Source organism: Leptosomus discolor, chromosome 6, assembly GCF_034619465.1.
Source record: "Leptosomus discolor isolate bLepDis1 chromosome 6, bLepDis1.hap2, whole genome shotgun sequence".
Classification (NCBI taxonomy): Eukaryota; Metazoa; Chordata; class Aves; order Leptosomiformes; family Leptosomidae; genus Leptosomus; species Leptosomus discolor.
Window position 1 is genome coordinate 65,216,089 of NC_141396.1, and position 70,493 is coordinate 65,286,581.

Genomic DNA, 70,493 nt, shown 5'->3' on the forward strand with positions numbered 1-70,493 from the left:
AGGGATGAACGAGATGACCTCATGGGTATTTTCCTTCCCTCTTGCACTCCTATGACTCAATCGCCCCGCTGAGCTGGAGTCGCTGCCCTGGAGAGGTTTGGTTCATGCGGCGAGACCTTCCCGAGCCGGTCAGAGCTCTGGCCTCTCTAACGGGAGCTGCTTGGAAGGCAGATGGAGCCCGGCTCTGCGCTGCAGAGAAGAGCACCCAGAGCAAAGCCACAGGGAGGGAAGGTGAACCCTGAGCAAAAACGCTGCTGGGTTTCCTGCAAAAATCCCTAATGAGGATGGTGGTGAGGGCTCCTCTGGGGTGGGGAAGCCTCTGGAGCGATGCAGGCAGGCTGAGCCCCGCTCAAGAGCTGAGTCACGGAGGAGGAAAACTTGAAGTCACCCTCCAGATCCCCCTGTGGTCTAACATACCCGGGAAGAGCCTGACGGGGCAGCCAGAGCAGCCTGTGCTGTCTGAGGACGGCCCCCTCGGCTGCTCTCTCTGGCTGTCACCGGTCGGTGTCACCCGTGGGGTTGGGAGGCAGCGGGTGCGGGGCACCAGGACCCCTTTGCAGGATGCCCGACCCTTCGCTGGGATCTTTGCAGGTCGCTCCCCCACCTGCTTTGCGTGCAGCAGGGCGTTACAAAAGCACAACGGCGGGGCTGGGGTTTGGGGGCGGGGGGACACACGCAGGTTTTCTGCTGATGCCGAAGCAGAGGCAGGTCCGGCGAGAACCTCTCCGGGGCTCCTTGCCCCACGGTAGCACTGCGCCCTGGCATCTTCCTTCGACCCTAAAGCAGGCAGCAGCATCATTCCCCGGTGGGGTTACGGTCCTTCGAAATTGTCACTTTGAAGCACCAAACTCCTTGGCCGCTCGGCTGCTTCACTCTGGCTGTGCTGTGTCCCCTCCATCCTGGATAGAAAACATCTTGCTGGAGAACACCCACTTATAAAGCCAAACACAGGCCCATATGTCCACACAACCCTGGACAACCCTGTGCCTGTGTGGCGCTGCCCTCTGCTGTCGGTGGCTAGGGGGACACCGGCCAAGGCCACCACTGCTGAGTAGAAACACCCGGCTTTTGTGTCACCCTAGGGACTGCTGAAAGACCTGGAAAGCCACGAAGCTGCCCTGGGAGGATGCTGCGCCCAGGACCAGTGCATGATCCCCGGGCATGACCAGCAGCATCCGCAGGCGGCAAAGCCCCGGAGGAGCCAGTGCCTCCTTGGGTTTCCCCTTTCCCCTGGCTGAAAGCAGAAGTAGTGACTATTTTCGGTGCTTTCTCACTTCGGAAAGAGTCACGCACGCCCCAGAGCATCACCCGGGCTCCGGCACCTCGCTCCGGGCAGAGGAAATGAGTAATGGCGAGGGTCTCGTTGCCCTTCCATGATCCAGCCCCGGTTGCGTGCCCCGGAGCTCTGCCTTGGGGCTGCCTGGCGTAACCGGAGTTTCCTTCCATGTGCTGGGCACACCAGCTTCGTGGGGACGTGCATGAAAAGTGACCCTTAAACTGCCTCTTTCAGCAGAGAAACACTCCAGCCAAACCTCCCAACGACGTATATAAAACCTTCCTTGTCCTCCCCTCCATCCACAGTCCTTTATTGCCTTTTCTTAAGCGGGAAAAGCTCGGGTGGAAGGAGGAGGACACCCGACGTGACCCCAGAGCTGGTCCTCAGCTCCCAACCTCTCCACGATGAAAGGCCTCTAGATGGGGCTTTAATGCAATATTGCTGCTGGCCTCTACCCGGCTGCGATCGCCCGCAGAGCCTGGGGGCTCCTCACCTTCCAGCGCCCGTGGGGGCACACGGCGCCGTGGCGGGGTGCCGCTTCACCCCAACCAGCGGGATAAGGCAACTGAGATATTCCCAGACCCCGGTGAATCACACGGATTGAAGGAAGCCGTTTGCCGGATCGGCTTTGACAGCCCCCCCCCCCCCCCGCCCCTTCCTCCCCCCCCAGCACATTTCAGCCCCCACCCCAAGGGGTGCTGAGGGCCCCCCCCCAAAAAAAAACCACCCCACACAGGGGCTTGTGCATGTGGGTGGGCAAAGCTTTGCGTGGTGCAAAGCGGGCTGCTGTTTTGCAGAGGTTCGGGCAGGGACTGGGCTGGGATGTTTTACACATTAAAAATTAAAGCAGCTCCCCCCCCCCCCCCCCCCCCCCGCCCTCCTCCCCCCCAAACTCCGGCTCTCAGTCTGAAAATAAGCAGAACCCAGATAGTTTGCACAGTGCTGGGAAGGGGGAGAATAAATTCACCGAGCTCCCAGTGTCGCTCCAGGGGGTATTCCAGGGGAAAAAGGTCCATCCCCACTAACCCACTCCCCGCGTGGCCCCTGAATGAGTTTATCCGCGGATGATGGGGGTCAGAAACGCAGACAGCCCCACCGCGATGACCCGAGGGTCTCGCTGGCTCATCCCGCACCCAGTTGTCACTTACTGGGCACAACTCTGCGGGGGAGTGAACACCTTAAAGCCTTGGGGACGGTGGCTTTTGAGATGAGAGCCCAGGGCCAAGTACCTGCGCGTCCTCCTGTCTCTGTCCCCGTGTCCCCGCGGCTCAGCGGTGTGACACAGGCACACACGTGCTCAGGAGGGAAACCTTTTTGTTCTTGGGTGGCAGCGGGTGCAGAAATTACCCCGAGGATGACGACGAGAGTGACGTCGAGGGACCTAGAACAACGCTGCCACCCCTGTCACCCCAAAGGGCTGAGATTTAGGGCGTTAACTATTTCCTAGCCAGCGTGCTCATCGCCTTACCCACGCACCGGGGGGGCTCTGTGCACCGCTTTTGCGACGGCTGGTGTGTCTAAGCCTCGGAAAACCGCCCAGCCCTTGCACAACCACCTGGTTTTTGCACGGTGGGTGATGGTTACCTGCAGTCCTTGCGTGTCTAGTCATTGCACACCTGGCCCTTGCACGTCTGCTCCACGCACCGCTGACCAGCCCTTGCACATCTAACCCTTGCACGCCCAGCGCTGGCACAGCAGTCCAGCCCTGCCACGGCCGCCCAACCTTTGCACAGCTGCCTGGTCCTGGCACGTCCAAGCCTTGCACACTCAGGCCTTGCACCGCAGTCTGGCCTTCGCACACCCGTCCTCAGCCCAGCGGCCCATCCCTGGCACATCCAGCCCTTGCACACGCAGCCCTTTCACAACTGACCGTCCCTTGTCCATCTGCTCAGCTGTGGCTCATCCTCTCCTTGCACACTTGGCCTTTGCACGACTGCTCATCCCTGGCACTTTCAGCCCGTGCACGATTGCCCAGCCCTTGCATGCCCAGCGCTGGCACGGCCACCCCTTCTACACCCAGCCCTTGCACACCCAGCCCTTGCACACTCACCCCTTGCACGACTGCCCATCCCTGGCACACTCAGCCCGTTCCCAGCACACCCACCCCCAGCACTCCCATTCCAGGGACACCCAGGGAGAAGACACCGATCCCCAGGATATCTAGCCTGGGGACACCCATCCCCAGGACACCCCGTGGGGATACCTACCCCCAGCACATCCACCTCCCTGCACACCCATCCCTGGGACACCCAGTCGGGGACACCCACCTCCCTGCACACCCATCCCCGGGGACACCCAGCCCGGGGTCACCCACCCGCCCAACACCCGTCCTGGGACACCTAGCCAGGGACAGCCATCTCCGGGACACGCAGCCGGGGACACCCACTCCCTGCAAACCCATCCCCAGGACACCCATGCCCGGGACATCGCGCCAGGGACACCCACCCCCCACACACCCACCCCCCGCACACCCATGCCCGCCGGGGACACCCATCCCCCGCACACCCGCCCCCTGCACACCCATCCCCGGGACACCCAGACAGGGACACCCGTCCCCGGGACATCCATCCCGGGACATCCACCCCCCGCACACCCACCCCCTGCACACCCATCCCCGGGACACTCATCCCCGGGACACCCAGCCAGGGACACCCAACCCCGGGACACCCATCCCCGGGACACCCATCCCCGGGACACCCATCCCCGGACATTCATCCTCGGGACACCCATCCCCGGGACACCCAACCCGGGACACCCAACCCGGGACACCCATCCCCGCACACCCAGCCAGGGACACCCAACCCCGGGACACCCAACCCCGGGACACCCAACCCGGGACACCCATCCCCGCACACCCAGCCAGGGACACCCAACCCCGGGACACCCCACCCGGGACACCCATCCCCGCACACCCATCCCGGGACACCCAACCCCGGGACACCCATCCCCGGGACACCCATCCCGGGACACCCATCCCCGGGACACCCATCCCGGGACACCCAGCCGCCGACACCCCCTCCTCGCCCCCGCCCCCTCCCTCTCCCCGCCCCTCCCCTCTCTCTCCGCCCCTCTGCTTCCCCCCCCCCCCCCCTCCTCACCCCGCCCCCCCCCCGCCTCCCACCGCTCCCCCCCCCCAGCTCCCTCCTCCGGGGGGGGGGCGTGTCCCCACCGCCTCCCTCCTCCGCGAAACCCCGCCCCCTGTCCGCCCCCAGGCCCCGCCCCCGCCCCGCCCCTCCGCCGGCCGGGCGCTCGCCGCCGGCCGCGCTATAAGAGGCGCCGCGGCTCGGCGGGGCCGCAGCGGGCGCGGCGGGGGAACGAGATGAGCAGCGCCGGCGCCGCCGCTGCAAGATGCTGGATGGACACGTCCTGCTGGGATGGCTCTCCTCCTGCGCTCTCCTAGGGCTGCTCGCCTGCGCCCCGCGGCCCTCCGCCGCCTACTTCGGGTAGGTGCCCAGCGCGCCCTCCCCCCCCCCCCCCCCCCCCTCCGCGCTTCTCCTTTATAACTTTCATTTTTTTAATTTTTTTTTAATTTTTTTTTTTCCTTTTGCCCCAAGGTGGGGATGCTACCGGTAGGTTATCCCCTCCCGCCGGCGCTGACAGCCGCGCCGGGAGGTGGGGACGGGCAGGGGCAACCCTCTCCGTCCCGCCGCTCCTAACCGGGTGCCGTCGGTGCGCTGCCGCTCCCCCCGGGGAGCTGCCGGTTGCCGCCGTGTTTTTTTTTCCCCAGGGGGCAAGCAGAAGGGGCTGGGGGTGAGGGAGCGTTTTGTCCTGCCCTTTCCCCGACAGGGTGGCCCGCAGCCGTAGTGGGCTCGGCTCCCAGTGCGGGCTGTGACCTCCCCCAACCCCGAGCAGGGGAAAAAAGATGTTTTTTCCCCCTAATTTAAGCGCACGGTGCAGCAGCAGGTGCTGGCAAGCGGGTCCCGACATCACCCCGCCGGCGTTGGTTGGGTTTTTTTTTGGGGAGGCGGGGGGGGTGCGCATGCTGCCGCCGCCAGCCTGCGGCGGTGCAAAGCTTCTTCCCCGAAAAGGCGAAAGTTCCCCTTCAAGTTGGGCGCGGAGAGGCGCGGAAACCGCCGCATCCCGCGGTGCTCACCTGTGCGCGGTGCGGGGGCGCGGCCGGCAGGGGGCGCTACCGGCCCGGTCCGCGCCCGCTCCGCGCCGCGCAGGTGGATCCCGCTTCCCCCCCCCTCCGCCCCGCTTATCCCCCACTATTTGGGGGCGGGAGGGGATGAGCTGGAGGAGCCCAACAGGACCCGCTGCTCCCCCTCTCTAAAGCCCCCCCGCAGCCGCGTTGCGAGGCTTCAGCCCGGAGCGAAGGGTCCGCTGCTTTTCCATCTGCGCAGCCCCCCCCCCCCATTGCTTTTTTGGAGGGGTTAGTGTAGCTGCCTCTTGCCTTTTTTTTCTTTTTTTTTTCTTAAAGACTTGCCCCAAAATGGGGTCGGTTTGCGAGGGGAATGGGATGCGATCACCTGATTAAGAGGTTTCAGTGCGAGTTTACTCAAGAGTGATGGTTCTTGCTGCTTTTTGAGATGTTGTGACCGCTGGTAGGAGCCACTGGACCAGCCCTGGAGAATCTTTTAGCAGACTTCAGGGTTTTTTTTTCCTCCCCCCCCCTCCTCTTTCCAGTAAAACAAATCCTGGTGTTGAGGCTTGTCCATTGCTTGTGGTCTGGCAAAGTTTTCCAAACAGTGCTACTTAAATCTTCTGTTTCCAACTCGAGAACCGTTTAACTTCCTGCTGCTGGGGCTGGTTTGCTGAGGAAACAGCCTGTCCTGTGTGTGTAGGTTTTTAGGAAAAGCCCTCTTCTTTTTTTTTCCCCCCCCCCGGCAGCACACAGAGGGCTGTACCGAGCCCGTTAGCTCGTGTGTCTGCCCAAGACCACCAGCACTGTGCAGTTGTACTGTGCCTCGGGGACTGACAGGAGCTTGGCTGTAACTCCTCTGTTAATCCACGCGGTGCTGGTATCTGCTGTAGTGCAGCAGGTAACTCATTCCAGTCGCTCGCTTCTGGGGTTTTTCTGGCCTCGTGCGGCTGGTGTGGATTTTTAACTTAAGAGCGACCGCATCGAGCCAAGGGAAGTGCGCTCCTAGGTCTGTCCTGACCGCTTCGGGTTATTCTCTCCATCTCGGTACGGCTGCTGTTTCTCATTTGAGACTCCCTCTCTGGCAAGAAGGAGGGGAAAAGGAGATGCTGCCAGATGTGCACCCAGCCAGATGTGAGCTCCAAGTGCTCCGGGGCTGCTGCGGTGTGCAGTGAAGTTTGCTTATGCAAAGCATCCTGCGCTCTGGTTACAGCCACAGCGAAGGAGCAGCATCTGCTGCTAATCTCCTCTTTGTTCTTCCAAGAGGCCTAAAGCAGAGATTGCACTTGCTGAGCTGCTGGGGACACGGGGGAATAGTCAGTGCTGAGGTCCGGGGGTCCCTGCTAGTCCCCAGCGATATGTGATCGAACAAGTGTGTGTGGAAAAGCTGAGCCCTCCTTGTTGTGGGCTTCTGTATGGACAAGGAAAGAAATCTAACCTGGTAAAAGCTGTACGTTCCTGCAGAGCTCTTGGTGCCTCTGCAAGTGCCCTGCGGGGGCTAATATTAGCCCTCCTTTCCTAGGAAGGTAGCCACATGCATGGAGAAGCTGCTCCAGGTGAGGAAGGACATCTGTTTATTCCAACATAAACATTTGCTAATCTTTCCTAAAGGCCTGGAGGCATCCCCCTTTGCTCAGGAGCTGAGCTGAAATGCTGCGGTGAGCTTAGTTACTGCAGCACCACCCTTTCTAGGCAGGGGAAGGGACATTCCTTCCCAGCCCAAGGCGTCATCAAAGCCACCGTGACACCTTTGGGTGGTGGCCTGCTAGGCTCTCTGCTCCAGGTGCTAACACACCCATCGGAGGAGGAGGTGGTGGTGAGCAGAGTGCAGTGGGCAGCTGTGTTAAACAGATGTTGTGTAGCTGCAGCTTAGCTGCTCTGTTCAGCAGTCCGGTGGGGAATAGGGACAGCTGTGAGTGATCCCTCCCTGCTCCCACCCCCCCAATCCCCAATGTCTTATTTTGGGGAAAGAATTCAGTGTCTCCAAATGTGTGGCCTGGCGGGGAATTAGCGCGTGGGGACAGAAATGGGGCACGGTTACACGATAACGAGATTGTGTCGGCGTGTAGTTATGGTTGTGTCTGTCCCACAGGGGCAGCTCGTGAACAGGGAGGGGGATGCTGGGGTGGGAAAGCCGCGGCTGGAGGCTGCGGCTTCTCTGTGTGTCTGGTTGTGGTGCTCTTGGAGGGATGCAGAAGCAGCCAAAAGTGATAAATGCCCTCTGGAAGCCGAGCTTGGTGTGTGGGAGGTAAAGCGTTGGTGCAGGTGGGGGCTCTTGCTGTCTTGCTCCACCCCCAAGCTGCCTGGGTAGGACACGGGCTGAAGGTAAGAGTTCACTGTCTGGAGGGACAGGCTTGTCCCTTACCTAGGGTTATGCTGGCAGCCTCAGTGCTGTTCCCTGGGTGTTGCTGACCTCCCTGGTGCAGGAGAGAAGCAGGTACCAGCTTAATTTGGAGCTGGTGCGCGGCAAAGACGGGGCCTGAAGCGATGCTGATGTGTAGCAGGGAGCAGAGCTGAGTCCCTGTAGGCACCTGCTCAGGAGGGGTTTGCTAGCCCTGGTGACTAGAAAGCAGCTGGAAGCGGCTGGCTTCGGGGACGTGGTGATGCTGCAGCTCCTGAACCTTGTCCGAGGTGAGACTTCTTGATGCTGGAGAGGAGAGTCTCAGATAAGAGACTTCTTGATGCAAAACTGAGCAGGACCTGATGGCTTGTGGTAGACTTCGAGCTGCCCGTCAGGAGGCCTGATGATGTTGGGTGTGTTTCAGGGTAGGAGCACGAATGGGAGACGGTTACTGGCCGAGTCTATACCAGAGTGGGGGGAATCATTGCCTTGAGATAAGTGTCAGCTGAGACTGGCTTGTTGAGAGGCACTGGCTGTTCTAAAAGGGAGCCTGCTTTTATCTTATGTTCAGCTGCCTCTTCTACAGCTGGGCTGTGTGAGAACTAGTTTGCACCGTATTACAACTGGCTGTTGGTGGGGTGTGGGGGGTGTGTGTGTGTTAGTCTGGAGCAGCCCCATGCCGCCGGGCTCCCTGCGAAAGCATTGCATTTCACTTTTCCTCCCCGTTCGGCTTTTCTTGTGCCTTACAAGCTTTGGGTGTGGGTACCTCCCCTCCCTCTCTTTCCCCTCTCAAAGGTGGCTAGGGGGTGGTGGAACTGCCCTAGTGGCGTCGGGGAATTGTGTTGGGTCTTGCACTGCTGGGCTTTGGAAGTGGCAGATGACAAGCTTAGCCGTGCTGGGGTGACAGGCGGGCTGAGTAACACCAGTCCTGCTGTGTCCTGGTGCTAGTGGGAAGGCAAACCGACCCGTAGGAGCTTGCTGCTTTCCTGAGCTGCCTGCTCTGGGGATCTGAGGTTGCAACCTGTCCAGGCCATCAATCAAAACCCCTCTCTTTCTTTCTGGGTGTTCTGGTTTATAGCCTGATTCAGTTTTGATGCACCCTTTCCTGCTTGCTGGAAGAAGTGTTGCATTTCTGCAGGCTGGGGTTTGCTCGGCTTTCCTCCTGCAGGAGCCGAGCAGCTCTGCCCCCTCTGCAAACACTTGTCAAGACAGTAGTAATGTTACAAGTGGCTCATGCTTACATAGTGTTTATATTGACAGATTGCAATGTTCTTCGTAAACGTAACTGATCTGTACACTGCACGCAGGCAACAGGAACCCTTAAATGCTTGTGTGGGGGAGAGGGAGGGAGGGGGAGCAGAGCTTGCCCTAATTTACCAACACATCGCTAGCGAGAGCAGGTTCCTTGCTGCACGGTGGGTTTGGTTGCTGTGGGAAGTGCAGTATATTTTTGTTCCCATCGGAAGGTGCAGAACAGGTACCCCACTATGCTGTGGGTGCGGCTGGGGTAGAAACCTGGCAATTCAGGGTCTGATTTTGCTAAAATTGCTTAGGAAAGACCTGAATACTGGACTTGAAGGGGGTATTTGGGGGGGTTGTGACCACCCTGATGGAGTGTGGGCTCTTAAGGGGGCTGAGAGCTAGCACGGGTTTCTGAACTCTGTCACTCCAAGCGTGTGGCATCGGCTTGAATGTCTTCTCCAATAAAAACAAGCCCACTGGTGCTGGCAGGCTTTGCTGCTGGTTTGGTTTTGTTTTGGTTTGGTGGTTTTTTTTTTTCCCCAGCCTGCGGGATCCGCTAGGTGCGAACACGGCTGTTGCACATCAAGAATTTCTATACCTGTCACTTGATGGTAGTGTGGGGCCACACGCTCGCGTCCGCAGCCTCGGCCCGAAGAGCGTGTGAACTTCTCGGGGAAGCTGTGGCGTCGCCAGGCCGCAGGGTGTTGTTGGCTTTCCAGGCGCTGGCGTGCGTGAGACGGAGCAGCTGGTTCTCAGCACGACCCAAAAAAACAAAACCTGGGACTCGGGTGGCGAGGGAGGAATGCGGCACGCAGGCAAACGCAGCTGGAGCCTGAAGGAGGCAGCTCCTGGGGCTGGGAAGGGTGGCTTGGCCATCCCACCCTGTGGCGTTCTGCTTTGTTCTAGATGGTGGTGCTGGATTTCTGGGTTTCCTCGGGATGGGAAGGGTGTGCCTGGCTTGGTTTGTGGTTTTCCCCCCCCCCCCCCACCACCCCTGTTACTTTTGAGCTGGGTGAATTGTCATGTAGAGACTGATCTGAGTCCTGAGGGGCTTCTCTCCCAAAGTTGGCCCCTCTGGGTCAATTCAAAGCAGTGTTTAACCTCCATTCCTTTGCGAAGGGGAACCCCATGCCCAGAAGAAGCCTTTGCTTTTGTAGGTGCTTGAAGGTGGCCCTGGATTTGATGAAGTGCTATGAGGGTGATGACAAACCCAGGAGCATTTGGAGAAATAACTGTGCGTGCAGCTAAGGTCTGCCAGACCTGCGTCGTCAGCCCTGGGGGTGAGAATCTGTCCCGAATCAGAAAGTGGGGGACAGTACCTGAAAGCTCCTTCCTCTTCCAGTGTGCTTAGAGGATGGAGCATAACTTTATTCAGACAGGGATCAGTATGTCTTAAGACTTATGTACTGGATTGGCAGCGTTGCTTGAGACTTGGGAACCACTATCTTGTGCCTCAGTTTCCCTTACTTGGGAAAGACACCGGGGCTCTTTCTCTCTGAACTTAACTTAATGGTGAGCGTTGTACGCAGCCTCTGTGTCCAAGTACTGCATGTGGTGTTTTTTTGCAGTGGTCACTAGAGCTACAGATGACTCCCTAGGGGGAGAAGATGGTTTGTTAGGAGAATATTGAGTGGGTATTTGGCAAAGCGGGAGGCCGGTGACTTTCTTTAGTGTGACTGGTGATGCAGAACTGGAGACCAGGAAGCTATAGGACTATGGTCTCCTGGTGAAAGGCCTGGTCAATGATTAACTTGCTTTCTGGAAGCTGTTAACAACAATAAAAGGGAGTCCAGCCCCATAACCCCAACACAAAAAAGCTCATGAGTGTTTAATAATTAAAGGCCTTGTGCTTTATCGGAGGGTAATGAGAATTGCCTTAAGGCTTATTCAGTGGTAGGTAATTGAATTAGGTTGTGGGAATGGGAAGGGGGAGGGTTAAGTGGAAGGTCTGGAAGACTGCAGGGAGAAGCCAATGTGATGCTTCTTAGTCTGAATGTTTCTGACCGGACCGTGTCAGTCTTTGGGTTCTTCATTTCTGTCTGCTTAATCCCCTGTGGTGGCAGACTTGGTGTAATTGCCTCCTGGAGAAGAATGTTTCTGTCCCAGGGATGCTCTGTTCCTTTCCTTTAGGAAGATGCTGGCAGTGTTTTTATTCCTGGTATTTTCCCCTCAACGAAATGTTGATATTTAAAGGCTTCTTGAGATTCTTTTTGGTGGAACAGCCAAGCCAGAAGACACTGAACTATGCTATTTGTATTTATGGAGGCCTCTGACTAGCCAGAGGAGGTACTGAACCAGTGAGCATCACCAGTGCTTCCACTGCATGAGGCAGTTTCTGATGCAGAGCTGGGACCTAGAAAGCTCAGAAGAGCTGAAGGCTGGACTTGCCTGCCCCGTCTAGCTCTTACATCCCTGTGCATAACCACTTTCTAAGAGAGACTCAGGTTGAAAAGGGGTTTTGAGGGTTTTTTTTTGGAGACTGTGGAGATGCTACCTTGGAATATCCCTGTGGGGGAGACAGCCTTGAACACAGTCTCAAGCCACCAGAGGTGTAAGGACTTCTGCTGCCGGAAGCCCAACATAGATCCTCTGCTCCAGTTTCACAGAGCAATGTGGCACCTTCAGGGCTTGAGTTCTCTTGAGTTCAAATGGGACAGCTCATCTCAGTGTTTGCTGCCTTGAGAGGAGAAGGCCCACTGCATTAAAACTGTCTTGATCTGGTTTATGTGGAAGCTCTCTATGCCTGACTGTGCAGCTACAGTGATCTCCTGGAGAACACACTCTTGGGTGGGATGGCGCTTGCTTAGTTCATACTGAAAGCCTATGTTGGACACAAACTCCTTTAACCTAAATTCCCTGCCTGTCCAGGTAGCAACCTGCCAGCTTCCCAGTGCTTCCCTGAGGATGTGTGTTGAAGCAATCCAACAAGTCTCATGTACCTGGCTTTCCAGACTGTGAACACGCTGAGCTTCTGGCTTCCCTCCATGATGAAGCAGCTTTTCTCTGCAGCCAAAAAAAAAGCTCTCTAGTGGCTTGTAGCACGTTAATGCAAGTGGTTTCTCAATCTCAGCAGCCCTCAAGCAGAGGGCCTGTTGCTTGCGCTGTTAAATGCTGGTGGAAGGCTACTGCTGCTCCTGCAGAATGTGGCTGCAGGGAGACGGGTGCTGCAGGTCCTGGACCAGCACGTGGTCTGGCTGCAGGCAGGACAGATAGGATATGTTTTCCTGATTTACTGGACCCAAAGCTGGGGAGCCAGCTCAGGTCAAGTTGAATAAGAGCTAGAAATTATGATGATACTGGGTGGAAAGGGTTAGCCCTTCAGAAGTTTTTGGATGTCTACTCTCAAGTTTTTCCTCTTCCTCTGTTTTTAACTGTGCTTTTTAAGGTTCCCTGAGATCGTGGCTGTAAGTGCTAATGAGTCTTATCTCTTGACCTGTCATAAAATACACTTATGAAGTTTATCAGCTCAGTAAGCTTTACATTTTATTGTAATGGGTGTTTGCACTGTGCTAAGTGGAACGGGGAGTATTTTGACTACATGGATAAACATAGCAGTTATGGGATTTGCTTTAGTTGATAGAAAAATCTATTTTGACTTTTTTCCCTTCGCTGTTGCAGAGAGCTCCATTTCAAATGGGTCAAGCAGCTCCTGCATGTGCTATGTGGTCTTCCAGTCTGCTCGTGAACTTAAATCATTCTCCTCGAAGTTGTGGGGAGTATTTTGTTAATTCAGTTGCTGAAGGATTTCTTTTGGGGGAAGGGGAAATGACAGGTTAAAAAAACTTGAACTCTTCCGTTGGAAAGAACACAGAGCAAAACAGCTCTTCTATACATCCACCGTAGAACGTGCAAACTCAACAGTATCTGACATTAATGCTGAGTCTGTGCTGGCTTGGAAGGTAGCATGGAGCATGCAGTTCGTGTTGATGGGATGTCAGGCTGTATGGGAGTTGGCATGAATTTTATGAGCAGATTCATTTGGCCTAGCTCATTAAAATAGCATTAATTGGATAGCCAGATGCCTATGGACTTTGGGGGGGGGGGGGGAAATGAGCTTGCTGCATTTACTGCGCACTGGATGGACAAGTTTCACAATTGTAGCAAGAGTTTCCTTTCTTGGAAAAACTGCTTTTAGTCTTCCAGAGACTAAAGTAGCATAATTGTCCCTTTACTGTGCATAGTAGGAGGTAGCTTCTTGTGCTGTGGAGCAACGTGTGAGTTCCCCTAGATGTGAATGAAGTACTGAGATGCCAATAGGAATAGCTGAGCTCTGCTTAAAGACCAACTGTCAAATGGCTCTGACTGAGGGAATCCTGGGAGGAATGGGCAGAAGTTTAGCCCAGAGCCTTGGTCTGCTGTTGGGGAAACCTCTCAAGCCAAACTACAGAGCAGCCTCCCAAAGCAAGTAGGATCAAGCAACTGTTGCTTTCAAGGCAGAGTCCTCTTGGAGCAGGTCAGCTGATGAGCAAAAGAATTAGCTTCCATTGCCTCATGGATTATTTTTTTTTTCCACCTTTAGGGTCTAGCAAAACTAGCAGTTTACTTTGAGATACACAGGGGTATGTCTTGAGTCTGACTCCTGGATGATGTCTTAATGTGGAACATGCAGGTAGGTGAGACTGAGGCTGTCAGGATGAATTTCTTTGGTGCACAGAGCCCATGACTTGACACTGGGTTTCTTGCCTCTGTGTCTGAAGCACCTCTTAACTTCTTTCCAAAAGGAATTGGTCATGACTTGGCTCCAAAAGCATCAGCGTTGCCTGATGAGCGTCTCCCGAGGTGGGTTCACCTGTGTCTTCAAGAATACCTGTTCTGACTTCCAGTCAGAGCAAATCATTACCCTTCCAATGCCACCCCCCAACAAAGTGCCTTATTTATGTTCCCCGCTGTCATCCATCAGTGGCGTGTGACAGCTTCCCCAGCTCCGCCTGTGGGAGCGTGCGGTGTGTTGCTACAGCGTGCACTTGGTGCTGGCTGACCCCTCTGCAGGCTGGGCTGGAGGGGCTGTCGGTGGGGGGGGGGCTGCAGGATCACCCGGTGCTCACGTTACAGAGGAGTGCCCATCTGCTGAGCTCCGGCATGCACGGCCTGGCAGGTTGCTCTCACGACTTGCTGTCGTCTTTGTAGACTTCCCTGATTGCTTAAAAGAAACTGCACAGAGGCGTCGCGGTGCCCTAGTCCTCGTCACCTCCCTACAGCTAATTCCCAGTGTAGATCTTGCTGTGTTGAACCCCTGCTGAGCTGGGTGCATTGACTATGGTGAGCTCAGACCTTTAAATACCCTCATTGTAATGTCTTCTCTGGGGGTGGTTTATTTTTTTTTTGAAGATTGGTGATCTCATGCTTGGTACTGCGAGGAAACAAAGCCAGACAGCCCTGGGGTGGCATAACTGCACTTCCATTAGAGATTGCAGCTGAAGATTGTAGGTGAGGCTGGTTCTGCATGTTGCAGGGGACCTCTTGTGGGGCTTTCCAGCTCCATCTTTTAGGATTACTGCCAGTAAAAACCTTGTGCTTTGAAGTTGCCAAGGTGAAGTGTTCAGTCTTCTGGGTGTTGAGAGAGTGCTCCTTGGCTATGCCTGAAGCTGAGCTTATAAGGGCTTCATTTTACCCTGGTGACCAACACAATGCCTCACTTTGAATCAGCGTGAAGACCTGACTGCTGGTAGGGGGTGTTTTTTTAGTGGGAATTTACCCTGCTTGGCCTTAACACCAAAGCTCCTCGTTCTGCCTGGGGGAAGGGTAGGTGTCCTGCCTGCAGGAGGTCTCCCGGATTGTTTCTCAGATGGTTCTCTTCCCCCAAATCTTGCTTTGTCTTCAGTGTCTCCTGGTTCCCATGGAAAACCAGTCAGTCCTGTCTCCTGTGGGTGCAGAGCCTCTTCTAAGGCCGTGCCTTTCAGCGTTGGGGAGTGTGGGTGAGGGCATCAGACAAAGCAATGCAATATGCTCAGGTAAGCAGAGAAAATGTGCTCCCACTGGAGTTTAGCCTACAAAGGCCACTGTGTGTTTTGGTGTTTCTCTGCTTCTTTACACCCTACTGCTCTCCAGCCTTAAGCACAAGTATCTCAACGCACCCAGGTCTGAGGAGGCCTAGTTACCTCCTTCAGCGGTCTCAAAGGACACTTCTAGTGTCCCCCCCCGCCTCGGCTATGGGAGCATCTGTACCCCACGGACTGACCTGGGGTGTGTCACAGCACTACATGCCCCTGCCTCTTGCAGCAGCACTGCTCGCAGAGCTGAGCTTCTCCGTTGGATGGAACCAGCGTTGGTCTTGCTCGGGTGTGAGTGAATGAGCGATGACAGAGTGCCTGGGAGCCAAGTTCAGCTCAGAGTGGGGTATTCACCTGGGAGCCAGGGCATCTGGTGGGATGGGGTACCTGGGGAACAGCAGAGTGTGGTTGCATTTAGGATGAGCATCCAACTTAGGCAAGTCCTTTTGGGCTGGCTCTGTTGGTCTTGGCTACAGGGACTTCTCCCAGTTCAATCAATGGCTTCAGTGGTGCTTGCCCAGCTCAGGGGCAGAGAGCCCAGCTTGCTGCTCTGCTGCAAGCCCGGCTGCGCTACAGCTCTCCAGGGCTGCCCATCTCCTCTGACAAGAAACCCTATCCTGGAGCCCAAACCCCTCTGGGGACAGTTCACCAAAACTGATACTTTATTCAAAAGAACTGACTTGCTTTGCTTAATCTTGACAAAATTCCTTTCTAGCCCTAATCCCCTTCCAATGTAAGGTGAGATCTTGAAATACCTGGCAAACTTATAGCGTAGCTCTCTTTCTGCATCTCTGGGCCTCCGTAATCAAAGGTGAGGTGGGGTAGGGGTGTTTTCAGCCCCTGCCAAAGATAAGTCTCCTGCTGGGAGCTAGCGGGGAGCTATTTCCCTGTCTGTGGTTAGCAAGTTGATCTGACAGGCCAGAGGTGAAATAGCCACTTGAGCTGAATTACAGGGTCTAACCCAAGATCCAACACTTCCTTTGGCTCATTAGCACGGCTGTGTTGCATCCCTGGTGACTATTTCTATCTTCTGGCTTGTCCCATGTTGACTCTGGAAATCCAGAGGCTTAGCATGAGTTTGAAGAGAGGACTGAAGCTGAAGAGCTGCTCTTGAGAGAGTGTGAATGGGACTAAACAAGGCTTTGAGCAGTCCCTGTGGTCAGTGTTACAAGTCATAATCTCCATGCTGGTTTTGTAGCTGTTGGAGATGTGCTTATGGGCAGAGACCTGTCTCTGCGAAGTGCAGGACATGCTGGGCCAAAGAGGTAGCATTTGGAGAGGAGTGGGACCAGGTATAATCCTGCATTTGTCTCCTGAGCTTGCAGAGGGAACAACAAATCTCACCTGATGTAGTGGAGATGACTCAAAAGTCACTGCAGTTTGTCTCTGGGGAGCTTGTGGTCCCAGTCTTCCCCACTGCATGAACTGGGTTCCCTGTGGGCTGTCCCAGACGCTGCCTTGCCGGGGAGGCACCAGGGTCAGAGAAGAGCATCCTCCCTCAGCCACTGCATCCCTTGAGGCACTTGCTTGGGCTGCTGCAAGGCTCATGGAAAATCTGAGAGCTGGAGCTGGTACTGGGAGGGGGGGAGGTGAGCTTGAAGGCTTCGCCTTTTCTGACTCACTGGTGTTTGGGACTGTGCTGGGCTCGATGACCCTGTTATGTGGTAACACTGGCCATATGTTTACCATGTAGCTGGTAAAATGGGGTTGGATGCTCTCCCTTGGCAGAGCAGGGGGGCACCTCGTGGCATGGAGGTAGATGGTGACCCCGTCTGCTCCCAGAGGCTGACTGCTCCAGCACAGAGTACGGTATGAGGCTGGTGAGCTGCTCTCAGGGGTGCTGTGCTTCAGCTGCTGTTGGACAGAACAGCGGCACGGGGTCAGAGGCAGGGCCGGTTGGGTAGCCTTGTCCAAACAGATGCTCTTGCCCGCTAGTGTGGGGCTGTTTACTCTGTTACCAGAGCTCTTTGGAGCACTTCTTTCAAGTGCTTTCGATTGAAGTGGCTCTAGAGCTGGTGTCTGATCTGTCTGCCTGTGTTCAGAGGCCAGGAGGAAGTTTTACCTTGTTGCTCCATGGGGGTGAAGGGAGCAGAGAGATTTCCAGGCGTCTGCATGGCTTTGGGCACATCGGTTAACCTCAGGATACTTCAGCTTGTAGAACAGGGCCGTTCTCGGGGGGGAACGGGCTGTGAGCTGAGTCGAGGACTTGGTGCGCATCCCTTGGCTCTCCTCAGGACCCTCAAGGGCTGTTAGATTATAGGCAAGGTCTGAAAGTGTCTTCTGTAGGGGCCTGATGAAGCAGAGCCCTCTGGGATTGGAGTTGCTGCTCCTGTTGCAGTGGTAAAGGGGATTCAGAGACAAATCACGAGGGATCTACTGACAGCTTTGTGGTCTCTGAGGTGCTAGTAAGCAGGAACCCTCTAGCTTCAGCTGGCAAGATCCGACTGCAAAACAAGCTTCACTTCAGGGATGCAGTATTGCACCCGCTATCCTTTTCCAGAGCCTCGCTGGAAGATGCACGGCTGGATTTTTTTTCAGCGCAGCTGCTGCCCTCGCATAAAGCACCAGCCACGCATTGCTCTTGCTACTGTCAGCTGCCTGAGCGCCTCTGTTTACGTATCTAAAACTTGAAGGCTGGAGAAGAAAGGAATCTGACCAGTGCAATGGAAACCTTCAATTCCCTGCAGTCCCAGGAGAAGAAGAGTGGCTTCAGGCTGGAGCTAGGAATGAACTTCATTTGTACGCTGCCTCGCCTCTCCGGGAGGATCAGCCAGGAAAAATATCAACAGTTCCATTAAAAAGTCTGCTGGTTTGCTAAAGTAGTGAAATAAACATACCTGTAGGCATAACGGCCCGAACCACACAGGAAACATTAAGGAGAACGAACACACGCAGGCTTGCTCCCTCTCCCTCTGTGTATCTACCAGATAAAAAACACGGCGCGTCCATGGTAATGCGTAAATCAAACAGCAGCTGGGGGGATTATTCTTAGCTGGGGAAGAACTGGCTTGGATCAGAGGGGCTCGGTGCTTTCCTAGAAAGGCAAAACCTGTGCTGAGCCTGCCCTGTGCTGCTGCCTGGTCTTGTGTGTGTGTGGGGGGGACACAGACCTGCAGTAGAAACTGGGGCGTGATGGGGTTTGGGGTGGTTGTTAGCCCTCTCTGTTGCCCCCTTCGTAGCTTCCCTTCCTCTATTCCTGTGGGAACTGTGTGGGACTGAAGTGCTTCTGCTCTAACCAGTTGAAAAGCTGGGGTGGAAACCCAGTGGGAAGTGGGTAACACGCTGGGAGCTTGCAGAAGAGTGAGGTGGGTGTGATAGGGGTGGATGGGGAAACCACCCACCCCCAGCTGTTGGGTGTACGGTGGAGATGGTCCCTTCAGTTCTCTGCCGAGCCCACAATATATCTCCTGGCATCTCTGGGATGGGGCGAACCTGCGAAGTTTTATTGCATATTTCAGTGAGGGGATGGGGGTTTCAAGGACGGCTTGAACGAGAGAGATGCTGCCAGCGCTTTTTTGGACCAGCAACCTGGTCCCTGAGCTGCCCATAAAACCAGCTTCCCCCTTGGCTGTACCCAGCATATATGGTATGTACAGAAAATACATGTGGAAAATGCCTTCAGCGGCAACCAGATGGCACCTGTCAAGCACAAGTAGACATTTCTATTAGTGTTCTTATTTGAGTGTCTTGGACCACTCCCAGCCCCTGGATAGCAAAATAGCCCTGCTGTAGCTGTCCTCCCAGAGGCAGATTGATGTGATTATTGCATGCTAGAGACAGTCCCTGTGCTCCCGGGCCTCATCTGCACAGCCACTTAGCCCAACTAATCTGAACTGACTTTTAAAGTGGATTAGTTCAATTACTCTTAACTAGCCCTGGTGGAAACACTCTCCTTGGGGGGATTAAAGATCCTTAATTCACTTTAACACACTTGATTTCAATGCAAATCAGGCTAAACTGAATTAAGGGCGCTTCAGAGCCTTGTGCAGCAGAGGCACTCCTTCGAAACTGATGTGGTTTAGTCACCCCACTTTGCATTCCTCTGCTCGATTCGTTCCAGTTAGCGTTGCTGAAGTGTCCCCTTACAGATGACTTTTATAGGCAGCCTCTCGGATACAAATCTGCAAGCACATTACCTAGGCTAACGTGTGAACCGGCTCCTGTGAAGAGCTCCTGCATCTGGCTCCTGCATCTGTTGATTCAGTGCTTAATATTGCTCTGCTGGAATGTTTTTACTCTCTTTTGGGTTTTTTTTCACTCTTCTGTTTTTCCACATCTTTTTTTCTTTAGTTCTTCAAACCAAGCTCTTTGCTTTTTCACTTAAAAATGCAGGGCAGTGAGTCACACGCCAGTTTTACTCTGCTGTCCTTAACTCACTGGATGAAATGGGAGTAGTTCACCAACAGCTCACCCATCCTCTTCGCTCTGTAATTTAACTCTCCAGTTAAAGATGAGCTGTGGTTGTGAAAGAGATTGGCCTCTGTTTCCCTGAATCTTGACTGAAAAACAGTCATTACATGTGATGCCCTGAGCAACTGGGCAGGATAATTCTTGCTTTGGAGAGAGTTGGGTGGGACAGGGATTTTCTTCTGTGTTTTAAGTGTCAGACGATGTGTGTGTTGGGGAGAAGAGGGGAATCCTGTCAGCATCAAGTGAGGGGAAGATCCCTGAGCAAGGAGGGGAAAACTATCACAGCACATTTTTTTTCCTTCATATTGACCCTGTTTTGGCTTTATTTTCTGAAGGGGCGAGGAGGTAGCACTGACCCCTCTGCAGATGAGGATCTCCATCCCCTTGCCTGTATCCCTGTGGTCGATTAACTGACTTAATACCATCCTAACCCCTTGGGCTTCACCTGAAGCCCCTGTTTTGCTGCTCTGGGCTTAAATTTAATCCCTGCTGAGTGGCTGCCAGCAGGCTGGGGAAGGGATGGCCGTTTAGCACAGCTTTGCCATCTTTTGCGGGGATGGTGGCCAAGGAAAGGAAGGGTTAAACCCCGTGACTGAAGTGAGTGCTGCTCTTGGTGCTGCTGCTTTACCCTGCCAGAGCAAAGGTTTATTTTGCTAATAGCCCTGTGTAACTTCATTTTCCCCTCCTTGTGTCTCCCCCTGCTTGTGATATTTGGAATCCTCTACTTAGTTTAGGATCACTCAAGAAACAGGTGAGCAGCTGGCAGCTATATGAGATTTTTTTTGGGGGGGACACACACACAAACTTTCAGTTTCTTTAGCTTGAGTTTCTCATGAGAAGTCCCCTGGTGCCCTGCAGGCTGCGGAGAAGGGAACAGGCATCACACGAGGGGGATGCAGATGCTGCTGCTCTGCTGCGCTGGGGCTGTGAGACTGCTCTGTGCTGCGATGCTGCAGCTCTGAAATCCTCCAAGGACCCGTCATCCAAAGTCTGCATCTCTTAGGGCCATGGAGATGGTGGAGAGGCATGCCCGAAGCTGCTGGTGGTCCCTTTCTAACCAGGTGTTTGGAGATGTTCAGGGTCTGTTGGGTTTTATTTCAGGGCGCAGAGGTGGAAGGACACAACGGCCTGCCATAGCTGAATTATAAATTGGGTCTGGGAAGTGTTTCAAGTGTCTGAATGATCCCTGCCAGACACTTTCCCACACCAAGCTTTCAAATGCTCAATGAAGGATGCTCTGCTGTGAGCCTGGCTGCTTTCATCAGTGTTTCACTTCCTAGAAATAAAGGTTTTTATCTAACAGGTGATGGAGATTTCTCTGGCTGAACCACAAGATGATTTAATCCTAATTTCTTACCACTGAGGAACTCCTCCTTCCCTCTCTGTAGCAGCTTGTGCACGGCTGAAGAACATCACTGTGGTGCTCTGTGGTTCCCAGCCTTCTTCAGGCTTGGTCATGAGGTGGGCATGAACAATGACAACGCAGATGTTTGCCGATGTAGTTATGCATTAAATCTGGTTTCTCTGGATGATTCCTGGAGCAGTAATGTAAATCAGTGGCCAGGTTTTGGGAGTGTTTTTTCTCTTATTCTTGCTCAAAGAATACTTGCAAAAAGCAATACTTGGAGCATTCTCTACCAGTATGGGGAAGGGGAAACTCCAGTCATATAAATTTATTATATCTTTAAGTTTTTAGTTACCTGAGCCAAGACCTGTGTCTCGCTAGGTTTTGGAGCCAAGCCCTGATGAGTTTAACACCACAAGGTGTTCCTCCTTTAAGACATGAGGCCGTTAACCTAATCTTTAGCATCTCTTAGTATTTTCTGGGGACTGTTGCCTCGGGCAGTGCTGAAAACAACATGGTGACCGAGCACACACCGCTTTTTGTGTAAGCAGCCAACTTGTAACTTCAGTCCTGAGAAAACACCAAGGTCTTGCCGAAAGGTGAAGTTTCACTTAGGTGCAAATTTTTAGTTGGGGCTGATGCTGCCTTTCAACCTCATGGTCTATGAAGAGGTGCATTAACACATCCTGCCAGACTGGTCATCTGCAACACCTCCCCCTCTCCTAGGGATGACTGGACAAGCTTGGGGGACCTTTCCAGAATAGCTCTTTGAAGTCCCCTCTGTTGAGGCCATGCTTGTATGAAGTAGGCCTTTTTTTTTTTCGGTAAAGACAACAAATAGGGTTGCAGGTGCTGGGAGAAAAGATACCCCAATAGAAAAGAGAAGCCAGCTCTCTGGAAAATTGGCATCCCTCTGTAGCAAGCTGGAGGTGAGGATCTGCTTTAGCTGATTATTCTCCTGCCTCTGTCTTGGGGGTGTCACCCTTACTCGAAGCTTGTGGCCAAAAGACCTCAGACTTCAGTGACTGAAGGCAGCTGGCGTTTGAGTTTGTAACCATCATCTAAAAGAGGGAGGCCAACAAGCAGCCTTTGTGAAATGGGAATTGCTCACGTGAAAGAGCAACCCAGAGTGTGGCTTTCCATCCCTTGGGGCTTCTTAGAGTGATGGCAGGGAGCTCCAGGGCTACTCTTGTATGTAGTCAGGAGTGCTGGAAACCTAAATGCAAGACCTGCGTAGACCTGTGAGCTGCACTTTAGGCCCAAATGAAATGATTCTGCGTGAGGTGCAAATTCTCCCATTGTGTGTTGCTACGACTGTTGGGCAGAATGGCAAAGGACCTGCTGGTGTGGCCCTTAAAGTGGGCTTTCAGTAGGTGGGAGATATCTGGCAACATCCGAACAGAATTCTCCCTCTCGTGAGCCTTCTGTCTGAGGCCTGCTGGCCTGTGGCGTTCATGGGGTCTCTGGGCTTTCCTTGCTTTGTTTTCAGGCTGTGTAAATGGACCCCTTCTTTCTACTCCTGCGACTTCTCTATAGGGTTGGAAAGTATCTGCTGTAGAAGATGCCTGACCTCCATCTACGGAACTGAACTAACCAGTGTCAAAACTGGGAGTAAAGGGTCGAGTGAGATATTGGTGTAAGGGTTTTATCGCTCTTTGTGATTTCAGGTTGATAATTCAACTTCTGAGGTTTGTACTTCTTGTTGTAACCGAGTGATGACTAGGAGGGTGGCTGGGTGGAGGAGTTGGACAGAACTAAATCTGGAGTAGTATCCAGGCTGCTTCCAAGTCCTGTGTCTGTGGCTACAAGGACAGGTCTACAGGATACCCAAAGGAGAGATTTCTTTGCAGACTAAGCTCTTGGCCTCATCATCGTTAGATGGACATCATCTTCTCTAGTACTTACAAATGTACCTTTAACAGAAAGATGATGTACTCTTAAAATCTCAGTTGTGGGGTTTTTGTACATCCTGCTTCGTAGGTTCAGGCTGGATCATTTCTTGATCTCTTGCTGCCCTGTGTTCAGCAGCCTCTGGACATCCCGTGGACTGTTGCATTTATGCCAGTATAGTTTGGTAAGGATTTGTCCTTTTTAGTGGTTTCTTTCCAACCTCACTTTCTAAAGCTGCCCTAATTCCATATTACCCTAATTGTGATATGCAAATTTAAAAAGGAAACTCACAGCCAATGTATTTTAAGACCCTTATGGGCAAGCAGTCCCTTGCTTAACGCGATAAATTTGGGCAGCTTTTCTCACTAAGGAAAGTAAAAAGCCTTCCAAATCAAGGAAATTATGTAAGCAAATCCGATGAATGTGCTCTAAAATTAAACCAGCCTTGCAAGCCCTGGGGCCTTCAGAGTGAAACCAGTGAAGATTATTTTGGGGAGGCCGTAAAGCCTTGCCTGTGGGATGTCCAGCGCTGTCCCGAAATTCTCTCCCTCTGATCCACTTGCCTATTTGTTGTGACCAAATTTGTAGGGACAGAAACCTGTCAGGGACCATCCTTGCCCAGGACCAGCTCCCCATCATCCTGAATGAGGCACGATAGTTGTCGAGCCCAGAAACTTCACAGAAGCACTGGATAACTTGTGCCCTGCCCTCACGCAACTCCTGCCATACAGCATCCTACTTGAAGGCGTGACTCTGTAGCACAGTTGTAGCTCGGTGTGGCTTTGCTGTGGTGGAGGAAAGCGATGGCTTATGGTCTCTGACCAAAGATGTCTGGTGTGAGCTTCCTAACCCTGGAGTCTGCAAGCTGTGCACATTAGTTATTCTAGGATGAAGGTGGCAAACTGAGTTAGAAAGGTTTTTACTGGTTGTCTTGCCATAAACCCTTGTCCTCTTCACTCCACGTGCGTTGTAAGGAATGCTCTTTTCTTTCTGCTGTGTGTTCATCTTCTCTTCTGTTGCATTACCTAAACTCTTCTCCGCTTTGCAGTCACGTAAAGCATGTTTTTCTGTGGTGCATGGCCAAAGCTGCTTTGGAGACCTTCGTTCCCATGCTGCGAGCTGTGCTTGGAAAAGGTCAACATTGTCCTCCAGGGATTTGAATGTCTCCATAAAGTTCCCCATGGGCACTCTGGTGCCAAACTCCCCTCCATTTGGGGTGGGAGAAGGGAAGACCTTTGTCTCTGCATGTGGTCGTTAGCACAGTATCGCCAGCCACAGTGGGAGTCATTGACCTCCTTAGCTTTTGTGCTGAGACAGCTTTGGGCTGCTGACAGGCTGGGGTGATCTTGTAGCACTTCTCCTGGCTGAAGCCAGGTATAAACACCTGGAAGGTCTTAGCAGGGACCACCTCTCACATTATTCTCTTCGTTCTCCTTATGCCCAATAGGTTGGTCAACTCAGCTGCGCAAGGTATTTCCATCTGGGGAAAAAATATCCCCTAATTTTGTTTTCCTCTTTTATTTGCAGACTGATGACGGGTTTCTAGCAAACACACAAAGCATTTGTTAGTGTTGCTATCCTTTCCCTTTGCCTGAGTCATTCTCTTTCTTTCTTGGCCCTTGGTCCTCCTGAGCTCTTGCAGCCAGGAGACACTGAAATCACAAATGTGCAAAATACAAGATGGATAAACATCTTAATCTCACGGATACTTCAATCTAAATGTTTTCTGAGGCCTTCCTGCAAGAAGGATTAGCTGGTAACAGCGTCTGAAAGGTCGCAGCCTTGCTCCGACTTGCGCTGCTGCTCAAGATGCTAAATGCGTGTGAAAGCTTCAGCAAAAGGCCTGAGATGCCGTCACTGTTCTCTAAGGCTCCAGGGAGCATCTGAGTGTCCTCTTGGGCTTTGGGCATTCATCTTGGAGCTCTGCCTGCCTGTATTAGCCATTGTGATAGCGTTGCCTAGAGCGCCCAAATGTGACATGTATCAACTGGCATTTTGGCTGCACTAAGTGTAAGATTTTTCCAGTGTAGGTTTATATCTGTGTTTTTTTTTTCTTTCAAGTGTGTGCATATTACTGTTATGATTTATTTTCAGGCTGTAACTTTGGTTTTATCACTTGAAATACTTTGGAAACTTGGAGGGTTTTTTTAATTAGTTGCAAGCCCTCTTTAACCTGGAGGAAAATTCCAGTGTGAAGAATGCTTTTGATTCACGCAGAAATTATGTTACAGAGCTCTGGTAGGAAGGTTTCCTCTCATCTTTGTGTATTTGGGCCGTACTTTCCTCCCTGAAGCTGCCATTTGCTCTGAGAAATTTGGCTTTGCTTCTCGACAGGTCCAGAATAGATCAGAGTTTGATATCGATATGTCAAGACTATCAATGTGTGGTTATCCTTCGGCAGAAAGCTGGGTGGGAAATCGTGAGCTTAGGAAACGAGGCTCAAATACTTAATATCATTGACAGAGGGTGGAAGAAATGAATGCAAATAGTGTTTTTGATGATAAGTAGTAACAGTAGTGGTGTGCTAGGATGGGCTATTCTTGCTCCCTTCTGTCCTGAGACCTGCTAGTAAGCCTGTAACAACAAAAAAGTGAATGTCTCCTGGTTGTTCCTTTTACTATAAAATAAAATATCTTTCCCTGGTTTTAGTTTCATTATTGCTTATTGCTCCAGCTGCCTATGCAAGTTATATGCTGTTGGGGCACTTTCAACCACTGCTATTTTTGGGGCTGGAGAGGGGTAAACTAGAGGGATTCCATTCTCCACCACCGAGAAAACAAATGTCGCTCTGGGGATTGTGGTGGCGAGAAAGCTGGCAAAGCAAGCGAGATCCTGCCACTCTTGTTGCTGCGGTTCCGCCCGCAGAATCGCGAGCGTGACCCGCGCTCGCAGGGTTTCAAGGAAGCGAGGTGTGAGACTTGCGGGTCCGTGTCCCTTGGGGATGCGGGTCAGGGGATGCTGGATGCCTCCGTAACCTCAGGGAGGGCTGGAGGGAGCCGGGGAGGTCGGTGGAAGGCTTGGCAGAAGGCACACGCTTTTGCAGGGATGAGAGACCGAGGCTGGGGGGGGGGGGGAGGTGGGACGGTTTTCTTGACACAGGGCCAACTGGAAAGTCTCAAGCGCAGACGAAGAAAAGGGGATGGGGAATGTGATACCGTCTACCAGGGAAGGACGTAAAACCTAAGAGGAGGACGTAGCCAAGTTCTGTCGCAGTGCTATAGGGTTTCAGCTGCTGCTTCAGCAACGCTCTTGCGCAGTGATTTCCTTAAAGCGCCGGCAATTCTGGTTCAGTTTGTACCAGAAGCCGAAGAGAGAGCTCATCTTGGTGTATGTCTCTGTTGAAGCTTAAACTTTCTTCAATCTCCTAATTGCTTCCCTTCAACTTGCGTTCACACCCTTCCTTTCGACTAGGCTTTGCCGCAGGGTTCAAGGGAAAGCATAACTCACGCTAAATTTGAGCGCAAGCAGGCGTGCAGCTGGTGGTTCAGCCAGCTTTTCCCTTCTTTTGCCCCGGCTTTTATCCTTCTGCACGTTATCTAGTGCTGAGCAGACAGCTCTGGTCCTGCTTTTACCCCCTACGGTGAGAGAACCTGCTGGGGAGACTTATCCACAGGCAAGTTGTTTCTTTTCTTGGAAACATAAGCCTGTACTCTCGCTCCAGTATCGCTATTCACAGTTTTGAGATTTCACTGTACAGCTGGGCACCTTTGGTGACACTTGGAAATCAAGTTAGACCCTTCTGATTTTATTTATCTTTTTTTAAAATTTAGCTTATTGTCACTAATTCTGATAGGTTCCACGTATTTGTGCCCTGTTTCACCCTGGGGATGATGACTCAGTCTCCAGAAAGAGGTGGGATGTGGGAATTGTAAAGCAAGCCCACATGCGTTTTGAAGACAGATGGAAGCTCCATTTCAGGCTGGAGCTTCTCTGGTTGTGAGTAGCTCTAATGAGCATCTGTTGATGGAGCAGTCCAGGGGAAGGGGTTCTTGATCATGTTAGGATAGGAAGGGCTAAGAAAAGGAAAGTACGGGTTGTTTGTGAAGACTTACAGCAAAGCTGTCTCGCAGCATGTGCCCAGTGTGTGTTTTTTTTATTTTTCCTTTCCTTTTTATAGTGTTTCCATGTCAGACAAGTTCCACCTGCACTAAAGCAATGTCACAAATAGATTTATTATCTGATTGTTTCTACATGCCACACAGGATTTCCCTGATGTGTATATACCCCCCAGGTATAGCCTGGAGTCCCTGGAATTTGCTTGTCCCTTGTAGGGCTCATTTCACATGGACAAACGCGTGTGAAAACTGAGCATAACTGCTGAAGTGCATCTGTATGTGAATCCAGAAGTAGTGTGATTTAATGCCAGCAACTAAAATATCTGGAGATAGCTTTTAATGCGTGGTTACTGCTAAGGTAAGGCTTCACAGTTTAATTTGGGAAACTTCAGAGGTGAGCTGTGAGTAACCTAAATGGTCTCCTTTGCGCGTGCAGACTGCAGTGGAATTTTGTTTTGTGATTGCCTCCAAGTTTTGTTCTGCAAAACTCCTTGCCTCTTTCAGTGAGTGAGCAATTAGTAAGTGTTCCTCTTCACTCTTCTCATTAACTGCGTGGCCCCAAGGCTTATTTAGAACACATGATCTAGGTTCTGCGCTCAATGGAGAACACATTTGTTTCCTCGTGGGTGTTTTTAAGATGCTGAGACACAGAGCTCAAAGAGAAAGCTGTCAAGAGTCCACTTTCCGCATCAGAAGGGATGTAGATAAGTCAGTTTTCTTTTCATTACTTCTGAGTACTTAGAATTATTAGGGGTCATCCCATGTTTAGTTGTCATGCTGGGGAAACCCAAAGACTCGGTACCTGGAAAATGAGGCATCCTAATGACTTGTGAACAACTGAAAAGCCCTTTCACTGAATTTACCTTCTATTGTGGCCCTGCTAGAATGAATTTTAATTCTCAGAAATTATACTCATAAGATCGTTTTCTTCTCCCATGGTCCACTGCCTCCTTTCCATCTAGTTGGCCTGAGTGAATAAAGACAAGGTGGGAGTCTGGAAAAAGAATATCTGTCTCATTCAGTGGTCCTTTGCAGAATGTGGCCACAGAACCTTTTTACATAGACTTGATTTCCTAATGCATACACATAATTGTGCTGATGCTGCCTGGCCCTTGAGTTGCTGAATTGCAAGTCATTTGCATATAACAATTTTGTTCTTTTCACTTTTTCCACTTCTAGCTCTCAAAGGAGTTCACAAGGAATAATTTAGATGCACAACTTTCAAATCTCTTCATCTCTGTTTCACAGACGGACTCTAGAGCATTCTGAATTCAGGAGGAGTTTAGGGATATGGATCACAATTATTTCAGATGAGATGCCAGCTAAATGCCTTTGCGAATCTGGTAAAAACTAATCATCCGGCCCTGGACTGGGAGATGGATCATGTATTTTCAGTCTTCACCACCAATTTAGGTTGTAAAATGGAATATCAACCTGGGTCATTCTTGTAGAGTTGAGTGCAGAACGTGCAGTGGTTGGGTTTTGGTTTTTTCCCAAATGTGCAGATTAATGGGACATCTCTCAGCTGGAGCTTCTGACCTCGCTATAGTTTCTTCCAGGCAGCGGAAACCTTATGCCATTCATTCAGCTGTTAATAGATCATCTTTTTAAAGGAAAAGATTCAAATCCTGGACTGTAGATTTGTTGAAGAGGGTGGACCCAATGACGTTTCTGAGGTCTAAGGAGTAAAACTGTGAAGACAAAGGGAAATGGGAAGTATTTTCTTTTTTCCTCAAGTTCTTTGGGGCTGCATGCTGCACTAGATACGTGACCACCATTTTCCCTTTCAGTCCTTGGAGATGGCCGTTATATGGCATATTGCAAGGGCATGCTCAGTGTTACACCATGGCAATTTTATCCATCTCTTAATGCTATTCAGGAGGTGAAGATAGGACGTCATGTAGCAGTACCCACAGAGCTCATAGCTTACCTGCATGGCATTTTTGGGTTACCCATGATTGAAGGACTGCCTTTCTGCTCTGCTTTTGCTAGCTGTTGGTGGGTGCTTTAGAAAGTGGGAACTGGTGCAAATCGGTTGGTGGTGTCTTGGATGAAGTTAACGTGCTGGGATAACTCTTAAGCCTGGGGATCCTCTTGCTGTGACAGTTTTTCCTCAAGATGCTTTCTAGAATGTCCTTTTGCACTTTTTACTTAGAATCGAAACCGTTTCTCCCTTTAGATGTCTGCAGGCACTGGGAAAGAGTGGTGTTAGGGGTTGGCGTAGGAATAACGTTGTGTAGCTCTGCATTTGTTGGGAGTTCCTTGTCGAGCATGAGCAAATCAAATGGCTTCCTTACCTGGTTTGCTACTCCTGAGGTCATATTTTATAGGCAATGGTTGTAACTCAAGGCTTGCTCTGAGCTGCTTCTTGGAATTGAGATGAAACAGTCCCAGCTTCATGAAGCGTATGTCTCATGGACCTGGGGAGCATGAATAGGGATACAGCTGTGGCATCCCACAAGGCTGCATCTTTACATCCAGTCTTAAAGTGAGGCTCTATTCCCCCCAAAGTAACTTGAAATCTGTCAAAATGCTGTGAAGAACAGCTTTCACATTCAGCGAGGATTGGGCTGGCGAGGGGCAGTGTGACATAATATGTCTTTGCCCTCTGTAATCTTTTACCCCTTCCAACATCCAGGCACACAAGAGCCGATTCAATTCTTAATCTTGGTGTAACGAAACCACCTCGTGGTTTCTGTATTTGAGTTGATCTAAATTGGGATGGCAGGGGTTCTTGAATCCAACAGCTTTAGGCTATTTTAGGTGGTGAAAATCTGCCATTGGCACTATGGGAGGCATTTATAAGTAACAAGCTAATTATGTAAAATGCACACTGTCCACTTGTTAAGATCTTCTTAGTTTCATAATCTAATCAGAATTTGCTATGTATAACACTTGGCTTGTTGTCCTCCCCCCTGCCTTTTTAATGCAACTTAGTGAGATGGATGGATGATCAATACAGGAAGGAAATACTTTCCTTAATACTGGTTGGTCGAGTGTGCCCCTCATGCCTGTTTAATACAACGCATAAAGGATTTTTTCTTTTAATTACTGAGCACAAATGCTTTGCTTTGAAGATGGTTGATATGTAGTCCTATCTGCTCAGCAGCACTCAAAGAATGGAGCTTTTGCTCTCACTGGGCTACAGTTTTTTGGTTAATACGGCTCTTTGTTCATACAGGCTCTACATAGTATCATAAAACATGTATTTGCCGAAGTCGCCGTGTATTCTGAGGGTGTTCACCTGAAGTGTTGGCAAAGGTAGGTCTGGCTGAGGTCCTTGCCAATATTCTGTAGTCGCAGTCACCTTCAGAAGGTAAGGGAGGGTCCTGCCAGCAGCACAGGTCTGTTAAAGGTGTCTTTATCAATTTATTTGTCGCCTGTGATAGCCACTGTTACAGCATCTGCTTCCCTTCCACAGCTGTGCGTGGATTCAGCCCTTCGAAGGGTTGCGTTGTATATGGTGTGGGGCCTGGGCCTTTCTTGATGGTGGGGACAGGACATCAGGAGATTGGCAGATGTTCACGTTGTTTGTTCTTTCCCTCTTCCTTTTGCTGGGACAAATTGTGATGTGGTGGAGCAGTGTTTTGGGTTGCTGGGGGAGATCGAGGGAAGGAGATCAGTGGTGTCCAATGAATGGCAATGAGGGAAGGACTATGCAGTTCCTTTGCATCTGCAGCAGAAGACAATAAGGTTGTGATGTTGGTTGGTTTCATGGGAACCTGGTCTAGGGTACCTCAGCAAGAACGTCGTCTCCAGCACTGGTGGCTTATCCTTATCTGGTGAGTTTGAAACCTTGGCCAGAGCTAGTTTGCTTAGCTGGAGATCTGACTGTTGAAGTTTCATTTGCGGCTTGTAAAACCTCAGGACTGCAAAGGTCCTTCAGAAAGCCATTTGTGAGACGCCTTTTGTCATGGGATGACCTTTTCATGAGCCTTTGAGTATCCTCCTGCTGAGTTTTGTAATGAACCGGCCTCTATGTTCGCGGTTCATTCCCACGATTTCTGTTGGGGCTCAGAATGAGGACGAACTTCGACCATCCCATCACCATAATATGTCTCATGCATCCTGCTCCCTCCAGTGCCCAGAAAGTTTGTTTTTTCACCTGTTTAGTTTTTAAACCTGCCACGAGGATAATATGACATTAGAGTGGAAAAGCTATCGCTGCTGTGCAGGGGAGGAATTGCAGAGCCGTAAACTGCTCCCAAAATAGATCAGATGAGGTGTCAAACCGCCCAACCATCTAAATACTCCATGAGCTGACCTCCGTGCGATATATAATAGGGGCTGGGTAAAATGTTTTGAGGGGAGGGGGAGGTGAAAACCCTCTTCTGCCTGAACCTGCATGCTTGTTTCTAGAAGCTGTCATTTGTCCAGAAGTTGATTAGGAGCCAGTCTCTGCTTCCAGCTGGGACCACCAGGTCCTGAATATAAAAGCTGGGCTGGGGGAAGGCGGAAGCAGCTCATTCTCCAGTTTTTCTGTCCCAAATGAACTCGAGGAGCTCTTTGAATTCACTGTGCTTCCCTCAAAAGGTTCAATTTCCACCCCCCAGCTTCTGATATTTGTGTTGTCTGGAGAGTAACCTTTATTTTCTCTTTAGCTGCTGTGCTACTTGACCATGTGGGTGCATAGGGATGTCTCCAGGCAGTGAGGGAAGCTGCTGCGTTGGCTACAAGGAGTTTCTTCCCTGGCTGCCGATCTCTGTGGTCTGGGCAAGGGCAGCTATGTAACTGCAGCATCTGCAGAGAACAGACCGGGCAGTGTTTGGGAGTGGACAGCACGATTTATCCGACAGACGGGGCAGGGAGGGGGGGAAAGGAACAGGCCAAGTCCTGCTGTGTGATGCGTGCTGCGGAGCCGTTAAGCCTTTATCTCCCGAATTTAACAAAAGGGCTGGCTGAGGTGTGACGGAGACAAATGGGCGATTCATTATAAAGTCAGATGCGTTCCCTGGCAGGGGCGGGTGGGAGAGACTGACACTGACACATGGCTGGCGGCGCTGGCGCTGGCGCCGTGCGAGGCATGCCCACGTGCTGGCGTGCCGAGGGCTGCCGTGGGTGGGAGGCTTGCCGGGGATGTGGCAGGATTGCTGCTGGGACCGCGGAGGTGGGGTTGCAGAAAGCGAGCGCGGCAGCAGCAGCTTCCCCGAGGAAAGAGTGGGGTGCTCGTATGAATCCATCACCCTGGTGTTGCAGCACGTTAGTGTGTGGCATGTGCTCGGCACCACTGGGTTGGTTCTTGCTGTCGTCCAAAGGGTTGGAGGGTGCAGGTGGGTTAAACGCTGCAGGTGAAGCAAGGTCCTGTGGTGCATCTTACAGGTGTCTTGGTGCTGAGAACGTAGCCGCCGTATGGGGTTGAGCCAAAGGTTTCTTCAGCCAGATGTGGGCATCTGGGGAAGCCAAGGAGAAATGGGACAAGTGATGTGTCTCCTGGCATGTCCTGCTGGCTCCTGGCAGCCAGTAGTTTAGAGCCTTCCTGAGCCAGAGGCTGCATTCAGGCCCTCAGGTTTCATCACCCACCTGGGTGAACCTCCCTTTCCTGAATTTGTCGAATCCATTTTGGAATCTATTCGTCGTTTTGGGCTTCGTAACATCCGTTGGCAATGAGCCTTGCAGTTTAATGATGTGCTGCTTGGAAAAGATGCTCCGTTCTCAGAGTGTCTAGCATTTATTATAATTTTTTTAATGCTGTGCCTGGCCTGAGTCAAAAGGTTTGATCCCTGAGGTGCCCTGAGCGAAGTGCTCCCTGTGGAGCCCCCAGCCTTGGGCAGATCTACAGGGCTTCGTTAAGGTTCGTGTCAGTAGCTTGAGCTGTAGAGAGCCAGAAGGACGGATGGGAGATGTTTTGGGAACTGGAACTGCCCTTGTGAAGGAATGTCCTTTCCCCATGAGTGATGCTTTCCAATGCTGCCTTCGTAAACCCAGTGGAATAAATATAAAGCAGCATCAGTGCAAAAAGCATAATGAACAAACATCTAGGGTTTTTTTTAGTCCTTTTTGTTTAGATTTCAAGTGCTAAATATCCTTTGCTATGTGCAACTCTTCCCAGAACAGGGAAGCTACCGAGAAAGACCATGAACTTGGATTTTCTTTGCTTGGAAAAGAAAAACAAAACCTTTGCTGCAGGTTTATAGCACAGATGACTTTCTGGCTTTGAGGAATTCAGGCTTCATGGTAGGAGCAGATGTAACAGTTTGCACATGGCTCAACTCTTTGTTGCAAGAAAATTGTGCCACTGAGTGCCTGGCCTGTCTCCTTTGGCCTGCTGCCTTTAAAATCTGGTATAAATTCTTTTTGCTGTATTCTTTTGTGTGATCCTCTGCATCTGTGGTCTTCTGGTCCTCAATCCCACCAAAAACTATTCAAAAGCAAGGCAGGGGGAGGGATGAGGATGTGTATTTTCTGTAAGTGTGATCTAGAAATGTCCCTTGTCTTCTATGTCATGGAGAGCTGTTAGGCCCAGTTCTAGATTAAAATGAACTACTCTAACCCCATGCCAGGGATGCAGCTGAGTTATTTTTACTGCAGTAGGGATCTGTGATCCTGGGACAGCGGGATTTTCAGCAGCATAAGAAGAAACAAAACCAAAAAACACCCCCCCCCCCCAAACCAAAACAGCCCAACCAAAACAAAACCCCTGATAAAACAAACAAAACCAAACAGAACCCCCCCCCCCAACAAATAAAAAACAAAATGGAAAAAACCCCAAAACCTCCCCCTGCAATAAAAAACCCCACAAACGAACAAAATCCCCCTCAACAATCAACCCCTCCTCCTACTTTATGATATTTTTTTCTTCCTGTTGCAAGGAGGTGTTACTGTAGGGCGTAGATACGTGTGCAACTGTCACCAATCCATCCAGTCATGGAAAATATTCTGAGAACCTCTCTCTTTCATCCATCCACATCACATGGAGCGGAACAGGTTAAAACAAACCTTTTATTTTCTTCGCTGGGCTTATTTCTTCACCTTCTTCCATTGTATTGCTCCCCACTTAACTGCTTCCCTGCACCAAAACTCACAGCTACACGTTGCCTACGGTCTAGTGGGACTCGTGCCAAAAGAAATGATGTTAATCTAAAACAAAATAAATCAAATTAAAAAGGAAGGAGCAGCAGTGGGTTGTGGGGTGGGGGTCTAGGAGCTGTCCAGCCGGGGAGGGGGCGGGTAATTCCTGGCACAGGCTGCCAAGGGCAAAGCTAATGCCGTCTTAAATCGGGAGTGAAAGCCCCTGTTGCTGCCTGGCCCGTGCATTCCACTGGCACCGCAGATCACGGGCCGGTTTTAAGTTGGGTTGAAAATCCTTCCTAAATCTCACTGATTGCAGTTTCATTCTTGAGAGGATGAAGGGGAGAGGAAACAACCTTCCCCTCCTCTTCTCCCCCCGCCCCCTCCCTGCCTCCTTTCTCCACCTCTGCTCGGTTTATGGACAAAATGGGTTGTTCCAGCGGAAGCGGGTTGCTGGCAGCTCTTGGGGCCAAGCTACGTGGGACCTCCCAGGCAAGGGTAGCTAATAGTCATCGAACTGCAAAAACTGAATGCCCTCTCCTCAAAAACCCCGTGGTGTTTTCTAAAGGTGGCTTGGTGCTGGGAATTGCAAAGGGAGTATTGCAAACACTGGTCCTGATGTTTGCCCTCTCTTTGTTTATCGTTTCCATGCTGGTGAATCTTAAAGCTGTGACTCTGAGATATTTGCCTAAAATAAAAAATGTCTTTTGCTCTGGTGGACTGGGAACTCCCTAAATAAGGTTTGTTGTAAGGAGAGGAGGGGGAAAGGAGGAGAGCCAGTTTAGCTTTGTGGTTCAGACGCACCACCGAGGGCTGAAAGACCCAAGTTTGACTCTTCCGTCTGCTGTGGGGTTTCTCTGTGATTGCTTATGCCCTCCTCGCTGGGGGAAGGGAAGGCAAAGCGTCCTTACTTCGATGGAGTGCTATTAGCTGTAATTCATAACCCGTGCGGGTCTTCTGCCTTGCATGGGTGGGAAATGCTGCAGCAGCTTCAAGTATTTGCTTGTGGTGCTTCTGGTTGCCACAGCGCAAAAAATAGCTGTTCCTCATGGCACCTTGGTCCCATAGGTCCTACACAGGAATGCACTGTAAGGAGAACGTCTCCAGCCCCCTGCATCTGAACTGAGTCACGCTGTTGCTCGTTCACTGAAGTATTTTTCCTTTGGCTGCTAAATTTTGCCTCATATACTAGGTGCCAAACTCTTTTTTGATAATTTGTACAGGAGTTGAGGGCATGTTTTTGGCAGGAAATTGCCTGGGAGCTTATTTAAGTGCAAGCAGGCATCCTGTATCTGGGGCGTACCTATCTGTCTTGCTCCATTCACAGAACAATCCCTTCTGAACTGATGTGACAACTCCTTTATAAGGGTGCTGGGGTCCAGCCCTCTTTTCAGTGTGGGACAGCTGGACTGGGCAGGGGGGATTTCAGTTGCCTGGACTGCACATTCAGCAGCCTGGGAGAAGTCCTCCAACTTCTGTGTGAACTTCAACTACGGCTAAACCAGGAAAGTCAGGCATAAATTATCTCTGTGGTAACGCCTGAGCCTGAAAAGAACTTGATGACTTGGGATCAGAGTGGCCAATGTGAGTTAGAAGCATTCAGGCGAGCAGAGTTGGAGGGAGAAGAGCTGCAGACTTGCAGTAGCAGATTCTTCCAGAAGCAGCTGTTTTATCTCTTAGCTGGGTGCTGGAAGTAACTCTTGATAGGACCCGAGAGCTTGGCAGGTATGTGTAGCAGGATCCTTACCTGCCCACTCCTCCATCCTCTTGCACAAGATGCTCAGAAGAGAATAGAGTCCAGAGGAAATCACTGTGTAGATCTATCCAGGCAAGAAAAGCAGTTGAAGAAAATTTGAATGACTGAAGCCTACAAGAATGTACACCTTTTTATCTCCTAAAAAAAAAAAAAGAAAAAAGAAAGAGAATCTGTTTGAGCATACCTCATCAGGAGTCTGATAGACTGCTGCTTCCTTCCCCGGTAAGTGGGGTCTATTGGGTTGGAAATTCCCCCATGCTGTAGCTTTTCTTCTCTCTCTCCTCCTGATTCCCGCTGCTCGGAAGCAGAACCAAGGACTTGAAGGCATTCCCCTCTGAAAATGCATGCTCTTCACTGGAGCGTGAGCACAGGGTATGGCTGCTTTCCACCTGCAAGCCGTGAGGTTGTGAGGCCGTACTGCTCCCACCATGCGTTGGTGGAATTGTGTGGTGGTGTAGTGGTCTCTGTGGTGGGGCTGTTACTTGGGTTTTTTTGCAAGTAGAAGCTGCAACTGAGATTTGGGCACTATTGACTAACGAGGAAGCCCATGTTTGGGGGGTTACCACCTAAACAGAAGTTCTACGTGTGTGTAACATGCTATTGAGAGGAAAATAAAGATCAAAATAGGAAATAGGACATAGTTGTGATGAGAATAACTGTATTCAATACTTGAGTTTCCAGTTGGTTTTGCTTTGTTTAATGGTCTCCAACAGCAAGACGCCATTGTTCATGGGGAATGACATGGCGAGGGAATAGGAGCACAAAGCAAACACTTGGTTGGGAATGACTTTGAAGGAAAAGAACTAGCGTGTGCATAAGGGGCAGTGGTCTGGATGATGACTGACGACAAGGGGAGGAAGCCTTGCAAAACGCCGGCATAGACAGGGTTTTAGCAAAGCTGGTTTTGGTTTCTAGGTGAAGTGTAGGCTGTTTAGCTCTGTCCTGTAAAGCCCTGGATGGTCTACATTTTCCCAGGCTGTGAGAAACATTTTTCCTGTCACCTTCTTTAACTGCCACAACGTCACAGTACTATGCCAGAGGAGATCAGTAGACAAATTACACGGAGGAAGGGTTGAGCTAGAAGTGAATAACTCTAACAGAACAATCTTCATGAAGGGACTTAACACTTGCTGAGATGCCAGGATATTGTGGAAATCCTTGCTGAGGTCTGGAGAATACCTTGCCTTGTTTTTTTGTAAGGACTTGGGGGATATATGGGATTATGTTTTTGCATGTGTATACACAAGCCAAAGGAGGAAACCTTTGGCTTTGTAGCTCAGAGAGTGGCAGAGAATTCTGAAACTAGCACGTGTGGCTTTGGATTTTGCGGTCTAAGCAAGGCAGCAATAGACAGGGATGCCTGAACGCTGGGGTGAACAATGCGTCTTGGAGCAAAAACATTTAGTTCTGACCTTGAGGGGTAGAAAGAAAATCGAGAACTAATTATTTAGTAGCAAAGAAGAAAAAGCCTTCTCTGATCCCAAGTGTTCTGGGAGTCCACCAATGCTTCTGGCAGCTCTGGGAAGCGCAGAGCGGAGGTTGGCGAGTGCTCTTCAGATGATTTCCTCCAAAGGATGCTGGGTTAGCGTGAGCACAGTGGTGGCACTTGTACCTGTGAACACTTAAATAAACCCCAGACAAGACAGTGCAGAATGACATGGTCGGTTCATCAATGGCCAACTGTTGGTCCAAATTTCAGTCTTCATCACTCACCATGGAATTCAGAGTTCTTCTCGGATTTTTGGCTTCTTAGACTTCAAATAGCAATTAGCCTTTGTGGGGTGGGGAGACCATGGTAAATCAATTTTAGGAAAGCTTCTTCACAGTGTGGGAGTGTGGTGGCGGGAGAGAGAGAGGGCACCTGAAAGTTGTTGGATACAAAAAAATAATAATATAGGCCTGGTGTCCGGCAGAACTCGGCCTGACTCCTTGAGTTGGCGTCATTAACTTAGGTATTGAAGTGAAGAAAGTTGGTGTTCGAGTTGTCAACTTTTCAGAAACTTATCTGAATAATTGAAAGAAAAGAAAGAAGTGGCGAAAAGAGAAGAAAAAAGGGTTGGAAAAGTAGCTGGGAAAAACATTCATGTAAAAAGTGAAAATAGAATCAATTTGGTCATTGTACAGATGTACCAAAGATAAATCTCCCAACAGAGAAGGAAGTGCCGGGTTAGGAATGCAATATTTCAGCAGGCCTGTCATTCCAGGGGGGTATGGCAGAGGTGCTTTCTTGCAGGAAAGCAGCTCACCTTGGCTCGTGTCTCTGGCAGCACTTGCAAAGGAAACTCTTGAGCATGTCAAAAACGAGAGTGTGCTCGCAGGTCTGTGCAGGCGCCTTACTTCTGCCTCATCCCTCTCAAATTGTCATCAGGAAAATCCCCAGTTAAACAAGGGAAAATACAAGGAAACTGATGAAAGAGTGAGTTGACGAGGCAATAAAAACTCTTGACTTCTGGGATGAGCTGAAAGGAGGACCCATCTTGAGTTGCCTCTCTAGAAGGGAAATAATTCCTTGGTGCTACAGATAATGCTTGGCTACCCAGCTATCGGTGCGAGTTGTGCGGTGGCAGGGGATCTCTCACAAGCCTGGGTGATTGGAGTCTGAACTCCAGGAAAGCAAATCAATTAGCAGTGTTTGACATGAAGCTCGCAACCGAGGCAGCCAGATGCCAGCAGTAATGCATGTGCAAACTGGATAGGTCTTGCTGTTTACATCTGGTGATAATAAACCTTCTGGTTTCCTGGCTTCAAACTAGTGGTAGATTGAACTGGAAGGAGAATGGTTCAAATGATGTTGCACGTGATGTTTCCTCTCAGTTAGGTGGGTATGGTGCTGAGCAACCAGGTCCTTCCTGAGGTCTGGACAGTGCAAGTGTGCCACGCAGAGCAGAAGTCAGGCAAGGCACACAGAAGATTAGGTCAAAGTCTGAAGGAGAAACAGGCTCTTGACTTTGTAGATTCATGTTGCTCTCCTAGAGGCCAGAGTTAACTTCCACAGGGTTGAAGTTTCCTGGGTTGTGTGCAATGAGCTGTTTGGTTTCTCTCCAGGTTCCTAGTGGAAAATGCACCTTCATCTCGTGCTCATGCCCCTCGATTCAAAATCACACAATTGCACAGAGGGCGGTTTAATCATAACAGTTGTGGGCCAGGTGCGTATAAATTCCCCAAAAATTTTCTTGGAAGGAACAGCCCAGTCTTTGTGAGGAGCTGAGAAAGCATCCGACTCTGACACCGTTGCCTTACAGGACCTCACTCAGCCTAGGTTGCATAAAAGGGCTTTATAGGATTATAAAGGTTCCATGCAGTGGCAGCTCCAAGGCAGCGTTTCAGGTGGGGGCACCAGCTCTCCCTGGCTCTGCCTGTGCTTGTTTATGATTGATGCCACGCTCTGAAAAGTGCCACCTCACCCCTCTTCCTGGGGCTGCTGGAACGTGTGTGTGTGTGTGGAGCTGAGGGTGCTGCATCAGTCCCCCCTGCTGAAACGGGCACGCATCCCGTGCTGGGGAGGGAAGAAAATGCATGTGTGCATGCACATGTGCTGCTTTTGCTTAGGGAGGTCTTCACCTGAAAGACTTTCATTGCTTGTTGGCTAGGAAAAAAAACCCTTCCCCCTAAATTGTCTCCTTGTCTTGTCCCGGAGGTGTTTTCTGAATTCGCTGGCTTTGCTTTGCTTCGCTTCACACCAGCTTGAAAGCCAGTGAAATTAGTCTGAGCAATAAGCCAGGCAGTGATGGACGGGTCTGGTTGGGATGTGCATTGCATGGCTTGTTTTTCACCAGTTTGGACTTTCACGTCCCCTTTTCTCCAATGGGTGAGGACAGGGCAGAGCTGGATCAGGAAACAGGAGGTGGAAAAAGGTGATATTCTGCCTTCTCTATAGGACATCGTGTTGGTGTCTTGTCTTTGGGTTGTCTTCTCGGGAAGGGGTGAGGTGGGTGTCTGCTGGCCCAGCTTTCTCAGCTCGTTGTGGCCATTATACCCACGTTTCCCAGATATCAGAGCTGGTGTACTCCTGTCTGAGCCTTTTCCACAGAGTAATGAAAGTGGACGTTGCTGACAATTAGTCCATTTAATGCTTCGGTTTGCTATTGTTTCCCAGGACTTTCCATCCACTAGTTCTAAGTGGCTGCTGGAGGCCTGTCCTCTGGCATTGTGAATCCTATTTTCTACCTATCCCATTTTCTACCTTCTCGCTATCCCTGGCTCTTTATCTTTATTTAAGTGACTTTTATTGGAGATACATGCAATTGGGCTGTGCTATCGGCACGTTTTGCGAGGCTGATCTGCGGGAAACCACACTTTGAAGTATCTCAAAGCCAAGCGCTAGAGGGGAGGGGTTCAAAATCACCCATTGCTCTGCAGAAATCTTGGCCGTAGGATCAATTCCTGTATCCCTCCTCACTGCGATAGCCATCTGCTACATGATACTTGGAGTTTACGTTTTCCAGGACATTCAGCTGAACAATACTTGCTCAATTGGAAAGGTAAATTGGGGAGCTGTAGAAAATGCTTTTATGCCTCCCTTCTCTGCCAGCTGGGGATATCTCTTGCGCCAGCTAAGGAGGCTTGCAGGAATGAACCTTCAGAGCAGAAGTATTGATGAAGGCCAGGAACGAATGCCCTGGAGATTTTTGTTACAAGTCTTTACTACTATGAAGCTCAGATCAAGCCTCCTTTCTCCTGAACAAGCCTGCTCAGAGCTTTGCTTAATGAGGCCCCAGGGCTGGGTGATGTCCCGTCTCCTTGGGGAGCAGTCGAGACCAAGTCCACACCCTGTCCCAGCTGAAACAGAGCAACAACATAAGGGTTAACATTTCGCAGTGCTTCAGGTGGGGCTTGCTGTTTGGCCTTTTGGATGCTTTTATCACTTTGGGGGAGCAGAATTTGGGGAAAAAACTGTTCTTTGGGGAAACTTACACTGGGTTATACTAGTTTTCCGTGTTTCCCACAAATCACTCTGACCCTTCATTTTTACCGTTGCATTTTTTTTCTGGAAATCCTAATACTTTTGGAGGTAACTGAAGGAGAACATTTCCCTACCCATCTCTTGGTTTTCCTAAAAATCCGTACCCAGCCATTGTTTTTTCTCCCTCCTTTAGATATTTGACATTAAATCACCTCGTCCAATCATCAATAATGATTGGATCCGTAGTGGATGTTGCTGGCTGTGGCTCAGGTCAGGATTTTGAGCCCATTGTGCAAGGAGGTTTGGGACTTAAAGCGTCCTAGCTGCTTGCCCTGGGGGACTGTGCCTCCTGGCAGGATGCATCCCACCGGTTAGAGAGAAATCCTCATTAAAAAAAGAAACAACAAATCACTACTCTGGCAGGACGGGTGGGGTTTTAAAGGGTTTCCAGGATCCATCTGCGCTCAGCGAAGGGGGTGAGCGTGTGCTCCCCTCCCGTGCCATCGCCCCGTTTCCCCCGGGGGTCCCGCAGCGATGGAGACGTCTGCGCCTGCGACCCATCCCCGTGCTCGCCTCTGCAGGATTGCAATGTTCCAGCGTGTTTTCAATTCTGGCTTTAAGCAATTCTTCCTTTTTGGCTGGGGAAACGTGTATTCAGGTCCTTCGAAACCCTGCATAGTGATTCCCATTGACTGCGTGGACTGGCACCTGGCCGGAAAAAGGGCAGAGCCAGGAGAGTGGGGTGCGGGCAGCCTGGCCAACAAACCGCTCATGAGCCCAGCAGATGTTCCTGTGGCCTCTCTGCTCCCTGGGGCTGATGCCAGCCTGGTCCTTTTCCAGCAGCTCGTCACTTGACACTGGGAACAGCGCGCTGGCTGCTTTGGTTGCGCATTGTACGAGTCGAGGACCTTGTGCTCGGAGAAGGCAGGGGAGGGGAGAAGGCAATAGGACGCGAATTTCTTCGGGTCGTTTTTTTTTTTTTAGGTTCTGAGCTTGTTCTGTCTTGTGAAAGCTTTTGGCAGTATTGCCTGGAAAGCGTACCCTGCTCTCGGGCGCTGGCTCGCTGGGCTTTATGTCAGGATCTCTTCTGAGGGCACAGCGGCTGTACGTGCTTTCTCAGCGTGTCTCTTGGGGTTTGGTGGGACGGATCATCCTCTATCCCTTCCTAAGCCCGTTCTGGCTCTGCTTGATGTGTTAAAATGATCTTTTTGTGCACAGGAGAATGACTGGAGCGCTCTTGTATTTTCGCTACTTTCCCAAGCTCATGCAGTTGGGTGCCTTCAATTATTCCTTTCCTGTGTTAGTTTTCACCACAGTCCTGTGGTGGAGATCGCTAAGGTCTTATGTCCAAACAAGCTCTGTGAGAGCTGGTAGAAAACAGAAATCCAAATAGGGCTTCTTGCCCTTCTCTTGCTTCCACCTTGCACACACACACTGCCTTGCTGTAAAAATCACTCCTTGTCCAGACATCAGCGAGACCACATGGGTGCTCGTCTAGGGAGAGCCCGATCCCACCATGGCCCCCATTTCTACCATAGGCTGTATTTCTCTCTCCTCACTGCTGTGCCCCTCTGTTCCTCTGCAGGCTGACAGGGAACGAGCCCCTGACCATCCTCCCTCTGACCTCAGAAATGGAGGAAGCTGCCATCAAAGCCCACTACAAAGTCTGTGACCGCCTGAAGCTGGAGAAGAAGCAGCGCAGGATGTGCCGGCGGGACCCCGGCGTGGCCGAGACCCTGATGGAGGCGATCAGCATGAGTGCCCTGGAGTGCCAGTACCAGTTTCGCTTCGAGCGCTGGAACTGCACCCTGGAGGGTCGCTACCGGGCCAGCTTGCTAAAAAGAGGTGAGTGGGGTGGGGGGTCTTGGTTGGGGGTGCTGGCACCCCCTGCACACTTCAGCTTCCCTGCCATTTTGCAGAGTGGTCGTCATCCCGGTGTGTTTTCTGCCAGTGGTGGGTCGCTACCTCCCCAGAGGTCCAAAAAACTTGTAGAAGGTAAACACCAAGCCAGGCTCAGCTTGTCCATGGAAGGACACAGCAGGCAAAGGATGTGCTCCTGGTGGTGATCTCTGTGCTTGTACTAGTGAAGCAACCCCTGCCTGCTTCCCATTGCTGGCCACGGGTCCTGTCCTGGGAGGCTGGAGATGTTTGTGCACGTGTCTGCAGCCAGCAGCTATGGTTGCTCATCACTTCTGCTGGAAGTTGAGCTGTTGCTGGAGGGGAAGATGTTGAAGTTCCCAAAGCTGTCCCTGCTGTTGTTGTTTTTTGTTTTTTTGGTTTTTTTTTTTTCCTATTTATTATGTCAACCTTTGAGGAAAGAAGTTGAGAAAACGCCTTGTTAAGGGAAATATGGCAAAACAGACTGTTCTGTGCTGTCCTGTTAGTGGGGGCAAGGGAAGATCTATTGCAGTGCAGGGCAAAATGTGCCAGTGTTTGTGTCCTGGTACTGCTCTACCCAGGGAAAAGCTGCCTGGATGTGAGCAGTGGGTAATTCCCACACTCCTTCCCAGCTGTTCAGGTGGAGATGACCAGAAGCTGAGAGACATTATTGGAAGAGCAGGTGGTAGTTTTTTCTCCTTCCTTTGAGCTACCTCATAGTCCGGTTCCCTGCACCCTCTGAGTAAAATCTAGTTCTTATTTCTGGACTGCAGCTAACAGTGCAGCAGGACCGTTGTACAGATACCTTGCATGGATCTCGAGGGATTTAGTGACTTCCAGAAAGTCCCACGCTCAGTGATGGAGCTGGACCTAGAAACCCAGGGTCCGGTGTGCTCAAAGACAAGAGCAGAGGTTTGCAAAGCGTGCTCTCGCTAATTAGCGAGAAGGAGGAATTCAGAAGTGCTGGGGCTTAACTAACGCAGTGTCACTGACTGCAGTGGAAACAAGGAAAGTCCTTATGAAACCCAAGAGGTCCAGCCAGAGCTGCAAGACGTTTAAAAATATCCCCGCATGCCAGAGGAGTCCCTGGATTAGTGGCGCCTTGGGGGAGCCAAGCACTTTCTCATGCTGACACCTGGAGGCCACAGCTTGTTCCTTCAGACGTGCCTGTCCCCGTGGGCAGCCCTGGGCAAGGGGCATTTCAAAGCAGCCTTGGAGTGGAGCTGCCTTAAAAAGCCATCGGGAAACACCCCCCCTCTCCTTGTCAGGACCCCGTGTAATAAATGGTAGCTCTGAGGGCTGCAAGGCTCTGCCTGCTGTCTCATTCTTCCATGTTTTATGCCCCTGAAACATCTCTGCCCTCCACCGATGCTGTAAATCCTTCCGAAGTTGTTCCTGCAGCGTAACACACTGCCCTGTAAATCTTCCTCCTCCTCTCCGGGAGCTGCTGGTTCCTGGTTCAGCATTGCAGCAAGTGATACCCCAGGGCAAAGGGGCATATGTATCACCCACCAAGACACAGCTCTTCAAACGTGTCAGTGTGGGCTTGCTTCCTGTCCTCTAGGACCATCGCAGCTTTTTAAGGAGAGGGGAAAAAAAATTAAAAAACAGCCCCAACCCCCCCCCCCCCACATTTCACTTAAGAAAAATTTCTCCCTCCGTTTTTACACTTGGCCACCAGAACAGCCTGGCTGCTGCTTTGCAACTTGGGCTGATGCAGCCCTTTTATTCTTAAAATAACGGGGGATTGTTTAAGGGGCTCGTTATCCTCTTTGGATACTCGCGAACAATTTTGGAAATGGCTGAAACAGGATCGCTGCGGCCGGCAGGCTGTCGATGCGCTGGGGGTTAGAATGCCTGCATTGATTTAAAGCTCATTATCTTGTTACAAACTATCTTGGTGCAATCAAATAGTGCGTGGCAGAGATGGCTTTAAATCTGGCCAGAGCCAAATGTCACATGGACTTGCTTGGAAGCCGCCTGAGCTGCCTGTGGGTGAGATGATACCCGTGCTGATGGGCACTGGGAATTTGTGAAGCTTTCAGTGATGGAGAATGGGAGGAGTAGAGACGAAGCTGATGGGGATGTTGATGGAGGAGGGGGGTGGGGGGAGAACCTGGCAAAGGAACCATTCCTCCTGGCTCTCTGTGAAACCTGGTGTGCATTGTGGTTGCACGGCACTGACTTTCCGCTGAGATTTCACAACCACTCTGAATTCAGTGCTCCAAGCCAGGAGGCCTTCAAGCAGGTTGGAGATTTGGGCTGTCTACTGTACCGGCCCATATCCAGGTTGTTTGCTGCTGATTACGGTGTCTCAGACTCAGAGGAGGGTTTACATGCCCTATTCCATCGAGGGCTTTCTGTTGGCACACTGGTACCTCTCCATTTGGGTAGCACAAGTAGCAGTGGTGGCAAGAGGCCAGTTCTACAATCCAGGAGCATGGAGGCTTGGGAGCATCTGTCTCCAGCAGTGGCATCCCTCTGACAGGCATGTGGGCAGTCTGACCTAGGGTGTAACCTAGAAAAAGCTGAACTAACCTACAAAAGATGAAAGCAGCTTAGAAGGCATTTTCTACCCAGAGAAGTTCGGTGGTTGGCATATGCATGAGGTTTTATTGTGTGACTTAAGTAAAGAATTCTCCTGCTACTCCCAATGAGAGAGTTTGCAATGCTGAAGACATTTCTCGGGCACCAGAGGACATGGGCTAACTTCAGGGAGAAAACAAAGAGGCAGAAACCCCCCAAATCTGGTTTCTCAACCCTGACTGCTCTTCATGATGTCCTTAGTGAGTGTGGAGTTGAGCCTTTTTTATTTTAACCTTCCTGCCAGTGAGAGAAAGGTTCCTGCTTTTCTTTTCCAGGTGAGCAGCAGAATGGTTGGACAATTCCTACCACAACCTGGTTTGAGTTGGCCCCCTTGGGAGGACTGAACCCCAGTCTCCTGGACTTCATTTTCATCAGTCTTCTGCTGAAGTTCAACATCATTCACCTGGGAGTAGTTTGGGAAGGCAGGCTCTGGGGATGGTCCAGGGTAGTGCACCATGAGCTTGCTTGGACTACCATGAACCTCCTAAGGAACAGTTCCAAAAATGACCTGGCAGTGTCTCTGCATGTCCTTGGTTGACACACCAGCTCACAGATATATCCACTACTGTCACCATCCACTTATGTTATTTTTGAGTGGGGGATTTCTTGAGTCGGGTCCAAAGCTGTTCTGGAATTGCATCTCAAATATGCAGTCGTTTATGGCTTCCATAGCCGGAGAATGAGGAGCTATAAATACTGGCATGTTTGCTTTTTATTTCTAGCTTTTATCATTTGATTGAAATCGTGGGTCTTTCTGGGCCTCAGTTTACCTATCGGGGGCATGGATGCTATTGCATCCCTTCAGGTGAACATGGAGGTGTAAAAAAGGGGTTTTGTGTGAAAGGTTGGAGGTATAAACTGCTTTTTGAAGCATTTGGGTGACGTGCCATGGTGGGCAACGGGCTGGCTACCGTGAGCTTCCCAGCCCTCGGGTGCCTTCAGTTAACAATTTCGTGGAACTGGAGTAGGACCCAGTTTTTTTTCAAGGGGAGACAAAAGAACAAGGAGCACTCCTGGTTTTTACCCACCAGACTGGAAGTCTATGCTGGGTTCCTGCTATTTGGTGTCCCCTTGGTATTGCTGTACCATGGTGACGGTATGTCCGTGGTCTGTCTGGCTCTTGCTCACCTCTTTCTGTTTTCAGGCAGAGGCTGTCTGCGGAGTGACAGCCACAGAGCTGGCCAGATTTCATTTGCAGTCTTGAATCCTGGCTTGTCCCACCTCTATCCATCATTCCTTGCCCTCTGTTGCGCACTCTCCACCCTCAGTGATGTGTGTGGAGCTTGGCGTACTTTGGCGTCGCTCAAACTCTTCTCACAACAGGTTTTGCCTCGTTTCCTTTTTTTTTTTTCCCTTTTTTTAAACCCTTGTTTCCAATGCAATTACAGCCTCCTGCTCCTCTCTCCTGCAGGTTTTAAGGAGACAGCCTTCTTGTACGCCATCTCCTCCGCGGGGCTGACGCACGCCATGGCCAAGGCCTGCAGCGCGGGGCGGATGGAGCGTTGCACCTGCGACGAGGCCCCTGACCTGGAGAACCGTGAGGCTTGGCAGTGGGGCGGCTGCGGCGACAACCTGAAGTACAGCAACAAGTTTGTCAAGGAGTTCCTGGGGAGGAAGCCCAACAAGGACCTGCGAGCCAGGGTGGACTTCCACAACAACCTTGTGGGCATGAAGGTGCGTTGCAGGCTGCTCAGGGTGGGGGTTGGCGCCGTTGTGGGGGCGGTGAGGTGCTGCGTTTGGGTGTGGAAACGGGAGAGTTGGGTGCAAAAGGCGTGGCGTGATCCTTCTGCTGGAGGGGTGAAATCTCAGTTACGGGACTCCGCCGTGGTTTTGTCACCGTGCCTCAAGAGTTGTGCAAAAAACTGTTGGAGGGGGGACAAGAGGGAAAGAAACGGGACTGTGCCGGCCTAGAAAACATGAGGTGGGGACAAAGATTGCTGGCTTTCCACAGGGAGGAGAGGGTCTGTTGTGGTTTAACCCCAGCCAGCAACTAAGCACCACGCAGCTGCTCGCTCACTCCTCCCCCGCCACGGTGGGATGGGGAGGAGAATCAGGAAAAAAAAACAAGTAAAACATGTGGGTTGAGATAAGAACAGTTTAACAATTGAAATAAAATACAACAATAATTGGAATGAACAGGAAGATAACAAAGAGAGAGAAATGGAATCCAAGAAAGGCAAGGGATGCGCGATCCGATTGCTCACCACCTGCTGCCCGATACCCAGCCAGTCCCCAAGCAGTGACGAGGCTCTCCCTGGCCAGCTCCTCCAGTTTATATACTGAGCAGGACATCCTATGGTATGGAATATCCCCTTGGCTAGTTCAGGTCAGACATCCTGGCCCTGCTCCCTCCTGGCTTCTTGTGCACCTCCTCACTGGCAGAACATGGGAAACTGAAAAGTCCTTGACTTAGGATAAGCACTACTCAGCAGCAGCTAAAACATCCGTGTGTTATCAACATTATTCTCATGCTAAATCCAAAACAGCCCTGTACCAGTGCTAGTAGGAAGAAAATTAACTCTATCCCTGAGTTGAAAACCGGGACAGGGTCTTACCCTACAAAGGGGTGGAAAGACAGGTCCTTCAGGCTTACGTGACGTAGGACAAGGAGGAAGGGATTTATGCTGCCACAACACAGGCTGAGGGATGCTTTTCTCTCAGCAGTTCAGTAAGGCACAGACAGTCTATCATCTCTATAGCCAGGTCTCTTTAAAACTGGCTGGACAAACACCTGGCGGGGAACCAGGGTGGAGATATTATTCTCTGTCTGACCTCAGTCCCAAAAGTCCCTTCAGCCTTGTTTTCTGGCAGAAGCCTTCCACGTCACCTAGAAGCTGCTGGATTTGCAGCTGATACTGCTTGGGTGTATGGTCCCTTTTTTCCTTTTTTTTTTTTTTTCCCCCCCTCTTCCCATCCTTATCCTCTCTGCTGTGGAGGCCTTTCTGCTCTTCACCCCATATTCTTTCCACAAGGGTTTACCCTCCTGCCTGGGGGGCCTCGCTGCAGGACTGATGTAAAGCACAAAGCATCTGCAATTGCTGGGCCATCCCAGCAAGAGAGGGGAAAGGAAGGGGCTTTCCACCTTCTCCCGTAATCTGCTTGGCTGTACCTAGCCTAGGGTTGCTCCAACACGAAAATCCCTCAGATTGGCCAGCACAGGTGCCTAGGATCAGTGTTTCATTGCGCCAACCTCGGAGGGGGACATACTGTAAGGCTATAAATAGCCTGCGAGCCTTGTTATTGTCCGTGTGATTGGATGGAGGGTTGAGGCTGGGATGGGGGACCTGAGTCTCCAGTTTCCCGGGCAAATGCAGCCCAGCCAGTTGTGCATTCTAGGAATCGCCACCCCAGCTCAGTTGTTCCTGTGCAAATGCATAAAATGTCATTCCTCGTGACAGAGTTGGGGCATCGGAGAATGCCACCAGCGAGTGCCGGCCAGCAAAAAGTCTCCCCCTCTCCCCACCGCCAGATGCTCCTAGACAGTGCTGAGATCAGGATTAGAAATATCCTGGATTTAGCTGGTGTCTGGCTTTGGCTGACAGCTTTTCTGCTTCTGGATTAAAAGCTCAGTGCCTCTGAACTCCTGTTGCAGCTCTTTGGCGTGTGAAACAGGCTTTGCAGGGTGATGAAATTTGTTTTAATTCCTTGTGGTCGGTTGTTCCCGAGAGCCTGTCCCAGCTCTTTGGAGCTGACTGAGTAGCAGATGGGACTGAAAATGGAGAAGGTGGTCCACAGAGGCTGATTTCATGCTGGAGGCTGCTGTGAGATGTCTCAGCTCTCCTCCCTTTCCAGTGCCATACAGTACAGTCTCATCAGAACCTACAAGGCTGTGGCTTTAGGTGCCGTTGACACACGTTCTTGTAACTCCAGGAATAGCTCCCTTCCAACAGTGGTGGGGCTAAAAAACTTGCCCAAGGGATTTGACCTAGCTCCCAGTGTTTTCCACCCCAGTAGCTGCAGTCAGGATGCCCATGTGGCTGAGAGCCAGTCTTTGGTTTAGGTTAGGTGTGCTTACCTGTCACCTCTGCTCTACGCTATCTATGTGACTGTGAGCTAAATGAACTCCAAGGATGAGCTGGAGGGAGTGAATCTCCCCTTTCTTCCTGCCCTTTTTTTTTGTCCTGATCCCACTGTGAGTTAGTTTCCAGGGCAAGGGGAGATGTCAGGGACACTCTTGCATCCTCTGCCTCCATTTTACTTGGCATAGGTCAGGCTCTGGTCATTGGCAGTGGTTTCTAAGCACTAGTAATATCTGCAGCTAAACAGCTGAGTAACAGTTGTGACTGTCCAGACACTGAGCGCCCTCATGGCAATCCAAGTCCAAGACCTTTGCTGCAGGTCAGTGATCCGGTGTTCCTATTTTTGTCCACCCACGCCGTGTCTGTCGCGTTGGTATTGCTGTCTGACAGCTTTCCTTGCCTATTTGCAGCAGTGGTTGAAATGACTTCTCTGTTTATGCTCCTGGAATAATTGTACCATAGTCTGGTTGAAAGGCGAGCCAAGCAGCCCACCAGATTCACAACACCTCCATGAAGGCAGGCAGAGAACGAGCGAACTGCACGTTGAGGAGGAAGCTTTTAGGAGGATGGTGGCTCAAGATCAGGAGAACGTATCTGTATATTGTCAGGATATGTGGACCCAAACCACTGGCACAATATGGTGTCATTAAGATGATGATCCGAGATGTTTGAGTCAGAGGTCATGAGGACCCAGGCTGGCTTTGTAATTGCAAGGTCAAAACTTGCAGCACTTGCTTCAGATTTCAAAATATTGAAGCTGGTTTTGAAGCCTGAGCATTGATCATCTTGGGGTGGTTGATGGATTGTTTCGGACATTGCTTACACTTGGGTGTAGATTAATATGAGGTTCCGTTTACTTGCTTGCTCCTGGCCCCACTGCAAGTTCAGCATTGGTGGAGGATGAGAGATGCTCAGCAGGCAGTATTAGGTTCCCTTGCTGAATTTATTGCTATTTTCCTTGATGAAGGTAGTGGGTTAAATACGTAATGCAGCATGTTTCTTCTACCTGCTCATCTTTCTACAAAGAAGCTGCCCGTCAACTAACTGCTGCCATATAGACTTGCCAGCCATTGAGTCGCAGGAGATGCTAATGGCTGTGACAGTCTGAAACCGCTTTGAACTAACCTAGTTTGGTTATTTGAACAAGAACTCCTATGTATTTGATTTCATGTGAGGAGGAGTGCGGATGGCACAAATCAAGGCCGTTTTGGAACTGAACAATTTTGAACTGGAGCGCTTCCTAGGTAACTAAGATGCCCTTACGACCTCTAATGTGTTCAGTGTCCCTGTGAGTTCCAAAAAGATGATTATAGCCATTTCAAGCAGGAGCTGAGATGCAAACTGAATGCCTTTCCCAAGGTTGTGCAGCAAGCTGACGATGGAGCAGGAGACCGAAGCCAGCTCTCCTGAATTCCTGCTCAGCACCTGCTGTGTTTTTCCTTTCAGTAAACTGCAGATTTTAGGTCTATTAGCGAAGCCACATGTGCACGAACCAAACCCTTTGAACTGGGCTGAGAATGGACAAAGAGACTTTCTTTCCCAGGACTTTGTTTTGCGACAGGAGCTTGCTGCAGTGCCAGCCTCTGTTGGTGTACTTAGTGTATGTATGGATGTGCATGCGTGTGCTCGCTGAGGGAGTAGAGGGATATCTGTTAAAGATATAGCACAAGCTTGGTGGTCTCTTGCTTCTTCTTAACAACATATAATCCTTCCTATCTAATTATTCCCAACCATGGCAAAATGTATAAATAGTCCCTTGAGACCCAGCAAAAAAAGGACCTGTGCTTAATTGACTGATTTGGCAACCAACCCTATACCCTCCTGGTCCGCATGACAGGTTCTCCATGGTGTCACAGTAGCAAACAATCTGCGTATTTCTGCGAGTGTGACATTATCCTATCCCGCCTAGTTTTACTGTCTCTTGGTAGACGTTCTCATTTAGTTATTATTTTACTTCTGTTTTTTACAACCTTGATGGGCTGACTGTAATTTTGCTGCCACCAATGAAATAAGCACTAAACATGTTGTGCCCATGACGGCTCACAAAGTTATATGATATGACCTCAATCGCTAATGAAAGAGTGAGCTTGTCTGGTGTGAGGATGAGGTAATTAGACCAGGACTTCTCCAGCCTTCTCTTTATTGAAAAGTAGGAGCTCTGAATAGACTACTTATTAAAAAAGCAATTCCCCTTCCTTTGCCAAATCTACTCTCACTCATTCAGCTATTCTTTCAGAGGGGTCTTGGGTGGAGAGGGTGTGTGTTGGGGGGAGATGTGTGTATGTGTCAAGGGGATGGGGGGTGGCGGTGGTGAGAGAAGTCAACTGTATTAAAGCTCCGTTGCCGGCAATGAAGTTTCTTGGTTATATTAAATGCAACACAGGCAGCCTTGCTAAAGCTGTCTTCTCTATATCCTCCCCCCTTTTTTCCCTCCTTGTACACACAAGTGCAGCCCTCTTTTGTAACCCATTAATGAAAAGTTGGAATATTAGAGCACTCAATTAGTTCCACTGGGCTTGAGTAAGTGATGTTTTAATTAAATTTGCCCAGTTTCTCAGCAAAGTATCATTAAACATGACTTTCCAACTCCCTCTCTGGAGCGTTGCTAAGTTTCTTAATCCCAGGAGTGCTGACCTCTTCCAGAGGTATGTCTGGTCAAGCATGTCTTACAGATCCAAGAGGCACTATTAAAGGGGGCTGCTGTTACCCAAGGAAAAAAAAAATAGTTGTCATGTTCTCAATTCTGTTTTCCCTTTGTCTTTCCAGAAGGAGGGACACAAGCCTTTGTCTTCAGGACCCTGAAGTCAGGGGTGCAACCACAGTCTCCTTGAGAGCCAAGAGGGTTTAGTGCAAAACCATGCAAGGGCAGAAATAGAGAACAAGAAAATTTCTTGCCCCCCAAAAGGTCTCTTTTTGGGCAATATCCCCCTTTGAAACTGGTTCCCTTCATGAGGCTTCCTTAATTGTTTTCGCACAGTATCAGCCCGTATGTTTTGGTCTGTACAGAGTGGGCGCGTGTTTCTGGAGGGTCCTTGTCACCCCCGTTGCTGTAGGTTTCAAGTCCAGACCCATCCTGAGGCACGTTATGCCTGCGCCTCTGAAGCTATATGGGATGCTCTGGAGAGGGTAGTGGGAGTTGCATGGACTTTTCCTTGCTGCTGACTTGCTTGTTTTGGAAGTCCATGCGAGGAATGCCTTTTCCCCTTAGGCGGTGCTGGCAGGGATCTATCTCGAGGGCTGAGCGTGCCTCCTGCACTAGAGACGGACTCTCCATATCAGGTAGATGTTTGCCCAGCTATCATCTGTCTGAGGAACTTCATGAGCTATCACATAACATGTTATCAGAGCATACCACCCTCTTCAGTGCTGTATCTCTATTTTACGGAGGGGAAATTGAGACCCAGAAAGATTAAGTGACTTAGTAAAGGTCACACACAAGCGTAGCAAAGCAGAGACTTGCATCCTGGTCGCCTGTTGCAGAGACAGTGTTTACAAGCGCTGACCACCCCATCTCATGTGGTTCCTACTTGCAAACATCATGCCAGTCAAACAGGGAAGCTTAAATGCTAATTGCTCTGTTTTTCTGCACCCTCAAAAAGTGTAATAATTGCTCTTTTTGATGAGACAAATCCGTACAAGCTTACTAATACAGTTGGTGCATGGAAAAAGAGACATAATGCATCCTCTGGGCAGTTCCTTTAGGGGTGTGTTTGCAGTGAGGAAATGCAGCATTGCGCTTTTACCGAGGTACGAACCAAACCTAGCAAATAGCAGCCTCTCTGAGACTAGCTCTTGACTTTGTACGTCCAGATCAGTTTGCAGGGCCACCGCTAGCATTAGCTGCTCCAGGTTATGACAGGTAGGAATGCATCAGCTTGCTCTCTGGATTTCCCCCGCTTCTTTCAGGCTGAGATTGGCTCAGCCAAAGCCTTTCTAAGGCCTGGAAATCAACACTCTGGAAAAACTTGCTTGCTGTGTCCCGTAAGTTAATTGCAGTTCGTTGTTTATGTGGAGCTTTCTCAGCACGTGAAGCACGCTAAGAATACTGAAGGGATGAAAATATTCTTCTAAAATTCTCTATTTAAAGTAGGGTTATGTTATTCTGTGTTCAAGTGTTTGTGTATTAATTCATATTTCACTAAAATAGGAGTGTTCAGATTTTTAAAGAAGAAAGGGTAGCGGAAAGGGAAAACTGTTCTGAAAAAACAGGTTGAGAAAAGGCTCCAAAGAAGGGCTTTATTTAATGATATAGGAGAAAAAAAGAGAAGGAAAAAGAAAAGAACTTCTAACAGCCTGGGAAACTTTTATGATTCAACCAACGGCAATGACCGGTGCTAAGGGACAAGTCTGGTCTTCTAGTGGCTTGGGCACTGTGAAGAAATGGGGACTGTGGCTGCTGTCCAAACAAACATTAATACTTGAGCTGAGAGAATAACTAAGCCTATTTAAATTGAAACGGGATATGTATATAGAGGATGGAGGAGATTTGGTTTGTAAAGAAGCATCCCAAAGCCGTTTCTGAAGTAAGACAAGACGAGGGCAGGTTTTTTGCTGGATGAGCTGACTCTAAGGAGGTTCATCTGCTCCCTCCTCTCCCCCAAACCATAGCGAATGGTTTGAAGCCTTGGAGCCGCAGACCAGCCATGACGACAGCGGAGCTATAACCGAGGAATTCCCACGTCTGCGTGTCCGCTTCGGACTGCTGCTGCCCAGACAAGAGTTGTCTGAAAAACCACTGCTAGAGCCCCGTGACCCAGCTGGGAATGAATGGGAATCTGTCCTCAGTGTTTCAGCTAAAACACTGAGAAATTGTGTGTTGCAGCATGTCTGAGACTGATCATTACGGGGGCACTTAGTCTGAGCTTCGTAGCAAACCATTGTTGTGAGGAAGGATTACATGTTGCATAGCAATGCTCTGCTGTGATCCCTTTTCCCTATGGCTCTTGTAAAGAAATTTGGGCAGGCGGTCCTGCAGTGCTATCTAATTTCCTTTTAGCAGCGAGCGCCAGTAAAGACAGTTCAGTCTTGCTCTATCGTAATTGTTTTCCTTGTTGTGCCTTTGTCACTATTTGGTATTCTCATGACAAGACCAACGGGAGTTTGCGTTCTTAAGTCAAACTAATTTGCTCAAAGAGCTTTATTTTCCTCCCAGAGTCTCCTATGTTTTATTTTCCTCCCAAAGTCTCCTATTTGTGAGACTGCCAGAGCAGGTCGTTGTTCAGAGGAGAGTGGGAGGACAAAATTTCGATGTGTGGTGCTATCCCTGACCCACTACTTGTCTTTGTTCAACTTTGCCTTCGTGGTAGAAGCTCTCTACAGCATGTAACACAGTAAGGATTCGAATGCACGCTTGTGGTGTTACCACAACTCTGCTGATGTGCGGTGGCTATGGTGTTCTTGTCCATAGGTTGCATGAAATGGTCAGTGCTTTGGGTTTAAGCTAATACGTTTTGCTTCACATCTGTGACAAGATAGAAGCACACACGTGGCCACTTCCCTTGGTGTAGGTGAAATATGATTATTAAATAAGAGGTGATGCCATGTGTGTTCAAGAGAGGTTCAAGTTGTGTAGGATGGAGGTAGATCAGGCTCTGAACTGTGGTGTGCCTTGAAAAGAAAACAGGAGCTCTTGAAGTAAGCTTGTGTTAAAGTCTTATTCTTCCTTGTGTACCCTAGACTTTTTTTTTTGGTAATAAAAGCTAAGTTATTCTATTCTGAAATCCCTCCAGGTTTGAAAGCATGACCTAGACTTTTACCCATTTGTCCCAGGGCCCAGCTGGGAAAGGTTTCTCTAACGCTGCTCCAAGCAACCTGCTGACTTGGATAAGTCTTGCTCTGCTTTCTGGAGGAATGAGGTGGATTTAAGTGTCTCTGACAGGAGCCTGCAACAAGAGGAGGAAGGTCTTTGTGGAAGCTGGAGAATGAGACGGGAAACAGAAGGGCTTTGCCAAGATTCATTTTAGCTCGTGGGTGGTTAGGGGCCCGTAGGCAGCAGTTCTCCATCATGCATTGCCTTGAGTAGCTGCATCGTGACTGACAGCAGCAGGGGAGGCTGCCTGGGGAAGAAATTTTTCTAGGATTTTCGCTATAGCTGCCTCATAACGTTCTTGAGCCCTTCCCTGTCCTTCAAGGAGAAAGCTTATGGGGTGGCTGGATGCACCACGCTTGCACAGTGGCCATATGAAAATCCACATGCTGGATTTCATGAACTGGTGGATTCATGTGGATGGGGACAATGGAAACCTTTTATGCTTTGGTCATTATCCATCAATGCACAACATCTAAGCTGTCCTAGCCACTGCTTAACAAGGAGCTAGAAGTGAGCCAGGAAAAAAAACAAAACAGACTGGGATTCGTTAGGGTCTTTGTTCATTGGTGTTTGAGCTCAGAGAAGGTGAGGAGGATTCATCTACCTAAATATATGCATTAGTACCCTTTGAGGCACCATTATGCTCCTGGCAGGGCAGCTGGGGGGGAAGAGCAATGTTTTACAGTACCTCAAATAATGCTACGTGCTGATATTTAGACATCTGAGTTCATCCTAGAGGGTGGGATTCTGCTCACAGGTTAGGGTATCTAAACTGGGGTGCCTCTGTGTGAGCCGGGTCCCTAGGCTCCCGTTAGCGGGTAGAGATGTGGTTAGCACAGTCGGTGGGGCCTGGAGAGCTTTTCAGCAGAGCGCGTGCGGGTGTCTGCTTCACTGCAGGATCCTCTGCCTGCTTTGGCTCCACCGAGTCAAATGGGAGTTAAGAGGTGTTTCTGAAATGTAGGCATTTGAACTCAAATATCTGCCTCTGAGCTCAGCCCTGGCTGGATGGTGTGATTCAAGTGCCTAAACCTACATGCCTTTTCCTGACTGAAGGTTTGCTGCCATCTACTAGCTGCTAATCTATACGGATCTGGATTTCCGACACGTGTTGTGCCACATCTATGAGCCCCACGTGGATGCCCTGGATATGCTGCACCTGTAATGTCACCTCTCCCACTGAGCCCTGGAGAGGTGACTCCTGATAACAACAGCCCCGTGTTCAGGTTCCCTTCCTGCGTTTCACGACCGTGCCTTCTCCAACCAGCTCTAAATCCAGCCAAGCCTGTGCACAGGAGCGTGTCTACCAGCTGAGCCAATTCCCGTTGGCTTCTTGCTTTCCCATCTCCTGTACAATGGTGGTCGTCTCCTTTTCCAGGTGGAGCAGATGCGAGTGGGTTGGGGGAGGTGGAAGGGTTGCGAAAAGCCCGAACTGATGAATGACTGCAGTGTGCAGCCCTTTCGCAAGTATCTCAGCAATTTTGCTCAGTTTGCTGATGGTCTGGGCGTGAAATCAGGTATAGGGCCTTTGTTTCGCATGAACTCAGCTCTCGCTTCTGGACAAGCAGTGAAATGTGACTTTACAGAAGGGACAGTATGGGTGAGGCTTTTTTTTTTTTTCCCCTCGGTGTTGAAACGTGTTCTGTACGCTCTTGTCTAACATTGTGGGATTTCTTGCAGAGTTGGCTAGACGCTTTGGCACGCAAAGCGTGACAGCCCCGAACCAAGCCGGCCCAGCTGACTACTATAAGCAGTAACACATCTCTCTCTGTAACCCGCCACTTGTTTGAATGCTACTGTGTATTATTGGATTGCATTTGAAAAGGTCTTGGCTGTCGCAGGAATGAAGTGTGACCATTGGCCGGGCTTTGCTGAAGGCCGTATTATGCATAGTGTCTTTCTAAAAATGTCCCTGTAATATCGGGATTGGGCCAGACCCCAATTCTGAGTCCATGACCTATTGCACATTTGCACATGGTGCTCAGCAGGACTCATGCAGCCAAATGATTAAGAACCGGATGGTCAGGAGATGGACTGGAGCCAGTCCTCTGCTGTCAGGAGGCCATAATGTAGGCAGATGCCATAATGGGCAGAAGGGCGAGATTTTTTCTTGTTTAGATACCATAGATGCCCAAAGGAAGGGCGCTTTCAGTAGTACCTTGACAGGAGGCAACCCTATAAACCAAACTCTGTTCTACCTTGCTGTTTTAAGGGATGATTATACCTTACCCATTTAAAGTCAAAATGTAACCTATTTTTTTGGGAAAGGGTGAAAAGGGGGAACTAGAACTGTAAATATCTGTTTATAATCCGTGGGCAAAATGCAGGTTATCTGTGACTGTTCAAATAATGTGTCTGCTGTTGTGTTGCCCACGGAGGACTCCCAGGTGTAACTCTATCTCTGGAGAAGGTGGGGGGAGAGCGTTCAGATGCCATTTATAAGAGGATAAATATGCTTTTGTGCCATGAAGCATTGCAGCCTGATTCAAAAAGGATGGGATCTTTTATTTAGCATAACTCAATTCATGGGTATGGGGTCCTTCATGGCATCCAGGGGGCTGTTATCACCTTTGTCTCTCTCTGAGGCGGATAACCATTGACTTTTCCTTTCTTTCTTTTCTTCCCTTCCTGATACAGCTTCTCCTTCCTATGCTGCTTTTTTCTGCTGAAAATAGCCTTGTCTTTCTGTTCCCTCCATCTTGTTTGTGAACATTGTGGTTCCATTCTTCCTTCTGCATTTATACTTTGTGGTGGTCTGATGAGAGCTATTCCCATGCAAGCTATCCCCAAGCCGTATGGAGACTGACTTTCTTTTGCTTTGGGAATAAATTAAACACACACATTTACTTTCTGATATTTTGAACAAGTTATTTTCCTTCTTAAGGGATCTGTGAGATGAGTCTTATTTCTCATTACTACAGCCACTGCAAGCGTTTGTATTTTAAAATAGAAAAAAAAAAGTAATTAAGAAAGGACTTGAAACCAAGCCTTACTCTTGATAGTTGTACTCCAGAGGCATAAGCAGGCATAAAATTTAACATGAGAATCCTGGTGTGGACAGGACAGAATCCACTTTACTTTCCAAGGGCTTAAAGGCCTTCCCTTTCCTTTCCACGTTGAGTTTGAAGACCTTGGTCATAAGTGCTCTGCTTTTCTTAGTGGAGAGACTAAAACATACATTTCCATCCCAGTTGAAAACACCTTATAGAAGGTTCTGCCCATACATTATAGAAGTTGTGCTAACCTGGGACTTGAACTTTGCAACCTGTTCCTCCCTGGACAGTGGCTTGTGTAGATGACATTTGGGCACAGCAGCCCCTGAATGCCGATGTGATGCCGTTTCCCTTTGTCCCCTCACCAGAAGCCCTGTGCAGCATTTAGCTAAGTGGCTTTTCCACCTCCGGATCAGGCTCTTTGTAAACGCTTGTGGCCTTGCTCACTGTCTTGCCTGGCCAAACCTCAGGATCTGCTCACCCCGAGGTGCTGCTGAAGCATCAAGGCAGCAGTTGGGGTGCCTCATCCTGACGTGGAGCAGCTCCTGTTTGCTCGTGATGGGGCAGATGGTTCAGCTGTTAGTGCAGGGGTCTGTTCCTGTGCCCAGAACTGAATATTTAAACTCCTTTTATCTCCCTGCAGAGTGACTGCCCCATATCCTCTCTCTGGTTGAAAACTGAAGACTGCTTCCCTAGTCTTCCCTGCAGCCACCACCCGTGTTGTGGTCCCAAGGGGTCACTGCCTGATGGGCTGAGAACTTAACCCGCTGGCATGGACTCTCCTCATTGCATCAACGACCCAGATTTCATGTTTTTCCCCTTGAAACCTTCTGCGTGAGAAGCCAGCCTTCCAAGCTGCCTACAGCTCGTGCCACAGGCAGAGTAAATCCTGGGGGCTGCATTAAAGCACGTGGAATTACTGAGCCCTTCATGCAGGGGTCTGTTTTCCATTTCTTCACGTCATAATTTTTCAGAGGGCACAGGGGAGACCGAGGGAGCCTTGGGCTTCACCCTGCGTGAAAACGTTCTTCATTAAATGTGTGTTTGGGCAGCAAGCGATGGCGCTCTTTGTTTTTAAAAGCACGTGCAGGCTGCGTCTTTGCCAGCAGAGAAAAATTAGCAGGTCCTTTTGAACATCTACCACACTCCACAATGCGATACTGAACACAGAGGCAGAAGCTATCTGGATGTTTTTGGAGCTGCTGGTTTTGGTGATGGTGATTCAGGCTGCTGTTCTCAAGGGCTTATATACATGTTTTGGCTACATGAAGGTTTTTCCTCAGTCATGAAGTGAACTGGGCGGGATGCTATGCCTAGTCACTACTGGTGGGAACAGCTTAACCATGTTTCCGCTGAGCCCGTGCTGCTAACTGGGAGCTGCCTGAGTTTAAGGTGCTGTCCTGTGTGTTGTGGCATGGTGAAGGTTCCTACTGTCCACGCTCGTGTTCTGGAGCACGTGCCACCCCACCTGTGTGTTTGTGTGTGTTACGGCAGCGCTCTTCCTCTTCTTTCCACTAAACCAACTCCTTCCGCTTTTGTTACGTCTTACGTCCTTGTTCTTATTAAAATAGATAAATAGGTGTTAAAATAGGTGTTAAGTTATGTATTAATCTCTTCGTTGCATCACAGCTTTGGATCTCAGTCTACTTAGATGAGTTGCAGCACCAGACAGCCTTTGTACACCTTACTAGTGTAGAGTAGTACTAATGATATGGACTAGTGTCATTGACTAACCAATAAAGCAATATTCTGGCAGGCAAATGTCATGTTCCTGGAAGCTGAGACCCTTCTAAAACAAGTATTTCCTGTAGTATGTGTTTTCTGTCCTCTTCCAACAGGTAGTTTTTGTATAGTCATCAACTTTGTGTTCCAGAAGTGTCTTCCAGCAAATGTTGTTTTGTTTTTTTTTTTCTCTGATTTCTTCCCCCATAACTGATTTTCTTCTGGGGCCGTGTGTGTCTGCAGGTCATCAAAGCTGGAGTGGAGACAACCTGTAAATGCCATGGCGTATCTGGATCCTGTACTGTCCGAACGTGCTGGAGGCAGCTCTCTCCGTTCCATGAAATAGGGAAGCAGCTGAAGCAGAAGTATGAGACATCGCTCAAAGTGGGCAGCACTACCAACGAGGCCACGGGGGAAGGAGACATCTCCCCACCCAAGAAGTCCATCCCTGGTCACAGTGATCAGATTCCAAGGACTACGGATCTTGTCTACATTGACGATTCCCCAAGCTTCTGTATGATGAGTAGATACTCGCCTGGGACTTCGGGAAGGAAATGTTACAAAGACAAGAACTGTGACAGCATCTGCTGCGGGCGAGGGCACAACACGCAGAGCCGGGTGGTCACCCGCCCATGCCAATGCCAGGTCCGTTGGTGCTGCTATGTGGAATGCAAGCAGTGCACCCAGAGAGAAGAGGTTTACACCTGCAAAGACTGAGGCGTCTTCTGCTCGATGGCAACCCTTGGTGACGGGCGATGGCGGTCTGTGAGAACTACATATGGAGACAAACAGGGTTTGATTGACCTTCTGGGATCTGGAAGCTATGTTGAGACATAAGCACTTTGTTAGGGTACAGGTGACCCGGCTGTGTTGCTGTTTTGTTTTTTGTTTTTTGTTTTTGTTTTCCTGTAGACTGAATTTTAATGAGGTCCAACCATGTGGAAATAAGTGCCTGTCACACTGGGGTTAGACACCAGTTGACCTTCACCTTAGTCGTCTACGCAGTTTGACGGATCGCTTCTCCTTGGAACATCTTGATCATTTCACCAATCCTCCATGAACTCCTGGGCTAATATATTCTCTTTGGCATAAATAACCTATACTACTTTATTCCTGAAGCTTACCCAACTGCTTGGAGAGCTAAGCAGATACGAAAGAAAGATCTTTCCGCTTTGAATGCGGTGGTACGGAAACTGGTCGTTTATTTCCCTTTCTAAAACTGGAGAGAGGTGCGTACGGTCAGCATGAACAGCTCTGACGGTTCCTCTAGTGGAGTTTCTGCACAACGAGCAAACGAGGCTCTGACAAAGAGACCCACTGGGAGGATCAGCTTTTTAACGACAGCTCCGTACCCACATGCTTTGATCACCAAATACAGCTCAAAAACCAGTTGGGACCACCATGTTGCAGACAGAAATATATCCAAGAATGAGGTTGGGAAGACAGTAGAAAACCAGGCGTGCCTGTCCCCTTCAATCCAATCATGTGTTCTTTTTTTAAAACAATTTCTTCGAATGCAGTTTCTTTAGCACTATTGCGGTCTTAATTATTTTTTTTTTTTCCAAAAAAACCACTAGATGCTTTTGTTTTATTTTCACTTTGTGCATGATTTGTTTTTCCCTCCTCTTCCCACCTCTTATTGATTGAATTCACCCTGTGGTAACTGCTTCAGAAATCTGAATGGGAACTTTTTGGTCTTATGCCAGCTGAATTTGGACGTTTGTTTCTGAGTAGGACAAGAGAAATTCGAGTGCATCTAGGAACGCAGTGCTGTCCTGCCTTGTATAGCAGCCGTTTTGGACTGGATCAGACCTCTGGAGGAGTTGACTTTTCTTTTACTAGGTCATCATTCCATTTACTCTAAACCATGGCAGTGGTACATGACACAAGCTGTATGTAAACCCTATGACCTTAAGATTTTTATTTTTTTTTTAACCACTAGATTGAGAACTGTATTTTAAAAATACAACTACGAAATGGTGAACAGCTATTGGATTCAGAACAACCGACACAGAGACAAGCTATCAAGTGGCCTGAGAAGCCAGAAATTGACTGCAGTGGTAGATGGCTCTGATGCTGTGAAACGGATTCACATTCAGCATTTCTTTTTCCCTATGAAGAGGATATTTACAATCCAGGACTTGATGTGGCAATATCCTTCAGTCATATAAAAGTGGATTGGAAGCAGCCAGTGGATGCCTCAACGAAGCTTTCTAAGGAAACACTGGAGAGCGGAGGGCATTTTATTTTATTTTTGGTAGCGATTTTGGATTGTCCAATAGTAGCAATTTCCTCCAGTTTTATATAAGCCGTTGATCTCGTTTTCAAAAGAGGAAAGCGTGGAGTTTTTTGAGCAGTAGTAGATGTTAGCCAAGCAAAAAGAGAGCAGTTTTCCAAGATGGACCATTATTTTTCGCGGTGTTTTTTCTTTTATTTCTTTCTTTTTTATTTTTCCCCTCCTCCCCCAAATAGTAGCCACTAATATTTAAGCTGTTCATGTGCATCTACTGGGAGGAGAAAAGAATTGTTTTTTTTCTTGGTAACAAATACCTGCAGTCCAGCCTGTCTTGTTGGCATCCAATCTTGAGGTGGAGGCATGGGGAGGGACGGGATGTTACTTTTAATAGGGCTACGGTCCCGCAAAGTGAAGCATACTGTCTCTTTTTTGATGTTTGCTTGTTTGCTGTACAATTCTGGAGGCTGGGGTCGTGCTGGAGAAGGAGGAATCCACACACGGCGTTTGTCCCTTCTGCCGCAGCAGATGCGCGGTGGCGCGTTCGACACAAGAAAGCTTGCAGGAAGGTCTCGCAGCTTCTGGGAGATGCGCCGCTTTGAAAGTCACCCACGAGCAGTTTATCTAATGGTTTAAAAAATAAACTGACTAGAAACCTATTATTCAGTGTGTGCATGTGTGTATGTATATATACACACATGCTGACACATAAATATATATATATATAAATATTGAACGAACATTTATTTATTGTAAAGCCCTTCAGAAGGACCTTCTTATGGTTTCAATGTGGTATTATGTTAAATTCTCGTTCTCCCTCTGTGTCTCTCTCTCTCTCTCCCTCACACATACGTGCAAACTCACTGTTACATTTTTGTGTGTGTGCTAAAATAGCTCTTCCCATCCAAAGTAAGGCTGGATCCAAACCTGCTCAAAACACGAGGGTTTTGGGGTCTGAATTACTATTTCTGGCTCCATTCTTTTTTTTAAAAAAAATATTTGTTCTTAATTAAAGAATGGGCCACAATTTATGTGCATTATTATTATTATTAATTATTATTATTATTGTTATATTTAAACCATGGGCCTCATTTTCCTTCTTTTGACTGGTGTCTCTGTCTCCATTGACCTCGCTGGAGTAACTCCACATTGCACTGGTGTGAGAGGAGAATGAGTCCCTAGATGCAGAAGAGAGGGCAGTGCTGGCATAAATACCATTGCAGAGAAAATGCCTGGGTCGGGTGGGATAGGGGAGCTTGGTGTGTTTGGCAGTGGTGGGGGGGGGGGGAGAGAGATGGGTGGGCAATAAGGCAGACTGTCAAAGCTTGACTAGAAGAAAGCAGCAAAGAGTGAATGAACTACTGAGTGAAAGAGCTCTTCTGTGTATTATAACTCACGCACTGAAGCCTGGATGCTTTCTGTAAGTATTTAAAAAACAAAACAAAACAAAAAAAAACCACAACAAAAAACAAATTGTATTTATGTTAACATGGATATATTACTTGCCTGTTATATATTGTAAATAGCAAGGTTTATTCTCCTGTGGTTAAAAAAAATTATAAATAACTAAATAGTAGCGAGGCACATGTGTTAAGTGTATAGGCAGTGTATAAAATATACTAACACTCTGAAATCAGGAGAACTTGTCTTCTTGGCCTTTTGACCTAGGGTGGTAAAACATATGTGGGTTTTTTCTTCTTCCCCCCACCGCATTATGTGTGTTTTGGGTGGGGGGTGTGTTTCGTTTCGGTGTTTTCCGATGTTTGCCTTATCTTTAAAGAAAGAAGCGGGGGGGAAAAGTCTCGTTTTGGAAAAATCCAGTGGAGCTTGAGTAGGATGAAACCAGTAGCAGCTGGTAGAAAAGATGTCAAACCCTCTCAAAACCCTCTCAAGTGCTTGACCTGGGGTTTCTGCTGGTGATAGAGGTGTGTTGGAACCGAATTAACCCATGGAGCAGGACCTTCTGCTTGTGCTACTCCATGCACGCGTTCAGAAAACCCTGGATAAGAGACCCTGAAGCCCTCTGTAAAATGTTGGGTAGTGTCCTGTAAAACCCCTTTTTTTTTCCCAGCTGTATAAAGTTGGATTTTTCCAGAGAGGCTAATTCTACCACCACACCATTGGATCTCCAGTACAAGTCAATGAAATTGCTTGTTTTTGTAAAACTATGGCAAAAGTGGATTTGGGTCCCTGACTCTTTCATGGTGTCTTTTCATATTAAAAAGAAAAAAAAAAAAAAGTGCAAAGCAACTTTTCCCCTTTTTCTTACCCCCTGAGAAACAGGTTTTTGCAGCAGATGTAACTGGAGAAGGATGGACGGGTGTGTGTGGGGGGTGTCTCTGGTATCTGATCCCCTTTCACCCCCTGTCCCCCCAAAATGTCAAAGTGTTGGTTCTCCTAAGCTGATCTAGCGAGGCTCGCAAGATCAGTTTTGGGGTGGGGGGGTGCAACCATTATTTATATAACTTTTTTAATTAATTTTTTTAAAAGAGAAGTTAGCTGATGGAAGAATATTTTTATTGAATAGTGCATTTAGTTATGTCAGAAATATAAAAAAATATATATAATATTTTTGTAAACAAGGCAAACTGAAAATGTTTGCTGTTTTATATTAGAATTTTCTATTAAAAGAAATAAAAACCCACACAAATAATTGTTGCACCCGTCATCTGTTTTTTAACAAGCTTCTATTCTGTGTGACTGACTCATATATGCCGGATGTGGAGACATGCAAAACAAGTCCTAAACATTACGTTCTCATTGTCTTCCAGCTCTTAGAAGTGAAACAAGCTGCGCTTAATCAAAGGGGGCTTTTTTTTTTTATTATTATTTGATTCTTGACATTAAAAGTGAGTTACGAAGAATGAGTAGCTTGTAATTAAAATACAAAAAACTACCCTGAAACTTCAGACTTACCTGTTTTCAGTCGTGCATCCTGATCTTGAGATGGCTCTGGGTGGAGGAAAGCCGAAACCTGTTTACAATAACTAGATATTTGCCATTGATTTCAGTTGGCCTGGGAAGAATGACTGTTAAAAAGGTTGTTGGAGGGGAAAAAAAAAAAAAGTAAGCTGAGTACATGAGAAGGTTAAATGATGAGGACCAAATTCCAAGCTTGATCTAACACAAGCAATTTTAATCTATCTGAATTGGGCCGTGTAAAACTGGGGAGCTGGGAACTTGGTCTGCTGCAGTTCAGGAAACCTGTCAGTCTCCTTTGGAAGCAGGGGATGAGTTATGGACCATCTGCTTTCCAAAGAGCTTTTGGGATTGCTGGTTTGGAGACCTGAGCAGGGGTGAAATAATTTCTAAGGATTTTTTTTTTTTTGTGGTCGGCCAGCTCATACGCATCTGCCTTCCTTCAGCCCAGGTCTTCAATTTCTTTGTTAATCGCTTTTCAGCTGCCCTATTTCAGCCAACATTACGTTAGGTTGGTTTGGCTGTAGTAGAGTTGGATGAGAACACAGATGAAGGGACAGATTTCTCAAGGGTACTTTCATGGAGTAGATGCTGCTTAAGGTGATTTTCTGGTGGATTATAGTGCCTGTGAAAAATTCCTCAGTTGATGTTGCAGTAAAATTAGGTCTGTTCTGTACTCGACAAAACAGGTGCAGCAAAGCTCTTCGTTCCCGGTTTTTTTCAGCTCTGCGTGCACATCTGTTGGGTTGAGTCTGGCTTCCATGGCCAGCTCGTCCTGGCTTTCAGTTTTCAGGGTGCTAACTAGGTGATGACTTTTGGAGAGCAACGTTTTCCTGCAAGAGAAACGGTGCCTTTCGTGACCGTTACTGCTCATGTAACTCGAAGGAAGCTCAGAAGGGCACAGGGTCAGGCCTGTAGGCCTGTAGAAGTCTGGTCATTGCTAAAGCAGTCAAGTTTAGGACCATGGATATTACCATTGAATAGTTTTTAGATCTGTTTTTCACTGGTGAACATTGGATTTGACCAAGCTATTGACACGTTCCAGGAAACAATATTTCTGAAGAAAAAAAAAAAAAAGGGAATCTCTAGTCTTTGTGGGTGGGGAAGAAAAGCAAACGGATACTGCAAGCACAGTTCAGCTCTAGCATCATGGTAGGCTTCCTGTAACTGCATTTCTTCAGGGGCAGGGAGTGAGTAGGGTGTGAGCGAAGACCGTAAATGATTCAGATGCGTAAAATTCAGCTGGCTATCGAGGAGCACATCTGAACGAGGCATTTTTCTCAGTTGTGGCTGAATGTTTTCAGAAATGGGCAAACCCCTTCTCAGCAGCGTTGGGCAAGGTGATCCAAAGGGGCAGGAGATTCCTCTCTCACCCAGGGTTGCTCAGGAGAGATGCTGACGTGCTTGGAGTAGTGGGGCATTTGCAATGGGCTTGGAGTCACACCCCCCCCCCCCCCCCCCCCTTAGATAAGGAGCGTGCGGTCTGCAGTCGGTGGAGGCACAAGGTGTTTTGGCCCATGTGGAGATGCCAGTTCCTCCCAACTGACAGTAGAAGGGGATAAAGACATAGACACCCAGATTAATAGAGATGGGGATGAATTCAGGACTAATCAAGGTGTGCGTGGATGACACTGCCAGCTCCCCTTAGGCATGGACTCATCTGAAACGGCGGTCACCAAACTACCACAGGAATTTTCCCTGATCTCTAACAATGCCCTTTGAGGCCTGAATGTAAAGTCTAGGATTTGTTTTGCACGCTTGAGATGGCATTTCCTTTTAAAGGGAGGTGGGAATACTAACATGAAGGATTAGTATTTTTCTTTTTTTTTTTTTTTTCAATGTCTTATGGGAGCCTAAGTTATTTTTCTCTACCTCATATGTACAGCTTGTAGGTATAAATCTGATTCTGAGTGACTGTTGAGAATGTATTTAAGTTATTTAACATCTTTGTATAACAAAAAAAAGCCAGAACAAATGAAACAATAAATGTATTTTAAATTATACTGAAAGTGTGCTCCTCTTTCTTCACAGCTGTTGAAAAAGGTCTGTGTTCAGTTGTTGCAGGAACCCCTGCGCCTCCCTCAACACTATTCCTGACGTCTGGTCCTGGAGCTAGCCTGTCCCTGTGGCTAATGTGAGCCTCAAAAGACCTTAAAGCCTAGTAGGGTGGCACGTGTGTTGCCTAAATGAGAAGGATGCTATATTTCTGGCCTGACCTCGCAGTACGCTTTGGGAGGGGTGAAATGATCCCCGTTAATTGGCTGAGTGGTGGAGATCCTCATCTGTTGGGTCTCATTGCAGTCTTCCCCTCTTTGAAAGCCCTCAGGCTTTCAGGGGAAGGGATGCTCACAACTTTCGTAGGAGAAAGTGTCATTCTCCTTTTCTCTCTTCGGTAATTGTGCCTGCGGAAACCAGAGTCAGCAGCTCAGGAAACAGGTCCTTAACAAGCCCAGCCTTGGCCACAATTAACCCTGGCCAAGTGAACTCTGAGATCTGTCCTTCTTAGGTCCTTGAGCTGGCCCTCCGATCACAGCCAATGTAGTGCCTCAGAACTTTAAATGTGATTGTCCTCATAGTGTTACTGTGAGCTGGAGAAATGCCCCTGTGCCAATTTTGCATGATGATGGACTGACCTGTCCACAGCAAGGCCAAAACCCCAAGATTCCTGCTCTTGCTCCCATATCTTCCACTCTCCCAGTGAAACAGCTCACAAAGTACAATCTGATTCAGGACTGTCACAGGGTGCTCTGGTTTGGGCTAGTCGCTGTGCTAGTGTTTTGAGCAATACGATGTTAAACAAGCTCAGGAGGTTGATGGGCTCCATCAGCTTTTCGTGGGATTACATTAGTCATCATACTTTGCTGGAGAAGTCATGATACCTTGACCTTGACCATGGCAGAATGTCACTGTCATGATGTGATTGCAAAGTTACTCTGATCGAGTCACTGGCTGGAGCTCAGAATAGGGAGGACGTGGCCAAATTTAGTCTGGCTGAATGACAACCATTAAAAAAAATTGTCATTATCCCAGGCTGCATATTGTCTTGCTTGATCAAATGTCTGTTTCCTGACAGTGGCCCCCTGGAGCTATTTAGTACCTAAAATTCATTTCAGCTGATCTTTAAATAACCAGAGCCTGTTGCTGTTCATCTTACAACCTTCTAATGACTCGAACATGGGTCATTTGTGTTTGCAAAGCCTTTGAGAAACAACACGATGCCCCCATACGTGGGTGTGTGCAATGAGATGCTGCTTCTCTGGACCACAGCGATGGAATGGTTCACAGATGCTGCTTTTTCATGTGGATGAGGACAATGCTTAGAAATCAACCAGCAGCCACCGGAGGTCCAGCTGCTCAAGATGTTTAAAACTAACAAGCGAAGAAACAACCCAACCCAAAACCTAGCCCTGGAGTAGACAAAACTTGTGGCAGAAAAGATCTTATTGAGATAGCAGGTGGCAGACTACTAAGTAAGAGGCTATTTAGATTACTGGGCTACCGTCTGTTGAGGCAGGCAATCAGGCACAGGCATCCTTGTCATCTCCTCCAACGAGGAGATGGAATCATGTTAACATAAAGCATCTTCATGGCGGAGTAAGAAAAAGCACATAACCAATATTGGTAGTTCAGCTGGCAGGAGGTAACTTCCTACCTTGCAGTAACTTAATGGCTTTCACACGTGTGTCCCGGTACTCCTGCTCCATGGTTTGGCACCACGTCGAGGCAGCTAAGTGTGGTCCAAGTGATTCGAACAACCCAAGTCGCTTGGCAGGCTGACTGGGCGTGTGATAGAAAAGCTGAGCTTGGAAAGAGCTTGAGCCACAGCTGTCCTTTCAGCGTGCCCTTGATAGACTTCTGTACAACCCAGGTTAGACTATTAAACAAGGGCTCCTGTGTTCTTGATGGTGTGCTGAAGGGCTTTGAAAACTCTGGCTTGTGTCTCCAAAGTGCTTCACAAAGTCAGAGTTGGTCATCCAATTCTCTCCTTCCCATGTGAGCAAAATTCTTGCATTTATTTTACCTTCGAATCTCATTTTCCACTGTGGTGCAGCAATCACATCCAGGCCTTTAACCAACCCTTTGACAGATGGCTCCTCAGTACTTTACACAGAATCAGCCCTGTCCATCCTCAAACACAGACGATGGTATCTTCATCCAGTATCATTCTGGTGTGGGTATTGTATCGCACTGTGGTACTCCTCACATCTTGTTATCTGCAGCATCCACCCAAGGAAAGGTTTGCTAAATCAGTGAGAGCCCTGCGCAAGCAATGAACCTTCTGCTTTTCTTTTGCTTTGCCCCTTCTTGTGATGAGAAATATCAGCACCAAGCTCTGAGGAACCAGGCAGACACTTTGGCTGACGTTTGGTTCGGGTGGTTTTAAGCAAGAAGAGTGGGTGGGATTGGAGATGGGGGATCCACGGAGCTCAAACTCTGGTCTACCTCCCGTCAAACCCTGCGGCATAGCTCCTTGACTTCTTCAGTTTCCCAACTGACCTTGCATTACACTTCCTGGCAGTTGGGTAATGAGAAATCGCAGGCATGAAACCTCACAGCCAGCCTCCGCCAGACCCTTAAAGAGCTGCTAATGTGAGTCGTAAAGCCGCAGTAGCCTAGGATGTAACAGCGTTTTGACAGCTGTTCCCGCAGAGGAAGTGGGTGAAGCGAGAATGTGTATTGTAAGAATTCGGGATTAAAGAAAAGAAAAAAAGTATCAAATGAGAGACTTCACCTCCAGAAAAATAAGTTTCCTTCCACCTTCTCTCCCATGGCTTTTGCTAGGGCCACTTCTAGGTCCGTGCAAGAAGGTGGTTTCAGCCTGCATCCGTGGATGTGCTGAGCAGCAGGGGAGCATGAGAACTAACTAAAATCCGATAAACAATAGAGGTGTCTCTAGCTTAGAAAGAAGTGAGGACTTGCCTGGACCTCTTACAAGCTTCTAGCTACACATCTGAGGAATGTATTTTGTGTGGAACTTTGTGTGTAATCCAGCTACGAAACTAATGACGGAGCACAGAGCATGTGCATTTGTGAGCAGAAAAAGAGAATGAGGAGAAAAAGAGAAAAAATAATGAGGGGACAAATTTTATACAGAGCTTCCTGTTAAATAGGCATGAGAGATGAAAGTCTGACTGTTAGCTGGGCAAAAATAACATTAATCACCAAGAGATGAGTTGGGCGAGTCAGGTCTCAGATATTGATTTGTCTTCATCATTAACATAGCTCAAGTTGAGTAGGTGCTTTTGAACATCTCATTGTAGAGCTCCTGACTGAGTTATTTAGGAGGCAGATGTGATGCCTACTCTTTTTCAGTCTAAACAGAAGTACAGACACAAGGTCAGAGAGATGAAAGATGGCTGTAAAGGAGATGTGACTTGCTCAAACTCCTACCTTGGTCATTTTGAGAACCAGGTAGTGGTAAATGCCCTCAACACTATTTGAGATGTGGGGGTGCCACAAGTGGCCAGGAAAGAGACACAAATCATGCTACACTTCAGTGTTCATATCCTGCCTTTCTGCAATGGGAAGCAGATGGGACAGCAGCATGATTCGTGTGTGGATTTGCTTCAAGCCTAGCTCTCCAGGCTTATACCAGAAGCTTTCTTCTTCCTTTCTGTCAATTACCAGTCTTTCAGTGGGAATCAAAGCTGGCTGGAGAGGATGCTGAGTGTATGACTCCCTTGTGCACCGTTGGCTACAGTACTGGTGGGCTGTAGCCAGGCTAATAAAGGGTGTAGCTTCTGTCAAATGCTAAATGGAGCATTTCCCTCAGGTTCTGGCATACAGAGATAGTGAGAGAAGATGCTATCGGTTGCCTGGAAAAGAGGAGGAGCCATTTCACTTTCTACATCCTTTCCCAGGTCATCTCTGCTCCTACTTCCAAGAGTCACAGTGTCAGTTTAGGGAGGGGATTAGGCTTTCTGGCTACATCTCCACTAGTTAATTAAACATAGTTCTCATGCTGAAGCCACCTGGCATGAAACAGCCCACATCCAACCTATTAAATGCTCTTGCCTTCCAGAACAAGGTGGCTCTATGC

General features: G+C 49.2%; 1 protein-coding gene across 1 annotated transcript; it reads left to right on the forward strand.

Annotated features, from left to right (window-relative positions):
- The first annotated feature begins 4,624 nt into the window (after positions 1–4,624).
- WNT9A (Wnt family member 9A) lies at positions 4,625–60,018 on the forward strand. Its single transcript, XM_086467068.1, has 4 exons — positions 4,625–4,719; positions 41,883–42,142; positions 46,173–46,435; positions 59,545–60,018. Exons 1-4 carry the CDS (start codon positions 4,625–4,627, stop codon positions 60,016–60,018), a joined length of 1,092 nt encoding a protein of 363 aa, XP_086323194.1.
- The last annotated feature ends 10,475 nt before the right edge of the window (positions 60,019–70,493 follow it).

Excerpts from the sequence above, each read along its gene's own strand:
- WNT9A (XM_086467068.1), top strand. The coding sequence starts at position 4,625 with ATGCTGGATGGACACGTCCTGCTGGGATGGCTCTCCTCCTGCGCTCTC. Across the intron at positions 42,143-46,172 it reads GGCCAGCTTGCTAAAAAGAG|GTTTTAAGGAGACAGCCTTC; the intron begins GTGAGTGGGGTG and ends TCTCTCCTGCAG. Across the intron at positions 46,436-59,544 it reads ACAACCTTGTGGGCATGAAG|GTCATCAAAGCTGGAGTGGA; the intron begins GTGCGTTGCAGG and ends GTGTGTCTGCAG.